This window comes from Sparus aurata, chromosome 2, assembly GCF_900880675.1.
Source record: "Sparus aurata chromosome 2, fSpaAur1.1, whole genome shotgun sequence".
Taxonomy (NCBI): Eukaryota; Metazoa; Chordata; class Actinopteri; order Spariformes; family Sparidae; genus Sparus; species Sparus aurata.
Genome location: NC_044188.1, coordinates 3,509,092 through 3,581,180, shown reverse-complemented (window position 1 = coordinate 3,581,180; position 72,089 = coordinate 3,509,092). Strand labels below are relative to the sequence as shown.

The 72,089-nt window shown below is 42.2% G+C and overlaps 2 protein-coding genes across 3 annotated transcripts in view; both read left to right on the top strand.

Moving 5' to 3' along the window:
• The window catches only part of ccdc9 (coiled-coil domain containing 9), a 19,889-nt gene extending 5,853 nt beyond the window's left edge, over positions 1–14,036 (top strand). The window contains exons 8-17 of the mRNA XM_030398442.1: positions 35–199; positions 312–493; positions 1,576–1,637; positions 3,639–3,683; positions 6,672–6,819; positions 6,971–7,103; positions 7,398–8,001; positions 8,172–8,339; positions 8,734–8,877; positions 13,924–14,036. Coding sequence (XP_030254302.1) covers positions 35–199; positions 312–493; positions 1,576–1,637; positions 3,639–3,683; positions 6,672–6,819; positions 6,971–7,103; positions 7,398–8,001; positions 8,172–8,339; positions 8,734–8,877; positions 13,924–13,928 — 1,656 coding nt within the window. The 3' untranslated portion in view covers positions 13,929–14,036. The remainder of the gene's footprint in view (positions 1–34; positions 200–311; positions 494–1,575; positions 1,638–3,638; positions 3,684–6,671; positions 6,820–6,970; positions 7,104–7,397; positions 8,002–8,171; positions 8,340–8,733; positions 8,878–13,923) is intronic.
• Positions 14,037–37,661: 23,625 nt separating this feature from the next.
• pak4 (p21 protein (Cdc42/Rac)-activated kinase 4) lies at positions 37,662–70,866 on the top strand. Of its 2 annotated transcripts, none has more exons than XM_030406417.1 (11): positions 37,662–37,838; positions 55,463–55,699; positions 55,982–56,184; positions 56,273–56,477; positions 56,688–56,921; positions 57,349–57,807; positions 58,153–58,286; positions 58,666–58,792; positions 63,275–63,400; positions 63,502–63,636; positions 65,138–70,866. In XM_030406417.1, the coding sequence occupies exons 2-11, from the start codon at positions 55,499–55,501 to the stop codon at positions 65,291–65,293; spliced, it is 1,980 nt and encodes a 659-aa protein (XP_030262277.1). In that variant the 5' UTR covers positions 37,662–37,838; positions 55,463–55,498; the 3' UTR covers positions 65,294–70,866. The 2 variants fall into 2 exon arrangements, with proteins under 2 accessions (XP_030262277.1, XP_030262283.1); XM_030406423.1 differs by lacking the exon at positions 37,662–37,838 and adding an exon at positions 44,929–45,335.
• Positions 70,867–72,089: the final 1,223 nt, after the last annotated feature.

The window sequence follows — 72,089 nt, the reverse complement described above, 5'->3', positions numbered from 1 at the left end:
TACTTGTTGTTACGTGACGAACTGTTCTCTCTAGACGGATGGAGACAAACCGATCCGTAACTTCCTGGATGACCCGAGACGTTCAGGGCCGGCACCGGACATAGACCGCAAAGAGGGCAGCAGGAGACATGTCCGAAACTGGGGAGGGCTGGACTTCGACAACGTGAAGACGGGGCCAGAACTGGAGAGAGAGTGGACTGTGAGTAATGTCTTTTAAAAAGGCTCGTCAGTGTTATTAACAACCAAACCGTTCTAAGGTAATTTTCATCCTTCCTACCATGGAATTAATATTTGACACTGTGTCCCTGCAGAGTCGAAGGCCTGGTCCTAAAGGCTCTGTGGACATGACCATGTCCATGACCGGCCGGGAGAGAGCAGAGTACCTGCGCTGGAAGAAGGAGCGCGAGCAGATTGATGAGGAGAGACTAGCACGCCATCGTAATGCTACGGGCCAGTGGAGACGAGAGTGGGACGCACAGAAGACGGAGAACATGTGAGAGAACATTTATTTTTCAGGAGACGCTGAACCCTGTTGACTAGATTTCTGTGACGCTGCCGCAGGAACGGTGCCAAGCTTCAACTGTGTCACAACCCAGAGTGGCTGCTGTTTGTGCACATATTCATGTTCAGCATCTGAAATTCTCTTCACATTTGAGACACATTAACCAGCAAATGTTTGGACTAAAATCATTCAATTATCAAAAACACTCCTGATTAATTTTCTGTCAGTCGACTCAGTGTGGCAGCTCCGCTTTGATCACATAGAAAGTAAAAATCCATGTACGTATCTCAAAGGGAGATCTAGCACACCGAGGATGTAGGAAGCATCAAGACAACTAATTCAGAAAAACATAACGCACTCAAAGTCACACAGACACCACAATTAACTGTCATAATTCTGCTCTAATTATACCAATACTCATTATCAGAACTCCTTTTATCCAAGTATTATTATTATTTATTTGTTGATGTTGGAATTGGATGACATGATGCTGTAGTAATCCACACAGCACTTCATAAAACTGCATCAAACGTCAACGTATTCCAGTGATTTAATTGAACTGCAGGTTAGAAGTTTTTGTGTATACACAGGTGAAGGAGAGCAAACTTTCAGCTGAACTTTAGTAAACTGAACTACATCATCAACCATTTAAAAATTGCCACTATATCCGTCAGACTGTGGAAGCTGTAGACCGTGAATTACGTCCCAAATCTACCTGAATCTATTTAGAGAGCTACGTGGGCAATTTTTCCTTCTAAACACCAAATGTGTTCCTTCCCTGTGGTTTGTTCACCTCTCTGTTCATGCAGCGAGTCTGTTTTTATACTCTCAAATCGAGCCGGGATTCAAAATGGCCACAGTGAGACTTCAGTCGTCCATCCTCCAAAATGGCAAATAGCATTTCAAGTACATCAAGTCTCCTCCGAGGTCCCCGTCAAAGACGTGAAGACAGGAAGAGTTTGTCGTCATCTTTATTCAAACTGACAAGCGCTCAGAGTTTTCGTGACAAGAAGGACACGCTGATGCTTGGTGTGTGTCGGCGTGTTTGTCTGACCCTGCGGCTTATTTCTCAGGTTCAAGGAGGACCCATATGTGGCTGCAGAGGGCAACACACCCGAGCAAGGCAGCAGGAGAGGCAAGTACACACACACACACACACACACACACACACACACACACACACACACACACACACACACACACACACACACACACACACACACACACACACACACACACACACCAGTTCTGTGCAGTTGCCGTGGTTACACAGCAGCTGGCAGGACTAGGACAGCAGCAGATCGTTGATCCTCCTCCATCCCATGTCACTCCCAACATGTCGTCACACACACACACACACATCATAGGACACAACACCATCTCTCTCTCTCCTGCAGCTAATTAAGTTGATTAAGCTCGTTATGTAAATGCTCACTGCATTTCCCCAGAGTCTAAATCAACCTCTTAAGCAGCGGTCGTTCTGATCTGAGAGGAGCTTTCAGAAGGACCCCAGCGTTTGTTTCTGGGCGCTAACTGATTCTCCTCCAGTCGAGATGGAAACAAGTAGATAAACAACGCTGAGCACCAAAAACAGCCACCTGGAGCCAAGACTCAACCAAACAATGAGTCATTCGTAACATTTTAGCAAAACATGTTATTCTACTTTTTGTTGTTTTTTTTCTCTGTGTGTTTTACTGAGATATTTGTGCATGTTAACAGACGTATATACTTTTAAATTGCTCTTCTGGATATAAATTAAGTTATTAATTTGAATAGCTCAAACTAAATAGATTCTGAAACCACCCTCCAGAATGGAAAAGTTGAATACGCTCCGCCGCAGCGTTTCCGTGTACACTGGCAAAATGCAAAACTCTGCTCAGATCTGCTCACGTCGCGTACACGTTTATGTCACATACATGCGCCAGTACAGGGAAATAAACAAACATGTTGGAGTATTTCCATGCATCGGACCTTCAAGCTGCCCTGGCAGCTCTAATAAACGTACAGGAGTCGTTCCACGAAATGTACAGGATTTGCACAGGTAGTATTACTGAACAGGGAAGGATCTGTAATTACCTCTGTCAAATTTTGGATGCACCAATTCGTCGGAGGCGACCCTAGCTGCCTGGCATGCATACCCAATCGAATTCCACACACTTTTGCGTCACTGTATGCACGCAGATTCCCTCCCGCTCGTCTTAACGCAGAATAAAAAGTGAAGACACGACGCCACTTTTGCGTCTTCTGTTCAGACCATCATCGTCTAAACGTAGCCTCAGTTTAACAGTTGAGTATAATTTTAGTCTTTCTGTGTAAATCAACATTTAACCCTGACAGCCAGAGACTGACTGAGTTTAAAGTGTTGTGACTCTGAAGTCGTCTCCTTACAGTGTCAGCAGAGAAGCTTTTGGCTTGATTTTGTGTATATATGTTATTTAGTTTCAGGCAGTCATCCGGATAATAAAATGATTTACTGTGGGACGCTGGTGATCCCAGGACATGGCTGTTGACTAAAGCCTCAACATCAGTCACACAGAGCAGCAAACCAAGTGTAACTCCTTTAAGTGGCTTTGCATCTTTAATGCTGCTCTTTCTTCTGATTGGTCGCTTGGTGTATTTTAGTTCAAAGTTAAGAAGCCCAACGACACGTCAGTCTTCTGCACACGTTAGGATCGACAGGTGCGTAGGTGAAGACTGACAAAATCGGGACAAAAACTCCCGCACACTGTCCACTTCACTTGCAATTACGTTTAATGTCAACAATGATGCATCAGACCTTTTAGACCTTTAGACCTTCATCATGTTTCCTGCAAGTGAAGTGGACAGTGTGTGGGAGTTTTGTCCCTGAGACTGGAATGATTCAAATCCAGAAGATTATAATAAAGGCACTGCTGGGACTAAGTGCTAAAGTGCTAAAATGAGGTTATTTCAAAATAGGAAGACTTTTAGCAGCCTTTACCCACAACACAGTTACCTCACTGGTGACAATACGTTTCATTTTAGCAGCTAGATTATTAAAGGTTGCATCGTTTGTTTTTTGATGCCTTTTTGATTTATTTGATTTGTGTTACGGACGAGTTCTGTGTGTGTTTGTGGTAGACGTGCTGTAATGTGTTTGTGTGTGTCCTCTCTGCAGCCCGGGGCCGTGACTCTCGTGCAGAGCCTCGGGGCAGAGCCTCAGGTTAGACCACAGCATGGGACTGAGACTAAACTGTGTGTTTTTTGTTCCAGTTGTGTGTGTCTGAAACACAACAGCCCAAAACCAAACTCAGCCCTGACTCACAAAACTGGACTCCACCTGTTACCTCGACTTATTCCACTGTTAAAAGTAGAAGTAAATTGTAGGTAGCACTTCAGTTTAAGCAGATTGGCTCACTAATAACTTGCCTCAAGTGATGTCACTCAGTGGCCAAGTTGCATTGTGGGTAATGCAGACAGGTCTTGAAGGGAAGAAGAATTTGTGGAATAAAACGGCTGATATTTCTGGTTTAATTGCATCTTTTTAAAATGTAAATGAGTCCAACAGTGTTTTGGAGTGTAGTACTAGACCAGTGGACTGCATTACCCACAATGCAGTGAGTCGTAACATCACAAGAGGCAATTTATCAGATTCCATGCAGCCACACAAGACTTGCCCGTTAACCTACACAGTTCTTGTCTTCATAAAATGTAATTTGTATCAATAAAATCAGCCGTACTGATGCACATGCAGTAGAAGTGGAGGTCAAACGGAGTCCAGTCGTTCTCAGGGATTTCTTTGGAATTGGGTGAGCATCTGTAAGGATTTGCTAATCTTTCCCCGAGGCTGGCAGCACATTAAAAGCTTCTGCCTGCACACACCAATCTGTCCAACAGTGTTTGTAAATAGTTCACAGTGATTGTGTCGCCTTCTCTAAGTACCGTGTGGGAGATCTTTGCCGTCTTTTATGGCCGGAGGTCTTCTGAAAGTCGAATCGCCAGTCGCAGTCATCAGTATCGTTCTGTGAGAAGGTTCAAACACAAGCTGAGAATTATTTCCAACGGCTGTTTTTATCTTTTCTTTGTGCCTGACTGTAACCGCAGAGTATATTTCAGATTATGGCATTACACCTGCCCCACATTAAAGCCTGCACTCAGAGAGTGTGTGTGTGTGTGTGTGTGTGTGTGTGTGTGTGTGTGTGTGTGTGTGTGTGTGTGTGTGTGTGTGTGTGTGTGTGTGTGTGTGTGTGTGTGTGTGTGTGTGTGTGTGTGTGTGTGTGTGTGTCTGGAATGACTCGAGTGTCCTCCTCACAGCCCCGAGCTGCTCTGTTCAATCTCTTCGTTATCGTCCTCTCCTCACTGATCCCTTCATTTCTTTTGTACTTGTATCTTTCTCTTTCTGACCTTTTTTATCACATCCTCCCCTCCTCTCTCCTCCTTCATGCTCTTATCCCCCCTCTCTGCTTTTAGTCTCTGACCTTCCCTCTCTCCCTCCCCTCCCTTCAGTACTTTCCTCAGCTGATTGTTCTCATTCCTCCAGCCCTCAATACTTTACTCTTATATATAATATAAATACTCTGTCCCTCTTTCTGCCCCTCCTTTATCCCTCCATCATCTGCTCATCTGTTCTACGTCTCTCACCCCACCTTCCACTCTGAATCATTTCCTTAAGTACCGTAGCTACTGATAATTTTCATCATGGATTAATCTCTGTTATTTTTGCCATTCATCTTTTCGTCTGTAAAAATGTGAAAAATGCTCATCGCAATTTCACAGAGGACGAAATTCACGTCTTCAAAGTGCTGCTTTGGTCAAAGAAACATTCCAGAACCCAAAGACTCTTCATTTACTGCCATAAATGACGAAGAAAAGCAGCAAATCCTCACATTTAGGAAGCCGGAACCAGCCAGCGTTCGACATGTTTGCGTGAAACAAAATTATTAATCGACTGCTTTGTGTCACATCTCTTCCACGCTATCATCATTTCTTTCCTCCAATATTGTCCTCATTATTTCTGTCTCCTTTCATCCCCTCTCATCTTTTGATAAATTAGGACAGGGAGTGAGTGGCCCACAGCTTGTAACTGAAATAGAAAATCATAAATTATATTCATTACTTAAAGGTTTGTGGGAATATGCGACCCATTATGAGCTTTCACGGATTCTTTTGTGGAAATCTTCCTGCCTACAGGTTTTAAAATGTTTTTGATAATTAATTCCTAATCATGATGTTTATGTGATTTAAAAAAACTAAAGTATTCACCTTGTCTGAGAAGGAAAAAGGTCGTCAGTGAACATCTTCGGCTCTAGCTGGTACGGTGTTTTCCCTCGTCGGTGGCTTTGTAAAATCGGCTCGTCAGTGAGAGAAATCGCTCCGATTGGCTGTTCAGGATGATTTCCCTCCACCTCTTCGTACCATCTGCAACTTTTTATCAGACCTTTTCTCGATAAGTAGCAGCTATATTAGTGAGAGCGATATCAAATAAAGCTGCTTAATCATAGCAACGGTTTCTGTATCGGCAGATCCTTTCACACAGGCGCAGAACGGACAAACTTGTTGGCCCTCGGCTGAAGTCTTTGTGGTGTGTTCAAGAGCAGCGTTTCAGCTGAGAATTGGGAAACATGAGGCGACACAACAGCTGGCCTTTGACACGGCTAGTTCTTGGATGTCAGGTTGATGTGTCAGGGTCTGTAAACCACTTGAACTCTGTTGAAGCAAGTTGTTGAAATTACAGCCTTGTACAGTTCGCTGCTATTTAACAGCACAGTTTCAGCATTGCTACAAAGGTAGGGATCTTTCTCACTGTTGTGCACAGTATTTACTGCCAGTACACAGCTCAGCGTATCCTCTTTAAGATGTGTGAGACGTCCTTTCCTTCCCTCCCACTCGCAGTCATCCATCACTAAGCTAATAGACGTTTGACCTTGTCCCAGAGTACAGATGGACTCTGCAGCTGTTTGACTCTGCAGGACTGCCACTGTCACTCGAGTCTCGACTCTGATGTTACAGTGTTTTTACTAAATACTCATTTAACTGTCTGTCCAGAGGACTCCACTCTTACATTATCACAGAATGGGGTTTGTACGACATTGAACATCCATCATCTCTTTTGTCATCTGTCAGTCCCTCCCCTGTCTGACTCACCTCACCTCTTTTAGATGTAATATTTCAAGATGACGTGATTTACTTTCACCATTAATTTTTCCTCCAGACGACAGCAAGCGGCCTCCTAGAGCTCCGACATTTGGCGACTTCCTGTCCCAGGGCAGGACCCAGGGGCCCCGTGGGGATCGAGGGGACCGGGGGGACCGAGGGGACCGGGGCAGAGGAAGGGGCCGAGGACAGAAACCAAGCTACAGGTGAATCTGAGCGTCACAGCTTCTCCTTTGTCCGTGTATTTGTGAGGAGACTAAAACATGTTTCTTAAGAGTTATTTGTGACTCTGGTGTTTTGCTGCTGCTGATTGTCGATGTGCTCTTAACTTCTGACACATCTGGATTATTTTCACAGCATGCATGACAACCGCTGGGAAGGAGAGAAGGAAGAGGAGGACAAGGAAAAAGAGGACAAGACGAAGAGAGAGGAGAAGCCTAAAAAGAAGGAGAAACGGGAGGAGAAGCCCAAACCTGCTGCACCACAGAAGGTAGAGGGGCGTCATCTGGGTTAACAACACTGACAACAATAAATCATTTTAGGATAGAAAGATCATGTTTTATAATAACAATAGGTCTCTAGTTGTGTCAGTGTTCATCTTTCGAAACCTACTGCACTCTACCTGCTCAGTCACTTCAAGTACATCTTTCTGGAAACCTGGTGAAAACAATATCTAACCAAAGTACAGAATGTGTGTCTGGGTCACTTCAGTCACTGCAGGTTTTTAAGAGAGAACTCCTTTCAGTTACTTCACCAGTAATCCTCTTTTCCCATCTTTTCTCAGGCGGAGGAGAAAAATGGAGACGGCGAGGAGGATGAGGACGAATGGGAGGATGCCAGTGATTTTGAAGACGAAGCCGCGGAGGAAGGGAGCGACTCAGAACACGACTCCCGGGGCGACGAGAAGAAAGACAAGGGGAGCGAGAAACCATCCAAGAGCAAAGACAACTCCTCTGTGTCTCCCGCACATCGTTCCCGATCAGCAGGAAGCCCCAAAGAGCAGCGGACTCCCAGGCCAAAGGTCCACATCCCGCCGCCGGCAGCCGTTCAGGAGTCCCCCGAGGGAGGGAAGCCCCTCAGCCCGTTCTCCCCGCTGGACAGCCACCAGCCGGTTACAGACTGGGGAGAGGAGATGGAGATGCAGTCTCCACGGAGCAGCATGGGGGAGAGCCCGCTGAAACCTCCCAGCTTGGAGGCCAGCCCGCCCCAGAAGAAGGAGCAGGAGCAAGACCAGGAGCAAGACCAGGAGCAGGAGCAGGAGCAAGACCAGGAGCAGGAGCAGGAACAGGAGCAGGAGCAGGAACAAGAACAGGAGGAGGAGACGGAGAAGGAGAGCCAAGCTGCCATCTCAAGTGAACCAGCTGAACCAGAGAAACAGGAGGATACAGGTACAGAAATGTAGCTCTCTTCTTCGTCTGTCTCTTTGATTTTGTTTCTCATTTTCTCTACTCAACTTTCCTTGTGTCTTGTCTCATCTCTACCTTTTCTTCTTTTCTCTTTTCCTCCCCCAATCTTCACCTCCCCTCTCTTTCCCCCTCTCTTTGCCTTCTGTACTCAGCCATAGAAGTTTCCTCTCCTTCAGAGCAGACTGAACCCCAGCAGACTGTCATCGTGTCAGAACCAGAGCCGGACCCCCCCTCTGCACCACCATCTGACCCCGCCCCCTCTGAGGTCAGTGAGGCTGCCGTTACGACGGACCAGGAAACACCTGCGGCTCCATCACAAGGTAAAGAAAATCTCCAAAAGATGTTCCTCTTAGGAGACCAAATAATGTACAAATCACAATATTAATGTAAATGTGATGACGCTGTCCCCAAGTAGCTCAGCGTGACCTTCTATTGGTAAATCTCACAAGCTGCTGTTACCATGCTGGTACTCTTTCCTGTCCTCTTTATATGAGCGAATCATAATGGCATTAAAAAAACATGTTTCTGTGACGCACTTAAAGTAGAGAGACTGTGTGCATGATCAGTCCGGACAGTCCCGACAGTAGCAACACCTCCGGCCCAAAACTCCCTTTGAACATTTATTTTTTTAAACAAACATGTTTTAGGATGGTGATACATACTGAAGAGATCAGCTGGTCAGATCAGACCCTCTTCTTTTTTTTCTCCGAGTAGACAAACCGGACTCTCCTCCCCCTCCGGCCACTCTGGAGGCCGACCAGAGCTCCTCTGAACCAGCAGGAGGAGGAGAAGATGAAGACACGGCGCCCGCTGAGCCCGACACTGCTCCAACAGCCGAGACAGAGCAGACGTCTTCAGGTGCGGTCCATATCACTGACTTTGAGACTGTGGCTTACTGTAAGAAATCCCCTGCGCTCGCCTAACGCCCACTCACGCTTCACTCTTCTTTTAATTTCTGTGCTTGTGTCTGTTTGATTTCCTCACCTTTTGTTTTCCTTGTTGTGGTTTTCCCGCTCGCTCTCCCCCCTCCCGTGTCTAAATAAATGATGGGAGGAGATGTTTGATGGCAAATTCAAAGAGATATTTATACTCTCACACACAAGCACAGCGTTTCGCCTGGTTTTTTTTTGGATCTGTCACGAGCCTGTCCCAGCAACACTTCCTCCTCCAACCAATCAGGACCCCACTTCCTGTTTGAAACTCCTCCTGGCTGTCTTCCTGCTCCTTCTGTAATGGACTGAATGTACTGACTTTACCTCCTGTAATGTCTCCTGTATTTACTCCCTGTGTGGTGTACACTGCCCCTGTCCTCCCTCCTCCTTTGTGCATCTCCTGTGTCATGTGAAATATTTTCCTTTTTTTGTTTTTTACCCTTTTCTGGCCGTGATGAAAATGCTCACGTCATTGCATGGCATGCTACCTGCTTCACCAAACTGTGGCGTATCACCCTCTTTTTCTCGCTCCGTCAGTTTTCCTGGTGTTAATGCCAGTTCTTAAATCCAATATTTTTTTATCTGCTGCTGCAGAGCGAGAAAAAGTAGGAATGGAAAGTAAACGGCGATCCTTTGCAGCGTGTCATCTGTTTCCTCTACCTTCACGGCATCTTGGGAACCTTGTTTTTATCAGTTAGACGTGCTCTCCTGCATCACTGCCTATCAAAAGTGTTCCGCTCGTAAATCACTGTATGTAACAACGATCCCGGGAGATAAACCTGTTATGTTTAGCGCTCAAAGAATGTGTTCGCTGGCATAATAATCTCTGAATGTCCTGAACGAATCTGGATTTAAGACGGTGCACAGATTGAGAGGGCGATGCGTCAGCCAACATGGATGACAACATGCATCTGAGCAGAGCCAAGTAAGAGCTCGGGGATCGACTCGTAAAATCAGGGCCTGTAATCACGAAGCACCTCAGAGTGGAAATCAGACCGAGCGGTGAACGATTGTGGTCCAACTTTTAGCACAAAAGTAACAATGAAAACTTTACTTTTGGTGCCTGGACGCGGGGATCTCACTGTTTCTGAACTCTTTCTGAACATGACTGTGTTTTATCTCCTCTGATGAAATAATGGATGTGAAGTTGTGTTTATTGCCAAGCCACAAAAAAGCTTTTTATTTTGTCATTTATTGCACTTCCTGAACATTATATACCACATGACATTTCCACTCGGTGAACACTTGGAACCAAAGCACTTCACGGTACCATGATTCATTAGGGTGTACGATTTCAGAGTGGGAGCCACCATCGGGAATCAGGACCACTCATCCTGGTTAGAAACTGTGTTTTCTCCTCGTTGAGCTCCACGTGATGTGTGTATATATATTTGTGTTTCTGCAATAGTGGTTCAAAATGAGACTAAACCACAGTCCAGTCATTAGTCGCTCCCTCACAAACACTTAGCTGTGGTTGTGGTCTTACCACTTTGGAGAATGGATACGTTTTGGAGGGCACTTTAAAAATGGCCTCAGTGATCTTCCACGGTTTTCTTAAACATTGAAGTATAGAATTAAAATGATGGGGACGCCTTTCAGCCACATGTCTTCCGTAATTAAAAAATGCTGAACAACTGCAACAACACAGGATGTAATTAAAAGTAGGGATGTGCAAGATTAGTTGACAAGTCTATTAAATGTTTGTGCCCTCACTGCTGTGCACCAGAAGTACCTGTCAGATTCATTTATCTTATTTTATTAAGATAATCATTACTAATGTTAACAACGCTGTTCCTTTTAGCCTCTTTCTTTAACCTTTTATAGATTAATGTGTGCTCAGTTTTCACTGTTCAGTGTTTTATTACTTTTAAACTTGTCAACTAGTCTAAAATTTAAACTAAAGAGAAATTCATCATCAGGAACTTCCTTCATTAAACAAACGGATGCTTGAAGGCAAGATTGGAAATCCAGATACATCAGTTATTAAAACAGAAAAACAAAGTAGAACAGAAACAATTGATTAGTTGAGTGACGGGATATTATGATTTTAACAGGGTTCGTACGGGTGCTTGAAATCCTTGAAAGTGCTTGAATTTGAATGTTGTGTTTTCAAGGTCTGAAAAGTGCTTGGATTTTAGTTTAAGTGCTTGAAAGTGCTTGACATTATAACTCTGTGTCTTTCACAAAATTGGGATCAGACTGGATAATTAATTTCTGAAGTTTTTGCTATTATGAAACATAATTTTCGATGTTTACAGCATAATACAATGTACATAATTGTGATAAAACGTGAAGAATAAAATCATGAGTGTATATATATTCCTGTAGATAAGTACTTTACCCCAGCAATAAGGTGCTGGAAAATCTTGAAAATTACCCTTAAAAGTGCTTGAAAAGTGCTTGAATTTGACCTTGAAAAATGTGTACGAACCCTGTTTTAAGATAATCTGATTGGTTTATTGATATGGTCCCTTGTCGAGTAGAAAAGTAGGGCTACATTTTACAGTTATTCTCATTAATGACTAATCTGCTCATTTAAGGAACTGGAACCAGCAAGTGTCGACATTTTTGCTTGTAAATTGACTGAATTTGATTAATTTATATTTTCTTTGAGACTGACTAAGTGATATATTAATTAATCTTTGCTGCTCCATACAAATAGTAAACTGAATACACTTGATGTTTGGACAAAATAACATTTGAAAACAAAGCTGCGGTCTCTGGGAAACAATCGGCCAGTTTAACTCTTCTCAGGTTTTACAAACCAAACAATTAATTAATTAATCAGGAAAATGTGGTCACACTATTAATGTTATCAAAATCACAGCATGGCCTCTTTTTAGTTAAAAGTAAAATATGTGACATCATTTGATGAAGAACTGTAGAGCTGCAGAGATGTTGTCAACTACAGATGAATAAAACACAAATTAATAATTAATTGAATAGTTTTTAAGTGGAAATGAAAATTGTGACACAAAACTGATCATTCCCACTAAACGTGAATCATATGACATCATAATATTTACCAGAATAATTACAGTATGACTGTTTTATTAAACCACATCATGCAGCCCCTCAAGCAAAACGTGGTTAATGAAAATTATTGTCTGCTGCAGGACTTTAAACTACGTTCCACTTTAGTTCTCTCATTGTTGTTTAATGAAGACCTGTGGCAGAAACAAGTTCAGTTCTTCATTTTGTAATTAATTTGTAAAGTTCACCAGAACATTTTCACTGGAAGAAAAGATTTCCGCCATCGTCTTCTGTTCTGTGGTGTAAATGACACTGATTTGCTTTTACACTTCGCCTGGTGACTCATTTGTGATAAACAGCAGATGAGCTCATGTGGGCATTGTGTGTGTGTGTGTGTGTGTGTGTGTGTGTGTGTGCGTGTGTGTGTGTGTGTGTGTGTGTGTACTAGCACGCACGCACACACACATCTGTTGATGTAAGTGTGCGGCAGTGTTGGTGTGTGTGTGTGTCGGTGTCAGGGTGGAGATCAGGAAACCAGGGAAATTAGAGGCACAATTAGGTTTTTAAAAGGCTTTTGAGAGGAAATGAGCTGCAGCCTGCAGGACAGATGATAGTGCAGACAGAACGGAGACCTTTTGAAGTCTGATCGAATTAAATCTTGTGAGACTCCACAGTCGAGTATCTGACCGTGGATGGAGATGAATGACGTGGATCACTCGAGTACCAGCGAACACCCCGTTTAGATAACACTAACACAGTTCTGGGGATCCTGCTGTCAGTTTGTTATAAAGAGAAACAAACAACCCTCCTCTAACTTCATCCACATGCGTACAGGGTCCGGGCAGCAGAGGTGAGAGTAGAGATGGGTCATCGGTAGGGCTGCAACTAACAGTTTTATTGTTGATAGTTCTGTTGATTCGTTGTTTTAGTCTCTAAAATGTGGATCAGTGTTTCCCAAAGTCCAAGATGACGTCCTCAAATGTCTTGTTTTGTCTTTGTTCAGTTTTCTGTCATAGTGGAAGAAAGAAACCAGAAAATATTTACATTTAACAAGCTGGAATCAGAGAAGCTTGAATTACTCAAACCAGTTAAACCAGTTAAATGATTATTATGATATTTGGCAGTAGATCTAATGTGTTGTAATGGTGGCAGCTCTGATAAACGGCCAATAAAGGCTTTAAAACGAGACATTAACATCACCTTTTAACATTTCTGACAACATGACAGGCTGATGCATCGTAAATCTTTGACCAAGTAGTTTTCTTATTTTGCCAACTGAACAATTGTATGTCTGCATCTGGCCTTCACTATAATAATCTGTTAATCCCACCACACGACAGATTTGATGTTGACACTGTAGTTTTATACAAATGTCATATTGATCAGTGGGAAATAAACGTATTCACTTTCTTGCAAATACTTAAATGAGATGACTGTAAACGATAAAAATGAAGCTACAGCTAGCAGGCAGTTAAATTAGCTTAGCATAAAAACTGTAAACACAAATTAACATGTTGCATAACTGAATCAGCTGTTCAGACACCAAATGTATTATTAACAATTTGAAAAAGTTTTGGCCCCAAAAGAAGGATAACTAAAAGATGAAGACGTCCACATGGTGAGAACACTTGAACCCTTTTTGAATTTGATCTTCACCAACTAAAACGTGTTCTATCGTGAGGTTGTAAAGTAAAAGTGCTGGTTGGAGTGTAAAGACGTGTGCGTGCACATGTGGAACAGCTGGTTATTAGGGGCTCTGCATGTGATGATTTTGTCCCATTCAGCAGCCGACGAGCTGAATGTGCAGAGTAACGGAAATAATGCTGCTATCGTCGCAGTCAGGATCCTCCCCCGGGGCGGCTCGCTCGATGAATGTACACACTTATGGTACCATGATGTGCTTTGGATAAAAGCATTGAGCAAAATGACACACACACACACTCTCACACATGTTCTTGGCCGCTGCACCACCACTTCCTCCCTTTGTTTGTATCAACAGGCTGAAGCTGCTGGAAACAAACAGACCCACCTCTCAGGAGGATGGACACATGAGAGGGATGAAGAGCATCACACTACTCATCACTGCAGTGACGTCACACATCGAAACAAAAAGAAAAAAAGACTTAAATCATCACAAGGAGGAGGAGGAGGAGGAGGACTGAGCACCGCCACCATGGACCAGCCTCTCCTCGGCTCTCTGAGCTGTTTTAAAGTCTCTCGGATCACCTCTGAGCCAGGTTCTGTCTCACTCTGTTTAGTGTAAAGGTATGAAAATAATTCAGTCACTGGTTTTTAATATGGGGAAGCTTTAATCTGTCGTTCTTCACAAGGGGGGGTTCTGATTAAGGAAAATGAACTGAGCCTGATCCAATTTGTCCAAAAGGCCACATCTGTAGAAATGTCATTTAACTGAATATCTCTGGCTCCACACCTGGCGGGCCTCACTTATCTGTCACCACAGGTAGTGGTCCTGTTTTTGTCGTTTATCGTCACAAGCAATCTTACGTTAGCGGTGGCGTTTCTGCTCTTCTGTAAAGAAAAGTATTTCATTACGTTGAACACTACAGGACAGGAAACAAGACGTCAGACAAGACTGTTATTCTAAACTATAATTGGAAAAAACATCATTAGACTTCATTTTTCCTGCAGAACAAAATTAGATTAATGTAAAACCGTCTCACTACGGACTCATCGCGGCTCCAGTCCTGAAACTTTAAACATCTGATGTGAGCGACTGTGGCGGCTGATCATCGGCTCCGTTAGTCTCCACCCTCCAGCCTGTCCTGCTCTTTGCTTTTATTTTGTTGCTTTTAATTACTTTGTTAGATTTTACAGGGAAATACTATTGTTCATATCAGAGCCCACTGAGTGAGAATACGTCTAAAGATGAACAGTGAGAGTTCTTCAGCTTGTTTACAAGAGTCTCACTGCAGGTAGAGCGGGATGTTTTTAATGTCATTGATTTTATGTTTTACGTCAGAGGCAGCTGGGCAGGCCTGGTGTGTGTGTGTGTGTGTGTCTGTGTGTGTGTGTTGTAGAATGACTGACTTCAGTGATCATGTGGGTCAGACGTGAATCGGAGTGAGCGTCTGGCTGTGAGCAACATGCCGTCGTTTTGCTGACGCTCTCACCCGGATTAACTTTAGGATCAGGTGTCTCGCTTTAAGGCACTTTGACAGAACACAATGTGACTTCTTCACGTCTCCTCGGCTCAAAAACCTATCAAAATGCTAATTATGTACTTAGATCAGTCGGTCCGTTTTTTTTGCTTTTTTTATCGAATTATGTAATTCTGCTTCATAATCAGAAAAGGTTTGGTATTCTCAGTGATTCAGACGGAGCTGTCGTGATCCTGACGGGCTGTGAATCATCACTTCTTAAGAGAAAACTGTCATATCCGTCTGATACGAGCGCTCCTCTCCCCTTAGATGGAAATTTTGCTTTTAAAATTATGTGTCAAAAAGGCTTAAAGAACAGATCAAGCAAAGATTACATTTCAGTCAGTATCTCCTCACCCCCTTGCTGATTGAAAAGTTTCGTAGTCCACTAAATATTTCTGGAGCTTCACAGCAAAACAGCGCTGCAGCATTTTCGCAAGAGACTCAACATAAACATAAAAATGTTTCCTTGCAGCTCGTTCAGCATAAACAAAGTCTACAGAGATCCCAAATAGATAGATATAAATATTATTTACTCCTTTTTAAGTATGAAACAATACGACTTTCCGTTGATATGGGGGTGAGTCGTTAATGACTGTGGCCGTGTTAACATGACTACAGGTTTGCTAAAAAATGTAAAAGAAATTTCCTTTGAGTTTTAAAAAAGTTTTGCATTTATACGAAAACATTGTGATCCACAAAAACTATGAAAATGCTGTATTGTGAGTTCCAGACTCAGTTAAACAACAATGAAGTAAATTAAGACAAAAAGATTTCACTCTGTCTCAAAAGTTTGACCTTTTTTAGGCAAAGACCATTATCGTGTGAGCAGCACCCACCTGAATTTAAACTCTTTGGGTGAAATGTTCCTTTTTAAATGAAGAAAACTCCGACGTACTTGCAGCAAAATCAGTTGTTTTACATGACATATTTTAAATTTAGTTCACAGCCAGGATTTGAAGATATAATTGGCTTATATTATGAGATACTGAAACATGAGTCGCTCCTGCAGTAATGAACTTTTTATTGTGTTTGAACGGACAGTTTGTTTCGGAGTGAAACCGTCACTCGTACCTCAGCAGACCAAAGGGCTTCAGTTTGGTTTGTTTTTGAGTTTTGTTCTCTGCAAACGGCTCTTTGAATCATGTTAGTTGTAGCCTCGCCGGCTCGCCTGTGGTCATTTAGTGACAAGCTGATAAATGAGATGCTTTAATGTTTTTGTGTTCTGTATCAGAGGAATAAAAATGATGCATTTGGGTTGAAAGGAACCGCAATATGTACAGTTTTTAAATGGAGAAGAACATTCCAGAGTCGGGTGTTTTGTGCAGAATGTAGCCTGTGGGCTATGGAAACAATATTTTGTTTTTATGTTTTCCTCTTTTTGCATTTGGATGTTTTTGTTTTTCTGAGCTTCGATGACTGATTGTATTTAAGGCAGTTAGATATTTCAGTGTTTCTACAATGTCTTCCTGTTTGATACATGAACTCGCTCTGAGAACTAACAAGGTTTGCCTTTCTGGATTGGTGTGTGCAGCTGTTTTCATAAAGTTATCAGGACTAGCATGAATCCAAAATTGTAGCTTTTTAATGTCGTCAAAGCCATGAATGAAATCAATATTCCTGTCAGAGAGAAGAAGCCCTGATGTTTGTACAGCTTTCCAAAACGTGTTCCCACATGAAATGTAAAGCACACATCGGTTTTTGTTTCTCTCATTTAGCCAATAAATGTATTCCTCTGAGGTCTGTTTTGTTTCTCCTCTATACTGAAATCTTGTTACAAGTGTTGGTTAACAGGTAATAAAGCTCTTGTACATTTTTATAAGATTCTAAGTAGCAGTAATACGATTATATAAATGTTAATAACAGCATAAATCAAACTGTGAAGTGTGAATTATGCTTGGAGTGAGAAGGACGAGGCTGCATGACATCATCCATAGGAGAAAAAATACAGTGAATATTATAATCTAGGACAGGAAAAAGAAAAAGCTAGCGCCTTTCTGAAAAAAGTAACAATATTTTCAGCCCGGAGCGGTTGCGCAAAAAAGGCAAAGCACTCTGGGGGAAAAAAACTGCTATGCTGCGAACCAGCATAACCACTTACTGCTACTTATCAGGATGCATCTACCTGCTGTTAGCAATTAGCTCAGTTAGCCATGGAGCTAAGTGGCACTGTTAGCTGACGGGAGTCTGACTTGGCAATGGAACCAACAACCAACCTCCCAGTGAACATGGCTGGACATCTGACTGGGTCTGAACGAAGACTGTGACACCATCAGTGGTCAGTTTGAAGGCGGAGGATACAGTACAGAGGCGATTTACAGCGGCTATGACCAGGACGATGACTCTGAGGACGAGAGCGACATGAATCAAGTGGGGTGTCATCAGCTGCTGGAAACAGCATGTAGAGCATAAATATGTTCACATCTCACTCTGTGAAGACCCGAGGTGACTGTGGAAATAAGTTTTATTTAGTTTTGTTGAGTTTAAATGAAGTTAGTTTTACGTTTAAATGAGCCAAATACGCCTGTTTGTTTGGTCAGAGAGACTCTTGAGAGCAGACGTGTGTGTGGTTGTATTTTATAACCACAGCTGCCAAAACATCTCCTTTAATGACATCTTTATTGTTCATTTATTTAGTAATCCAAGTAGTGAACACGCTGCTTTTATATCTACAGGAGGTATCGGACTGGACTGTCACCTCTTGATGTACAAAGACATATAGCGAGAGAACGGGCCGGGGCTAGCTGGTTAGCACGTTAGCTTCAGTAGAGAATAGATATATTGACATATCGGCCAAATCTTACATATTGATCCTTTAAATGTCTCATAATCTGATGATATGAATGTTTATTATGCTTCTGTTAGCGCTCACATTATTAAACATCATTACAAGGATCTTTATATAAATTTTCTTCTGGAGGTTTAAGACTAATAATAATATTAATGTACAGAGGCAGGTTGAAGGTTTTCTGCATCCATGTTGGATTTAACCCATCTGTCCTGTAATATGTTGGCGGTGACACACACATGCAGTCTGAGCCCGTTCTGCCTGGTGAACACTGAGGTGTCTGTGGTTCTGTTGGACTCTCATCTTGTGACCTTCAGCTGCAGGACAGGAAGAAGAATGTCCTGCAGCTCCTCTGTTCAGCCTGTTATAATGAAGCTCAGAATTCCCTCCTCAATGCACAGCCTCGTTTCATGGCTGCAGCCTGTGAGTCATCTGGAGGAAACGCTTATTATTTTTTTTCCTAATGGTTGTTATGTGTCTTTAATGGGCGACCAGCTGCGGTGCGGATTTTCACCGGCTGGAGGAGAAAAACCCGCGGCGGTGATAATTTGTGGGTGAAGCCGCATCTCGTCTTCTGCTGCGGGACGTTTCTCTCAAACTATGACCCAATCGTTGGGTGTTGCGTACTTTCAGCCCCTCCTCGTCCGGAGATGCGTCAAGGCGGACGGAGACACGAGGAGCGGCGCCGGAAACGCGGAGGAATTTATTTCAAAATAAGAGGAAACTTTTTGTTTCTCTCATCCTCAAAATAATGTTCCAGCTGGTGTTTTCATCCAATGATCCATGGAAGGAGAAAGTTTATATTTATATGGGGACTTTTTTTTTATTTACATAAGATTTGATAGGTGGATGCAGACTCGTTATTATTTAGGATATCTATTAGTTTATTTCGCAGTTTACACTTCAGACTGCTGTCACAGTATTCAGCATCAGTGTTATTTGCTGATGAATCCATTAACTTTAATTTTCTGCCCAGCACAGCATTAAAAATTATGACAATCGTCACAGTCCAGTGTTGTGAAAACACCCAAAGTCACACCTGAATAAAAGTAAAGACATTGTGATAAAATATCACTTTGGTAAACGTGAAAGTCTGCCATGCAAATAGAACATGAGTTTATAGTCAAGTATCAAATATAAATATCATTTAACATGTATGAATTTACTGAATACTGTGTGTCGATCAATTATCTGCCTGGATGATCATTCGGTCCAATATTCATTATTTTTCTCGATTGCTTTTGCAGATAAATAAATTAAATATGCTTTGATGCAGTTTGCAAAATAATCAGTCACTAAAGTTTACAAATGACTGTAGTGAGTAAAAAGTACGATATTTGCCTGCAAAATGTTGTAGAAGTACCTCAAAATGAAACTTGAGTGCAGTATTAGAGTAAATGTACTCAGTGACATTCCATCAGTGACTGTAACTTTCCAAAGACAGACACTGTTACTTATCCAGGTTCATTCGCAGTTTAATGAGTCTTAAAGTTTAATACATTTGGCATTTTAAAGGCCATTAACCAATAAACACACTTCCTGGATATCATCATCTATCACTTTATTCATGCTCAAGTTAATGGAGCTAAAGACAAACTGTTAATTGGCTCGTTAATCTTGAGAAACGGACAGGTTATTCATATTTAAATGTTTCCATCTTTACTTTTAACAACACTGTTTGTGTTCAGATACTCTGCAGTTGTTTTCCGGGTGATATTTGCAACTTTTGAATGCACACAAACATGAAAACCTACAATATTCTGTGGAATTATCTGTTTAAAACTGTAAAACATGCCGTCCATGTCTACATAAGTCAAACATGTCTTTATGTAAAATTGATTAATAAATGGTTTGATTTGACATTTTTTAACATTTCCAGGTTAAATGACAATATAAGAGATGTTCAGTGTGGCCTGTATATGCTTATATTCAGATATATACATACATATGTATATGTGCTTTGTGTCAGGCAATATAATATATATATATAAATTTATAAAGACACCATGGTGGCAGCGAAGGTTCAGTACTAATTGATACTGCACGTTCACTGAAGCAGTATTGGTCCTGTGCTGGAATCAGAATCAGAATCAGAAATCCTTTAATGTCCCGCAAACAGGGAAATTTGTTTGTCCCAGCAGCCAAAGGACAGAATATTACAAAAGACAAAACCAATAGGAAAAATAAACAGTAATTAAAAAGGTCAGAAATAAAATAGACGTACATATAAATATGACATAGTACAAATATATAAAATAAAATGTAATAAATAAAAGAATATATAATTTACTACACAAGAAGTGGAGGTACAACAATTTAAAAAAGACTACCGATATAACTTTTCCTTAATGTAATTTGTTTTTAGCTTTCCTCTTTTATCTGTACTTACTTTGTGCTGCAGTTGTGAAGTCAGTTTTATTTTGAAAAGTCCCACCGGAAGCGCGGTGTTTAACCGTGGCCCGCCTGACAGCGGTCCCGTCCAGCTGATGCCAGGCTCAGCCTCCCTGAGTTCAGTTTGCCCGGTGCGCACCACGGACTCACAGGGGTCACGGAGCTCCAGCGTCCTGCGGACTCGGCACCGGAGGAGGCGGCGGGACCCGAGCAGCTGCCCTGCGGCTCAGACTGCACCCTTCACCCGCACCTGAGCAGAGAGGAGCCGCGGAGGGCAGGAGGGGGGACAGCTGGTTCTGCTGTCCGGACTCAGATGAACACGCAACACTCAGCGGAGGAGAAATCTCTGGATACGGTTTTGGCGCTGATCCCGAGATGAAAGCGGCCGGGAGGCAAGTGACTGTGACCGGGGAGAAGCTGAACGGGGACATGAAGCGGAGGCCGAGCTACCCCGGAGAGCTGCGGGCCAAACACGCCAACATGTCAACTAAGATTTGGGTGAAAGTCGCGATGGCGATCGTGTATTTCCTCTGCGTGTCCGTGGCCGCGTTCATCCTGGTCATCTACTATGTGTTTTTCTGGACACCCGACCAGCCGCACAACAACATGACCAGCACCGTGGCGCCCAACCGCACCGAGTGCGCATCGATGGGATGACTATATAGCACGCACGCACTCACTCACTCACGCACGCACGCACACATCTACACACATTATGTAGGTGACTGCACACACCTGACATGCGGCTGCAGCAGGGACGGATGGATGCGAGAGACATGACCGCATCCAGAGTTTGGGATGCTGACTGAGGACGGAGAGGGCACGTGCTGCCGGGATGCATCAGTGTTCCGCATGCAGGATGATGCAGGTGGAGGGGGGGGGGGCTTTACCCAAACATCTGTCCTGAGGGGGGTCATAGGTTCTAGCATTTTATCTCACAGACCCGCAGGACCTGGATGATTGATTGTCTCTGTTGTTGATTTAATGTTATGTGGAGGATAAGATGGTGGTTCTTGTGGAAGTCACACACACACATCAGTAACTCATGGATGGATGATGAGGCATGCAGGAGGCCTTCAGGGGGACTGCAGGTGAACCAGAACTCTCTAACTGCTGCTGGACTTCAGCTCAGAGCCTCCTGCCACACAGATCCACACTGACAGTCATCTGCACACACACACACACACACACACACACACACACACACACACGATACTGAACACTGCAGGACGATATACAGAATAACACTTCACACAGAGGCTTTCTGAAATCTGCTCCATGTTCCTGCAGCAGTCGATTATTTTCTCCATTGATCATTTTGCCGTGTTGGTCTATGAAATGTCAGAAAATGGTTAAAAACGTGTGGATCAGTGTTTCCCCAGAACCAAAACTGACGTCTTCAAATGTCTTGTTTAGTCCACAGCTCAAAGAGGAAGGAGAGAAACCAGGAGGTGTTCACGTTAAAGCAGCCGGAACCAGAGAATCCTGATTTCTTTCTTTAAAAGATGTACACTGATTGTTTGATTACCAAAGTAGCTGCCAATTAATTAAACAAAGTGATTAATCGTCGCAGCTCTGAGATCATCAGGGTCATCTGAAGACGTAACTTTGGGTTCCGGAGACACATTTTTCATAATTGTCTGACATGTTTTTAGTGAAGCGAGTTTAATAAATAAATTGCTTTTAATTAATCGATAAAGGCAATAATGGTCAGCTGCAGCTCTGAGCCTCCGTACGTGGTGGAGCTGTAACATCAACTTAACAAATATTATTGGATTTGTTTGTCAGATTCTCATTATTAACGTATTTAACGCGGCCCTTCAATTACATCCGCACGTTTGACAGTTTAAAAAAAAAAAGAACCAAACTCCAGATTTATAGTCTTTTTTTATTCCACACACTTCTCAGCTGTCAAACCTGTGGAGCCCACTTTACCCACAATGCAGTGCAATTGCTGACAGCTAGACAAGAGATTCTTGTGAGGTATGATTGTAGTGGCCGGACCCTTAAATAGAGATTACTTATAGAAATGAGTAAAAGTACTGTTCTGGTCCTGTTCTGGTCCTGCGCCCAGTTGTCCTGCTCAGTAATCCATCCATGCGTTAACATGTTTTTTTTAAAGGAGACGTATTCTGCTTATTTTCAGTTTCATCCGTTTATTTTGTTTTAATGCTAAAAACAACACATCAGTTTGCTCAGACTGTGCAGCAGCTCTGTCAGAAACACTCTGACTGTTTTAGCTCCTGTCTCTTTAAGACCCTCCCCCTCCTGAATACCCAGTCTGCTCTGATTGGTCGGCTGACACAGGCCTGAGCCAGCGACGCTCACCGTGACTGTCGTTGGCTCTGTCGTGTTTTCGGCTTCCAATGAGCTTCACTTTAAGCATGAATGTAGGTGTAAATTATGCAAATGTGTGACATGGTGACGCGGTGTGATGTCACAGAGTCACAAAATTAAAGGCGGGACTACCGATGAGGTGTTCAGGAGCAGTGTTGTCTGTGGGAGAGAGGAGCTTCCGTTGGCTTGAACTTTGGGCTTTTCAACTTTAATGACGTTTTAAATGCACAAGAAACCTGTTTAACACGCTGAAGGAAAGGAAAATACTGAAAAAGCACAGTAGGTCTCCTTTAAAACATCATTTCTGCCTCGTCTAGAACCTTTTTAAACCCACAAAAGACCCCTTAGTACTCTTCAGACCCCCCTCATGGACACTGAGACCCCCTGATTCCTGCCTGAAAATCTTAACCTCTCTGAGGGACGACCCAAAGGATCCCTGAACCCTCTTAAGTACATTAGAAAACCATTAAGAACACCACCATGCAACCACTCGAGAACTCTTGAGCCCCTGAATGCACCGTATAAAGAACCTCTTAGAACCCCAAAGATTCTGCGCCTCCCTCTAAAGACCCCCTTCAAGAACTGCTGATCTCACCCGAAGAAGCTCGGAGAACCTCCCGGACGTCACTGAGATCCACCGCTCTGCACTAACGGAGACTTCTTTTTTCAGATATGCCTAAAGAAGGATTGATGGACTCTCTTTTTCTTTCTTTCTCTCCACAGCAGGATGCTGTTTGTATTCAGGTATCTAGAGGAACTTAAAGCGATACTGTACTGTAGCAGAAGTAGCCTAAATTGTGATCTCCGGTAGATCGTAGCTGTATGAAACGCGAGGCGATCACTCTATACTCTCAGTAGTTGCAGCAATTTTACCTTTTTAGAGCAACTTTTTGTCTTGCGTCACCTCACAGAATGAGCTTAGATATTCAACGTACCTCTTCTTGACGACACGGTTTGTTCACCTCACTTCCTGTTCATAATTTAGGCTACGGTCCTTAAATCTACTAGACTGTTTTATTTACGATGTAGCCTTGAGAAGTTATTGTTATGATATGATAAACTATGCATTTATTCCAGTGTGGGTGTCGTCATTCCGGCTTGCTGTCGCGCACATGAAGAACCACAGACGGCCGCGTGGTTTCATTCTGCGCTCATATAACAGAAGGACGCTTCACTGGAAAGGCCAAGCTGACGTCGGCTGAGAGCTATTTTCAATTTTACAGCCGAAACATTTCAGCTTTTACATCATAACCCTCTGTGACATTTCCAGCATCCTCTTCCTGTTCAGATCTGTGCAGCTGGGTTCAGAGATTGCAGCAGGAAGTGTTACTCGTGTGTGATAAGATATAATGCTCGTGTAAAAGTACACTCAGCCTCTTCAGCAGGACGGCCGCTCGGCCTTCTCCTCACTGACCTTTCTCGTGTTTATCTAATTATCATGCTTTAGTAACTCGGAGAGTGTTTGTCGAGTCTCCTCTGATGGTGAGGAAACATCCTCAGGCCGAGGCTGCAATTAAATCCAGACGCAGTCTTTTGGGCTCCAGAGCTTTGGTGATAATTAACAGCGAATATTTTTAAAAATGATTCGGTGATTTAATGATGCTTCATTTTTGCTTCTCCTTCAGCTCTTTTTGCACCTCTGGTCTCTTTGTTGCGCAGTTTGCCTTCGCTGATTTGTTTATTCAACAACAAAACAAATATCCAACTCCCAGAATGATCCACCCAACAAATGAATAGTTTAATATTTGCCTCCTCAGTTCCACATTCAATAATTCAGTATCATCATCTGTTGACTGTGAAGGGAACAAGAGTGGAGCTGTAGCGATATCAGATTTTAACAACAAGATTTTTTGTGGCCAAACAAACGCGTGATAATGATTTTATCTGGATATCTGCACACATTTGAAAAAGAGAACACTACCAATCAAATCTATCTCAAACTCTGTTTACTATTTAACTTATTTTTTTTTATCATATTTTTTCAGAATAAATCACACTTAATAGACGAGTGTAGGGAGGTGGAGAGAGGTTTCACTCATAAACACCAGATACACAAGGACGAAAATATCAGTATGACATGTTTTAGTATCTCTGCTATTGTGAATATTAGGATATTGTTTCCTCCCTTAATAAAATATTTTGATGCACAGTTTTATAGAGAGGTGATGTCACGTCCCTTCCGGTGGATCAACGTGGGACCTTATTCCAGGAAAATATGTTTGCTAGAGAATCGCACGAGACAAATATTTTATTTATCTCGTTTGAATTGTGCCATGAATCACACATATAATGTTTATCAATTTAAAAGATACATTTTCAATCTAAGAAAGTTGCAGTTTGTCATTAAACGAATGAAATATAAGACCGTGAAAACAGATAATTAGAAGAACTACACACCCGACAGTCCTGTCAGTGACCGTGTCTCGTTCAAAGGGGCACTGAATAAACAAGCTGTTCTCAGAGGAACATAAGGTCCAGAATATTGTTTGAAACTAGAAAGGTGGCAGGGTCCGCCACATATAAACAAAATAAAACAGTAATCACTAATCCTTAATCCGGTGATGGCCATGTTGGAGTTGGAGACGTATATTGAGCGAGACGTGTTGTCTTAAAATATGTTAAATCTAAAAGAATTTCCAATCTGAAACTTTATTTCAATGTTTATGAATGTATTTATGAATTGTTGGTGATTGGGTTGGATATCTACAGTTCCCGTTCTGTGCAGAAATATTTTTTCAAGTTTATCCAAAGTTCATAAGAGACCTTTGATGAATCCAGCGGGGATCTACTGAAGTCTTCTCAGTTCAGTTTTGTTGTTTTTTCCTTGCTGAGCTGCACTGGAGGAAGACGAACTCAAGGAGGTTTAAGAAAGAAATTAGTAGCTAAGTTCATGTCTGCAGAACCACTGATGAGTCAGAACGTTTCTTCAATTTTCTATTTCTCTCTTGTGACAACGCTGTTTATGCTTTGTTTAGTCTCAGGCACAAAAAACACTTTGTTAGGATTATAAAAAACATCATGCTTTGCAGTCTCAGTGATCAGGGATGTCGACGGTCCAACTTCCTGTGAAAATGAGCCAGTTTTGATCTCCACAAAAAACCCTGGAAATGTTCCCAGGTGTCCTTTAAATGATCCAGGGGTGTGATTCCACCTGTGGTCGGCTGATTGGCAGTAATAACACCGGCACCATCCAAAGTATCAACCTTGGACATATCTGTGGTATGTAAAAACATTAACTGGCAAGTATTTTCCGTTTTCTTTCCTCCTCTGTGACAATAAAAGAGGGAATATCTTCGGGTTGTGGATAAAAACAAGATGCTTGAGGACGTCTTCTGAGACTCCATCAACATTTAATCAGAAAATAATCAAAAAATACAACAGGTAAAAGCTGTAATGGACAAAATGTTGCTGCATAGTTATATTGATAATCAGGACTCAAATGCACACACACACACACACCTCCTCTGTGTGCTCAGGGGATTTGACTCTGTATTATTTGTAATAACACAGCACAGACAGTGTGTGTGTTTGTGTCTGAGAGAGAGTCACTGTGCCTCCTTCAATCAATTATTAAGATAGCAGCTGAAGTTGTGAGCAGTCGTTCTTCCTCGCAGGCTGCAGCGACCTGGAGACGAGCACGTATGACTCAGCAGAGCTCGCCGTCCGGTCCGGACTGCAGCGACAACAAACAGCAACACTCTGCTGCAGTTTGTTGACACGTCTGTCAGTCGTTCACAGCTTCCTCCTCTCCTCTTCCTCTCTCAGCTCTCTCAGGCCAGAGGGAAATCTGAAGTGGAAACTCTCATCATTATTCATTTATTAAATCTAGGAGCAGTGCTCTTCATGATGTTCAGTGAACTCATCTGAGAGCGTCGGGAGGTGAATCAACACAAACTATCATGTGACAGGACTGTCCTTCAGGTGCAGGTAACAACCCATTACCAGGATCTGACAGGTGAAGACAGAGGCTGTGGATTCGTTTGGATCATTAGGGGGCCCTATGGAGTCATGGCCATACCCACACCCAATTATATAATATCTAATATTTTGAATATTTTTATAATTCCGGTGTCTCTCCCTCTTACATTCCTCTGACTTGAGGCGGCTGCACTCTTGAGTCTGCAGCGGACTCTTCCATGGTGGTGAGATTAAAGTTTGTTTTGGGCACGACAGAAATAATGAGGTCGCTGTGAGAAAATGTGACATCATGAAGGACTGTCCCCTCAAAACACACATCCAATAAGAGATATTCAGATCCTTTATTTAAGTAATGTATCTCAGCTCTGTGTATTTAAAATATGAAAAGTAAAAGTACTCATTGATCACTTACGTTAAGACAATTATGTAAGACATAAATCTGAACTTTGGATAAATCCAGGTTCAAAATCTTCATTTCGTTTGTTGACATGTTACAGTCAAAGGTTCTGTGCAGGTTCACTCAAAAATTGACGTTTCTCAGGTGTCATCCCAGGTAACAGTCACTCAGGTGCAGTAAAGAGAAAGTAAAGTAAAGAAATGGATTCTTATTATATGTACAAGTGCCCCGCCCCTTTCTGTGACATCACCCCCATGAAGTAATCGTTCACATTTAATTTAATCAATTTTATGTTAAAAGTACAGAACAGAATTCAATAACACTTGAGCTGAGGTGTCCAGATTACCTGAATTCACCCGATTACAATATCAAAGTAAAGTAACTTGATTACTTTCTGTTAGTATTGTATTAATAACAAATAAAGACCAGATAAATTAAATATCAACAAAAAAGTGACCTTTTTTAATCCTATCAAAAATTGTTTATCTGTGTTGGTTCTATTTATATCTGTTTTATTTTTATTTTTGCCTCTTTTGATTAAACTGACTGAGAGATTACAGGAAACAGGCTGCAGCAAAGAAACCCGGGCTGGGACTCGAACCCATAGCGAAGATAAAACCACTACACATGAGCCGCCTGCTCTGACAACTGAGCTAAACAGTATTAAACAGATTTGTATACCTCAGTTTAGATCCACATAAACCATGCAAAATAAGTCCCGCCCACAGATTTTCTGACGAATCCAGGTGGTGCGCGCCAAAAGGGGCGGTCTCGCTCGTTTCTCGCGTGAAGTTACTGCATTTCCCTCCAAAACTTAAATACCTATAATAATGGCTGAGGGAGCTTCACTCTGGTCGGAGCCGCTCTTCTCTGAGGACACGAACACGGTCAGTAAACTGTTCTGTAAGAATCTGCTTTATGTGTTCAGTTACCTGCTCAGTACAGGTGTATTCATGTCTGTGTGGGAGGTGTACAGATCAGTTTTTACCTACAGATCTCAGGTAATAAATCCAGGTGTTGTTCTTGATATCAGCAGCTCCACATAGTAACTCCCTTGTTGTCTAAGCCCAGGAAGTTCTACACATGTGCGGGTTAAAAGGGAGCCAGCCTCCCTCTCATGTCTGAGATTTGTTTTTACCTCAAATGTTTCTGAAATAACTCTGAACAGGAAGCTCAAGACTGACTTAACTTTTAAGTGTTGAGGTAAATTCGGCTCATCATAATCTACATAAAAACTACATCCAATTAAATCCGCGATGGACGTTTTGCTCTGTGCACCAAACTCCATTGTGATTTTTGTCGTTTTATCTCTGCCGTGTTTATTACATGAATAATGCACAGTTAATTATATGTAGGTCACTCTCTCAAAACATGTCATTAGTTTCGGTAAAGTCGGCAAGACGTTTTTTTTAATAAATATATTAATTTGAACGGCATGAAAGCTGGTTGGCTAACATTAGCTGGTCAGTTTAAGTGAGTGGTTATGTTATGCTATGTTAGCTAGCTGCAAATGCATTGCACGGTTTGGGAAACACGTTAGCAGCGGCTCAGCTGCCTTTATTAACGGGTAAGCACACAGTAACCGGAGACTAACTCTATAACGAGCTTATAAAGACGTCTGAGTTATTTATTCATCGTCTTTTTACAGACCGGTTTGCATGTTAGCAAACGTGTGTCTGTGGGAGAGTGTTAGCATGACGCCATTATCGTGCTGTGTAATTTTAACTTGTTACTAGCATCTTACAGCCGAATATCAGAATACAGCACAGTTAGCTAACAGTATGTTAGTATGTCAGCATCTAGAAGGTCATTTTAAGCAGGTAAAGAAGTTTAACACTTAATATGCAGCCTCATTGTAGCCTGTACAGAATGTATTCAGTGTGTTTGTCTCAGTTCTGGTTTAATGTGTTAATTAAATCACTGCATTGACTCCCTGTGTTTCAAAAGATAGACTTTAAAATCATACTACTCGTCTATAAAGCACAATATGTTCTCAGGACTTAATACATTTGGTTTACTTTTGGTTTACCTTTAAAAAAAACATATTAATTAAATCAGATTATATTAGATTTTACAGTGCAGAGTGATGTGGGACTCCTGAAGTGATGTCACAGACTGCTATATCATGCTTTATTTTAAAATTATAATCCTGTAAGAAATCCCCTTTTTTCCAGATGTGTCTGTACTCTGATTACATCTTTTTTCCTCTTACAATCAGAATATCATATATATATATATATATATATATATACATATATATATATATATATATATATATATATATATATATATATATATTAAAAAAATAAAATAAATAAAATGGACTGTGTTTACTGAGAGGAAATATAAACCGTATGTCTGTTGCGAACGCCTGCATTTATTTGATCTCATTTATAATATAAATGATATAATTATATTTTATTTATTTATTTATTTATTTATTATATTATATAAAAACAACATAGACTGCTTTGGTTTCTGTTCGTCTGTGAAGAAGCATTAAATGAGTCACACTTACTTTGCAAGCCTGGTGTTGTCAGATGTTTTCTATCAGATCAGTAGGAAATGTTGTGCTGCTCTCAAACAGACTCTCGACTGTATAGACTTCAAACACAAGAGCGCCACAGTCCATCAGAAGCTGCCGTGTTAAATACCAAACTTAATGTCTGGAGGAGAACAAACAGAACCAGTTTTCTTAAGTCAGTCCACATCAGTTCATTCAGAATCTCCTGTCACTCACAATATAACATTTTGGCAACAAGAGTTTTGGTGTTTTAATACAAGCAGGAGGTTTTTTCTTTATTAAGCAAACTCACAAACATTCTTTCATTCATCAAGGCAGAAACTCAAATATTAATGTTCCCCATCTTTGTTTTTAGTTAGTAAGTATTTCGTAGGTAATGAGTACGACTGAGGGTCAGTATAACGTCCATGACTGTCGGCCATTTGTCCCTCTCTCTTTCAGACAGACCACAAGTGTCACGTAAAATAGTAATCAAGCATTTTATTAATTGAACAATAAATATAGGCATTAATGAAATAATGTTTTATTCTAAAATAGACTAAATTACAACGTTTTTAATATTATAATAAATGTATCATTATTTGATGTTTTAATGCGTAATAAAATGAGGAACTATAATTGAAAATGTTAATCCATCGATAAACAGTTCAAATTGCTGGCTTGTTTAAAAGGTTTGAATAACTTTCTCAAAATAAATCCATGATATTGAGCAAGGGAGTAACCTTCAGTGTTTCTTTGAAAGTGAATTGCTTGTTGCATAGTGGCAAAAGTGGAAAAACAAAAAACATTTTTGCACAAGTCGCACAAAGTTGTCTTTATCTCATTCCACAAATGAAATTCACGAGTGAAACTGAACTTCAGTCTGAGTTGAACATTAACAGCTCTGACAGCAAATGATTAGAAAGATGCACAGAAATACATGTACTCATTTATCATTATTTATTTATCATTATTTATTACTATTATGTCATTATGTTGGCAGGAAAAACACAGAGTTTTACGAATAACTTCCAAACTACCATCTCGACAAGTGGTAGTTTGGAAGACCACCTCAAAATGTGACCTCTCCTCAACTGTTGAGGCAGTGTCAGATTTTGAGGTGGTCTTGAGAGTCTTCGGCACATGCATTAAAGCCTCTGTCACTCTTAGACTGTTGTAGTCACTGTGAGTATTCAGCCACCAGCTCGTCAGGGCTTTAAAATTAGGCACGTGGATCTCTATGTCAGCGTAAGGAATAGCATGTGAGACATCAATATCACTATTCCCATTAGTTTCTCTCCCAGGCTCCTTGTGTTTCTGGAATACCCTCGGAGATGGTTCCATTTGTGAGGTGACTGTAGAGGACAACTCTCAATTCCTGAAGCAGAGAGTCAACACTATCTATGAGCGACTGCTTTCATCACTGAGGTCCAGGTCTAATGTTGCCCCTAGCTTGGCTGCAATGCGGCAAATGGCTGCTTGGGCAAAAAAAGTTTTTATCTTGCTTTGCCCTTCCTTTTGGGTTTTGGAGTTGCAACTTCCATCTTTTCCAGTTTCACAATTTCTTCTGCAATTAACTCAGCGATGTCATCTGCAACAACTATAATCTCCTGAGAGGTTACGGATTGCACTGTCTTATACGCAGAGTGTGTCACGTCATCCAAAACAGGTTCTGCGATGTTATGCAGTTATTCCACAATTATGCTCTGGACAGCTTTAGATGTTGTTTCACAACTTCCACTGATGGGCTGCCTGGTTCCACTGTTGTAACAGGTGAATCACGGCGATCATCAGTTTTCATCAGTCCAAATAATCTACGTTTGGCAGAAAACTTAATCTTGTCCATCAGTGTCTCTCACATTATGCTGGCATGTGCAACCATAGCATGAAGTCTGCTGTGTGGCGTGATGTGCCGATCTGTTATGGGCTCCTCAGTTTTCAAACTAGTTGAGAGTCTAAAGTTGACGCTCTCCTGAACAAGTCTGACAGGTTTTTCGAGCAGACAGCCTCACCTGGGTCCGAAATGCCCATAGTGTCAGCACAGTTCTGAGTAACAAGTCCAAAGTCCATGTACAACTCCTGCACTTGAAGCTGCATGGCCCTTAAAGTCCAACATTTCCTTTCCAAAACATTTTCCACCTTCCTGGCGTCATCCTTTGAAGAAAAGCCTTCAACCAGTTTTCTAACAGCATCGTTGGCGAATGGCTTCTGTGTCTGAGTTGCGTCCTGTGTTTTTGTTGCAGCCGCGGTGACTGTTGCTGTATTCTGATTGATCATCTTGTAGTCTTCTGTGAAGTCCCTGGCAAAGTTTCCATGTACTGATATGAGTTTTAACACTAGCAGCATTTAATTCCTCAACTGAATGGATGTGTGTTTATGTTGGCTCCGGGCACTTATACACTGACTGCACAACGGAACAGTCATACATCAAAACCATAGAAACTTTGGTCGGATATCAAACACTTTCTGTTTACTTTCTGTTGTAGCGACAGGAAAGTATTAAAGAAAATGAGTTTCCCCCTAAACTAGCAGTTACTAATTATGTAATGATGTTGCAATGAGTGCTTATAGGTGGAACTTCAACATGTTGGCGTGCGTGTTGTGGCTGGTGTGTTCCCATCAGACTAGAGTTAATTATTCTCATAATATTAGAACTAGAGTTTGTGGTGTAAGAGGGGATTTGATGGATGCTGCTGCGTCCCCTACAGGCAGTTTGGTCCAGAGCCAAAAACTCAGTCACCTTCAGGCACAAAGCTGCAGAATGACAGATTTTCTATGTAAACACACATTTTATCAGCAAAAGGTTACAGGATCTACCTGAAAGTTGTAGGATAAAGCTGGATTTATTTATTGAAACTAACAGATTAATCATAGTCACTGTTATTGTAGCTCTAAATATACAACATCTTTGTGGTTACAGGGGTGTATATGTACGCCGTGAAAACAGTTTTTCCTTCCTTGGGAAGACTTGGGTTGTTTATTATTAGCGTTATGAAGCTGTGTCTTTTCATTCTGTCTGGTCTGACAACATTGCAGACTGTAATAACATTTCCATGTGGTTAGAATCACAAAAAATAATATTTTTGTTTACTGATCACTGTGCAAATGCTCTGTACATCCAGTCTAAACTGTCACGTGACGGTGGAAACCAGTAAATAGTTTTTAATGCTTTTATAATCATAAGAAACCCATCAAGCTTTTATAAACAATGTTTATTATGCTATCTACTAACAGTGATGGGACTTAAAAAGGCTTTATTATCTATAAACTGAGCTTATAACAAGGACTTTAATATTCAGTGTTAATAACAGCATAATGAACTTGTTCATTAGTTCATACAATATTTATAAGCACTTATAACAAACGTTTAACTGCCTAAGAATGTTAATAAAAAAACATATTAGTTTATAATGACGCACACAATTTAGTAAGCTACTGTGTCATTGTTAAACCTTTACTCAGCTTTTTTATGTTGCTTTATTAAGATTAATGAACACTTAATTATGCATGTTATTAACAGTAAACCATGCTTATTGCAGCTACCAGATCTAAAGCAGGATCAATGCCTGATTATTTATTAGATGAACATATCCTTTATGCACTAATTAAAAGTTAACCATGCTTTTGTGGTGAGAACTGTTAATGAGTAATAAATCCTTTATAATGTCTTATAATCAAACAATAAACATGTTGATCATTCTGTTATTAAAGCTTATATAGTCTGATAAATGTTAATGAGCATCTTAGAAGGTCTTACAGGACATCTTATTTAAAGAATAAGTATTGTTTGGGGACTTTAAAAGGAGAATAATACAGATTGGGCGAGTTTCTTGTGAGCTTACAGCCTCCAAATACATGTGACTGCTTCACCTTTGACCTTTAATATGACCTTTATTCTTCCAGGTAGATCACATCCAAACATTTTCACATTTTACTGTAACAGCAATGGAAATAGAGAAACTATGTTCAACCACACAAAATAACTTTGTGCATCATGAACAAACAAGAAACCAAACAGGAAGTCAGTAAGCGAAAGGACGAACATGAATTACAGGTCAAAAGGGCATCAAAGAGTAAATATATAAATATATACAGGAAACACATTGGACGCAGCAAAGTAAACACGACAGGAGAGGAAAGCTGGAAAAGAGCAAGCGTGCTCAGCAGAACATCTCGCTGGATAAACAAAGACTGGAAATAAACCTGGAGAATGTACACAAGGAATCAGCCATTTCAGCACATTCACGGAATATTGATCTGAGTTTGCAGCGTGGCGAGAAAAGACCGCTGATACAAAGAGAATCTACAGATTTGCTTCAACGGCAGGATGAAACGAGACCGCTCTCTCTCTCACACACACACACACAAACATTTTCATCATGAAGTCATCATTCAAAGGGCTCAATATCAATATGTTATATATCATTTTGAAGAAAAGCTCGATTTCAATCTTGACTTTGGGAAAGTAAAGACGTTTTCTAATCCTATTAAAGTTGAGCTGATTTAACAATATATGGCAAAGGGTAGCAGACACGGTACATAGTGTATCTTCTCAAACTTTTTTCTCTATTATCATAAACTTCGACCTCTATTCATTTTGATTAACCTATTGTTATATATCAGTAAAGACACTGATCCGCTCTAAGTATTTTGGAGCTGTTAGCTCAGCGGGTAGAGCAGGTCGGCTAGTGATCGGAAGGTCGCTGGTTCAAATCCCAGCTCCGGGCTGAGCTGAGCTGCATGTCGAAGTGTCCTTGAGCAAGATACTGAACCCCAAATTGCTCCTGATGTGCGGTTGGCACCTTGCATGGTGGCCTCTACCATCAGTGTGCACGCTGCCCTCGCCCAGAGACAGCTGGGATTAACTCCAACAAAAAACCCAGCGACCCCATGAAAGGGATAAAGCGGTTATCGACGATGGATGGATGGAAATGTAAATATATAAATGCAAATGTTATGTGTATGCTGGTTGTTAAACATATCAGAGTGTTTTTGATTAATGTGTCAGGACTCACCACACACACACAAAGTTAAATCATTTAAACACATTAACTAATTCGACCAACGGATGTTCATCAGAGCACATTAAACTGAAATACTGATCTTCTGGATGTTTGTCTGCATGTTAGGAAACTATTAGGACACAGTACCACAGAGCAGTGTGAGTGTTTGCTCACTAGAGGCCAGTGTTGCACAGACTGAACTGTGCAGCGAGCCGCAGATTTAAATGGTGCCTTTATAGTGATGAGGATATTTTATTAAACACATTAGGTCACATGACCCAGCAGCATCAGAAAGGTAGGGACTCATAATGTGTTGCATCAGATTCGCCTTCTCAAATATCTCACAATTAACTAAAACACTGGTTACAAACTTGTCGTGTTTTATGTCAAATTGTGTTCATCCAAGAATTAAAAGTCATTATCTACTTGCTGCCATGTTGATGGAAAGTCAGGGGAAGTTTCGTCGTCTACAAAACAGCGATGCAGCGTTTTCTTTAACAACTGAAGTGGCTTGATTTAAAACAACTGGAAAACAATATAAACTATTTCACAATGACCATCACTGTATTGATTCAGTTAACCAGGAAACAGTCAATAATATGACAGCTGTCCTGCTGACCTACAAAGGCAAAAAAAAACATGGAAGGGGCGCATCGCTGAGTTGTTTTTAACCATTAACATGAGATCTCACATGTGGTGTTAACAATAACAATACTCACCTAATAAATTATGACTTTTTTCAAAGATTCTTAGATTCTGTTCCTTTGAATTTGTTCTTTCTACTTTATAAAACAATCACTTAGATTTCCTCATTACACTGATGTTCAGTCTGTGTCAGCATCCTCGCCATCTTCGTCAACTTTATCCTCAAGCAGCAGCTCCTCCATGTCAGAGTCTGTTTCCTCCCTGAAGTCGAGTCTCAGCTCAGGAGAGGTGTAACGATGAAACGCTCTGAACATCTTACAGGAGCCAAGTTCAACAGGGCTTCGTCCGGTCTCTAAGAACGGTCCCCCAGCTGCTCTGTCCTCATGTGACAACATACCAAGCTCTCCATCCTCCAGGAAACATTTGTTCCTGAGCGCCAAGGGGCTGGACATGAAGCACGGCTGCAGAGATTCAACAACAGACTGGCAAATGTGCAGCTTCTCGCTGACCACAAGGTAAGGACGTTCTGATCTGGACTGGAGCAGCAGGTTTCTGAAGGACGACCATCTCCAGAAACTCTTGAGAGGTTTGTTTGTTTGGGATTGGTTTGGAGGAGATTTAGAGGTGTTTTTCCTCTGCAGCCAAACAGAGAGCCCACTCCTCCAGAATGTTCTGACACTGCAGCCTAGTTGAGAGTCCGGTAGCTGCTTGGCATCAGTGCTTCCTGTAGAACGCTTTTCCTTCAGGATGGTAAGCATGCTGTTGCAGTTCCTTTCCTCCTCCCAAGCCCGAACCTGGCAGAGCAGCAGTGGGTTGGGATGACTTGAAACTGATACTGAACTGCTCCTCTGTTGTCTCCAGCTTCAGAGGGATCGTCCTGGTTGCATCTTTGTCTGATCAACCCATCTTACGGACTGAGAAGCCACTGCCTCTGCTCATCCTCACTGGGCAGCAACATCTGCTTGATCTCTCTGCTCTTCCTCAGCTCCTGCACAAGGAACCGCTCCACAGCGCCGCAGCCGAGGAAGGATTTCACGACGATGCACCAGCTCCACATCTACTCTATGCATGACCTGCAGTAGAACTCCAAAATATCTGCTGTTAGAGTTAGTCAGTAGGGCGGTCCATTCATCACCAACCAGTCCGGACCACTCTTCTGCTGTGACAGTGCGGTTTATCACATGTTCAGTTAGTGAAGGTAGAACAAAACCTGACACTTTGTGGAGGAACTCATACAGTCAAGTTTTGGTCCACTGCTGATCCCAGTGTGGTTCTTCTGCCTGAGGAAGAGAAATCAGTGCAGCTGGATGCCAACAGTCAGTCGCTCATGGTGCTTTACTATTCTGTAGGTTGCTGGTATGTAGCGCAGCACTTGACACTATACAGCAGATTGGCTGTGTGAGTGTGTGTGTGGGGTGCAGGGTCAATCTATCATGGGACCTAAAAACTAATTGATTAGATGGAAAATGTCCCCAGGGAGATTCTGACCTCTGATCCTCTTTAACTTTGTTACCCTGAACCCTGAGTATTAAAGCCCGAAGGTCGCACTCTGAATGAAATATTTTGTATAAAATATTCAACCTTAAATAATATTTTAAATGAACAGTTTTTAATTCCATCAGTCGTCAGTACACCAGCCTATGATGTAATTAAACAAGATGTGGAGTTGTGCAGCAGCTGGATGTGAACTTGTTTGCTTCTTGTTTTCATGGTTTCACCTACAGACGGGGCCATAGTTAGTCATACTCTATCCCAGGACAAGATGATCTCCAAAGGACCCCACAGCAGTATGAAGGGGCCTCCATGACCCCGGACCTGGGACTATTGACCTGATGTTCCCTCCGTGTCAGTGGACCTGCCTACAGCTCTCTGAAGTGTTCAATATAATATACACAGTTATTAAATATGAATAAAAAATATATAATTTAAGAAATTATTCAACTCAACTCATAAAATGTTATTTCATCCTTTATTTTGTTATTTTTGTTTTATCTTTTTTCCAGTCTGCTCTTGTCTTTCATATTTACAGTAATGTTCCTTGAAATCCACTGTCCCAGAAAAATAAACTAAGTAAAATAAAATACAAGGTGGCATTGTTTCCCCAATAACACTTTAATTTCATTACACTTTTCACCTTAATGTCACACCTTTCACCTTTAGGCCAATTGCACATCCCCTGCCTCTTAAGATAGCATGATCAACAATTGCTATGACAATTTACCTGCAACAACAATATTAAAGTAATTCAAAATCAACTATGTAATTATTCCTGTAAATAGACACACAAGTCAAACGGCAATTAACTTATATATTTTAAGCAATCTATTAATTTGATCAGGCTCATCAGGCTAATTCATAGTACCTTTTCATTCATTCAGTAGTACAATGTAAGAGTAATCACACTGTTCTGTAACTAGTGTTTTATATTATAAAGCATATAGTTTTGAACATGATTGAACATAGATATAAACTACATGTAGAGCGTATTTAGTGGTTGTGCTTTGCAAGCTAATGCTAACTCCTTATATAAATGCTAACTGCTCTCTGTCGACGGTCTGTCCGGGGACCCGTCGCTGACTCGGTTGCCATGGTGCTGTGCTGCAGTTTCCCGGATGTAGTATTTCCCCCCGTTCAACATGGCGTCGGGAAAGTGAGACTTCGGCTAATGTTACACAGTTTGCCCAAAGTTAGTTCGCGTCTGCTCTTTCAAAAATAGGAAAGTTTATTTCCATACCACAGTGGCAGCAGAGAAGCGTTTCCCTGGGAGTTTCTGGGTGAGTAAGCACATTCGGTCACAATTATTGTAGTTAAAGCTTGATGTGCGCTAGCTTGTGGCGCGTCTCGGCTGCCCGTTTAGTTGCTAACAGTGGCTAACGTAAGCTAGCTGCTTTCAAGTCTGGCCAGTCTGGGTTTAAGGGGACCAGAGTCGCATCATTCGGTCTGGTCTCTGTTTGCTATGTGAAGAATGCCTTACAGTGAGTCGTAAAGCTTGCAGTCTTCAAGGTATGACCTAGTTACAAGTTGATGAGTCACTTGCGAAAGTCGATCAACAATTAAAAGCCGCGGCTGTGGATGTCTAACAAAGCTAAGTTTACGTTAGGGCTGTGTTTCTTGGCTAAGACCCTAAGATCAGTGCATGGCTTAATGGTAAATCCACGAGACGAGCTAGTTCTGGTAACATTGTCTTTTCTTACTGTCTACAAGCTGTGAGACACGGAGACCAACCTGTCTTTCCTCCCATCTCCCATTTCTCGTTAGTGATATTACAATACTGCAGTACGGGAAAGCGTAGCCAGTTCCTGTTAGTCACGACCAAGTTAGACTTTCATCTTCGTCGTGGAAACCGGATTGAGGTTGTCTCAGCCTGTCTGGTGAGACTGAAGCATAAAAGGATATTGTCTGTCTTGAAGTTTGATTAAGTTGCTCTGTCCCCTCCATGACCCAACTTTTGCACAATCATTTCTCCTTATCCTCTGGTCTTTAATGCCCCCAGCTCTTTCTTTCCTGTCAGCTGGCAGATATGTGAATGTGTGTGCATGAGAGAGTCAAAAAGTGATGTTGCGTGCAGTTAGTTAGTCAGCAAGGTTGTGTGATTAGTGCTGGGCACACCACACATTCCTGGGATGCCAGAGCTGTATGGAGGGGTCACTCTTCTCTCGCCCATACACACCAAACCCCAGCAGTGAGCGCTCTTATCAGAATCAACCTCCAGCTCCACATCATGCCCTGTGAGTTATCAGGCAGAAAAACTAAATGACTCAAACAGGAAGAACAGCCTAGCAGATTTTCTTTATTACTAATGTTGGTTATATGAAACAGATGTTTCATAAACCAAATCTTTACCTGTTACATAAGCATTCAGTCTCTGGCTGCTTACTGTGAAACAGATGGAAAAAAATACTAACTCTGCTAATAATGCACTTAAGGCACATGGAGTCTGGATGAATGAGTATTAGGCAGCATGCTGCTGTTTATTTGTTTGTATTGCCACACATTGCACATGAATAAGGACAATATTCTTCTTTTCTTCTCCCCCTTTCTGCGTTCTAGTAACAGTAACAGTAACAGTGAAGAGATCTGTGGTACTCTGCAGGCTGCAGAATGGACCTGAAAGTTTAACTGGCTGAAATGACACCTGTTGCTAGCAGTTGTAGCCAATCGCCACAAAACAGGGCTGTTACTTTTTATTAAAAACATTAAGTTACATTTGATAAATTGCTGTATGCCACCCTATTTTCTTTATAATTTGTCTGCAGGATTTACTGTGTTCACATTCAGGGTGCAGGCACATGGTACTGCTGAACAACAGCAACATCTGAAATCCACTCAGGTTAAAGAGACCCATCGCAGGAGGTTTTGTTCTTTAAAGTCCGCTTGTTTTGGAACCCTGTGTCTGGATCACAGTAGGAGAGAGGAGTCCTGTAGGGAGAGACAATCAGGAACTGCTGATGACAGTTGACAGACGTGTCCAGCAGGGGGTGGAGCTAATGATGTGATGGATGTTGTTTTAGTCTGATGCAAGCTGACCTGAAGGGTCCCTCAGAAAGTGAGAGAGACAAACACAGCTGCTGTTTGGGCATCTTCCATGAACGCAAAACAGCTCCCACATTGACATACAAGGTGACAGCTAGAAGCTGAAGCTGTGAATGATCGTGTTGGCCATAATCATTGTAAGCTAGCTGCATCATCCTGCACATTCGGTTGCCTTTTAACGTCTGTAGCCCATTGTGGTAATTTATTATCAAGCATATAAGTCTCATTTTCTGTGTTGGTTTGGTTGTTATTGAGCAACTCTGCTAAAAGAGAGAAGTGGTCTGAGTGATGGGAGAGTAGAGTAAATGTTTCTTGCATAGCAATATCCTGAGGTTTAGATTTTGTAAAAAAAAAAAAAAATTTGTATCAAACACATCAAAACACTAATAGGACACACAATAAAGTATCTTCTAATAGAGGTAAAGCTGTAATGATAAGTCAGTGACTTGAATGGATAATGGAAAAAATGTTTGCAAAAAAATGTTTCTGCTTTTATTTGCCACTTCTGGCTGTAAATGAAGATTCTTTGGCTTTTTGACTGGTTGGAAAAAAGAAGCAATTTGAAGACTCTGTAGTATTATTTTATTAATTGCAATAATAATCTATAATCTGTAATTCAAATAATCTTTTGTTGTACCCTAAATAGAATACATCCAATCGTTGGTAGTAGTTCAGTTTTCAGACTGCCTGATATTCTGACTACATGTATAAAATGTGATGACATGAGGAGCATTTAAGAAACTAGAAAATCTGTTTGTTGTAGTTGGTTAATTTAATGCAAGCAGTTAATTTGGTATATTTCCTAGTCACAGCTTCAAAATGCTGCTTGTCTGCCGGTCAGACTAGCCATTTATAATAATTTCTTACTCTACACTGACTTTTTATCAATCGAACGATGATCATCATTAGTTATAACAGGTTTGCTGTGATTTGTACCCTCCTATTTAGTTTATTCCGTTTTGTTCTATCCTCTTTGTGTCCTTTCTGGTCGAGTTTATGCTGTAGTGGGTGAGCAAGCATGCAAACATTAAAAGTCTCGTCTTTTTCCTGCTATCAGGTGTCTCAGAAAAAGAAGGCATTGGGTTTAAAAAGATGGGGGATGGACTGTGAGTGAGAGAGAGAGCGATGAGTCAAGTGATATGAGAGCAAAGAGAAAAGAGGTTTTTTGCAGCCAGGTAGGTCTGGGTGTGTGTGGACAGTCCAGAGACAGAGTGTGTGAAGGGGGGAGGCGAGGTGAGGTGAGGTGCAGAGCCCACAAACCAAACAACCAGATCTGCAGAGAAAACACAGCAGTGGATTACTGCGAGTAAAAACCCCCGACTCCACCTCATATGAGAGGACTGATGGAGGGAGAAAAAACTGGAAGAGAGAACAAGAAGAACTTGGAGTGGATGAACCTTTATTCTCTGTTTTTGTTTGATATTTTGGGGCTATTATCCCATTAAGCCTTTGATTTCTTTCTACTTCTCATCTCTTGACAGAATAGTTTATCAAACAATACATAAGATTTTGTCTGCAGAAGCGAGTGGAATTAATGAAAAACAGCTACAGATGCTTATTGACTGAAATTATCCACAGACTGTAGCATTCAACCCCTCAAAAAAAAAAGCTTAAAAGTGTCTGGAGACAGAAGATCAAGCTAAGCTGTCTGGATTAAATAAACCCTGGGTGGGGAAGTGAAGGAGAAGGAAAAAAGAAAAACATGCTGAGGGTCATATCAGAGCCTACATTATGATTCTCCCCTGTAACAGGCAGAAAGGGCCAGGCTTATTGCCTTAGAGGAAAGAAAATCCTCTCTGGAATGACTGCAGCAGCCAACATCAACACAGCCCTCTAGGTGCCCGAGAACAGAGACGAGAACACCGTATGAATAAAAGAAATATTCAATTTCATAACAATAGCCTATTTTTGAGACTGAGTTCCAACCATTTAGTCTGGGTCTCAGACCAGCTTTGTGTGTAGTGTACAGAGCAGTGGTTCTCAAACTGCGGACTGCTGGGAGGGCGTGGATGCCCAGGGGAAAGACAAAGAGTGAGACTAAGTTGAATTAATTTATGTAGGGAAAATAAATGAATCAGAGTTTGCTGATGCTATTGTGCTGACCTTAAATTAGAAATGTAGTATCGGTCTGACTCTGGTAGTTGTTATTCTGGTCATTCTTTGGCCTTGAAAACTTTTCAACTTTTTCTCCGGAACATTTTGGTTCAGAGTCTTAGAATGTTCCTCTTCTTCTCATTTTTGTTTCTGTCATCATACTTTGATGTTCATAGTTTAGTATATCCTTTGCTTTTAGATAAATCAATAAATCAAACCTGCTTTTTTCTTCCTTTTGCTTTTTTTGCTGACATTTTACTGACCAAAAGATGAATTGTTGAATGACTGAATTGACTCCAATTAATCTCTCTGCTGTTCTTTCTCGTGTGTCTCTCTGTTTTTCACACAGCAACAGAGTGATTAGTTTTGTTCTTGTGTTTGCACGTACAGTTTGTCTATTCACAGCTGAAAAATCAAGCTTGGGCCTGCACGTTTGCAGAGATATGGAGGTTTCACAAACACACTCACACACGCGCACACAATACAAAGATGGTTCTGGATGGTAGCGCCGTGTCACCTCAGTCGCTCTCTGGTGTTGCAGTGCTAGTGATTGGCAGTTTGTCATAGAGGGAGGTAAAACAAGAGGAAGAAAGCTGCAGTTTTATTGGTGATTTTTGCTTGTCCTTGATACTGGAGAAGACCAGGTGACACAGGTAGGACTGCTGTCTCTGCTCTCTAACTAAGTACAGATGCAGTTATAATCACCTGATCCTAACCCTTTGTGAAGTTATATATAACTTGTAGTCCAAATTATTATTTCTTAGTGACCCAGTGAATCAAACTGGAATTTTTTTTGGGGTGAAAAGTCCAAACTTTGATGACAATCCTTCAGTTGCTAATGAGCAACACAGTAGTAAATGTTGTTTGATCACTTTCACCAGTGTTCACCAGCAATCCATCCGATCACAATTTCTTATCTCCACTATGTTTCTAGTCTGAGTAACAGTCACTAATCTGCTGCATTTGGCCGAACTGTCGTGCAGACAGTAAATCTCGGAGCAGATGATGGAGAGATGATGACTGGCCTCACTGATTATAGGGCACACTGACGTGATGTTTGACCCGTTCACAACAACATCATCTCACCGTCTGCGTTTAGGACAACATGCCATCACCATGTAATGACGGTGCCGCAGCTGAATCATGTTTTACAGTACGCTTTGATGTTTGAAGTAACACTAACATTGTGCAGGAGCACCAACAAGTTATCATGGAAGTAGTTGAGTTCAAAGTAATGTATAACTCAAGCCGACAGAACACAAGATCTCTCATCAGATCTATGTTGTGTTTTGGTGTTTGCTGACCTTTGACGTCATCCTTGAACTTGTAGGTAGCTTGTTAACTCCTCGCAGTAAACATGATGTGATATGTATGTGTGTGTGTGTGTGTGTGTGTCAGGGCTGGAGAATCTGAGGTCTGAAGGTCCCGCGCTCAGTCGTACGAGCTGCTACTATGTGTGCTCAAATATGTGTGTGCTCTACATCGTGCTCTCTCTGCCGTCTTTATCATTGACCTTTCCACATTCCACAACCTGCTCCTGGAAGTGAGCCCTCATTGGCTGCAACACTGCATGCTTTGTTTGAACTCGGCCTCGGCATTGGCAGGTTTGTGTGTATCTGGCTGGGATACGTTGAGCGGACCTGTTCCTGTTGTATTTTTACTCTCAAAGGAATGTCAACGGGCCTTTTCCTTATTGTTGACTCTAACACCTTGAAGGCTTTTACATAGTATATAGATAAGGAAACAAAGACAAACGCAGACAGCTGTCATAAACTAATCAGATATTGTGTGTGAAATAACTGTTTTCTGTAGTATAATGAACTAGATTTGATTTAGGAAGCACTGACAGTATAAAGCGTGCAGGTGTATGGCTAAAACAACATTGCTGATACAATTCATCGCCCATTGTTGTCCAAAGTTATGTTGCGTTTTGTCAATTAGCCTTGACTCAGTCGTCTGCAACGTCTCTTCTGACGGACGTGTTTATATTAGCATGCAGACATAGTATTTCACAGTAGCTTGTCTTGATCAGACTGCTATGAATAGCAATAATTTAAGGCATGCTGTCAGAGACGGTTGAAGTGAGTCACACACGAGTCATGTGCCAACAGTCGTGCTGCAACTAACGATTACTTTCAATCATGTGACAATTACTTTCACAATTAATCACTCAGTCATTTATTGTCCAAACATTGTAAAAACAGAAAAATGCTCGCCACAAGACTCCTCGTTAACTGACATAAATGACAAAGAACAAAGGAAATCTTCATCTTTATGTAGCTGGCGGCTGTGGCACAGGGGAAGAGCCAGCAGAGGGTCGCTGGTTCTATTCCCCTGCTCTGCATGTCGAAGTGTCCTTGTGCAAGATACTGAACCCCAAACTGCTCCTGATCTGCTGGTCGGCACCTTGCATGGCAGCGACCGCCATCAGTGTTTTAATTATGTATCTGTTACTGTAAGTCTGATAAATACCATAAGTGTTAAATTTAAACAATCGATTATAAAAGTAGTTATAGTTCTCTCGATTGACAGATCGATAAAAAAGATGCAACAAATTAGAATGTCTCATCATCCATCCCTGTCAGTTCCTTCACTTAATATTTCATGGAGTAAGTAATCACACTAGCATGCAAATAATGACTTAATATTTTATATTTGGGGATTTATGCGCAGTTTATTGTTGAAACAGATAAAATATATTGCTGTAATAATTCATTTAGGGATCAGTAGATTAACTATAAATCAATCTAAACAGTTGAAATCAAGTAGAGATAAAATAATATCAATAGTCGATCAAATAAAGAAATGTATCAGCAACTATTTTGCTTTTACTAGAAAATGACCAACATTAATTAGTATGTGCTACATATTGTATACTCAAGCCAGATATTTTTTATTGTGAGATCAAAAGTAAACAGAACACAATGCAGAAAACGATTATTTCTTGTAATTGATTGACATTTCTCACAACTTTCTGACATGTCATATTAATATTGATCGGTTATTCGAAATGAAAAAAAAAAGATATCGGTGAATTAATTGAAAATGAAAGTACTTACAGCCCTGAAATCATCCCAGATAAAAGAGGAAGTGGCAGCAGTCAGAGATACATCACCTGACAGGTGACAACATGCACACCTGTGACGTCACGTGTACTGTTTGACAGGGAGGAAGATCTGCGAGAAAAAGACTCGAGTGTCTTTTGTGTCGGAGATTTTATTTGACAGGACATAATGATGCGAACAGATCCGTGATAATCTCCCTCTCTCTCTCTCTTCCTCTCTCTCTCTCCCTCCCTCCCTCTTGGTGACGTCATGATACTGGGCCGCGTTTTGCTGAAACCATAGGAATGCGACACACTTTGTATTTACAGCCCAAAGCTGCAACACTTTGATTTCTTTCCGTGTGTGTTGTGCTGTGAACGCTGTCCTCCGCTGTCCGTCACCGTGTCCCGTGTTCTCATGAGGACGTAACGACGCTTCCGACGGTTTGAACTCAGCTGGATTTGTTCGCGGAAACAACTTTGTGTCTGCAGGAGTCTGTTGTTTTTTTCTTCTTCCTCGTCCTCAGCTGCGTTTCCGACATGAGATCAGGTGGATAGTGTGTGTGTTTGCTGCTGGCTCGAAGGGCACCTGGGACGTGAAGTGAGTACTCCCGACTGCAAAACACACGGTTTTAAATCGCCCTGTTGTGTGTTTTTTTTTTATTTTAAACTCGTGAGGAAAGTTAACACAACTTGTGATGTGGCTGCTGCGTTGCTGGGACCGAGCGAGAGTTAATCTGGGCCACCACAATAAAAGTCTGTTGTTTAAAATCTCACAACAGGGATTAACTGCGAGTCAGAAAAATGCATAATAACTTTATTGTTGGGCTTGTGTGAATGCAGGCGGCCACAGAGTGAAGGCTGATTCTGTGTTTAACAGACAGCCCTGCTGGGAACCGACTGACTGTGTGACTCTTTTATCTCTGCTCCCTCCTCCCTGACTGTTTCCATTCAAACCTGTTACTGACTGCTCATATTTGTGACTGTCAGGACAGCTGTTACCCTCAGATACCCCGGTCATCTGTCTCTCTGTGCACAAGTGTGGGTGACACATGGAGACGAGGGGGAGATAGTGATTTATTATTATCCTGTGACTGTGGAGGAAGTTGGCCGCTTGTGCTCTGATGTGCACAAAGTTAGTTTCATGCATTTTAATGTCGTTTAACAACAAATAGTTTAAAGTTCCTAGTCTGACTGTGCGCTGGCGGTGCGTGATGTTCTGTTTGATCACTTTTGAACAAGAGAAGATTTTGGTTAAGATGTTTGTTATTTTAGGACGTACGATTGGATTCTTATGCATCTTCTACCAAAAATGTCTCAAAGCAGAAATCCAAACTTGTCTTGCCAAACTTTCACGTTGGCTCTTTCAGTTTCAATCTCTATTTTAGTTATATTTATGTCATTAATGTAACGTTTTAAAACTTGAATTGATCTGATGAGCAATGGATGGGAATCAGTGAATAAAATTTAAATACCACAAGTTGCAGCCATGCAGCGGTACACCGTGGTTTTAAAGTGACAGCTATCGTACCATGTACATTTGCTTATCTACAGTATTAACTTCCTATAATAAAGCATTTGTTCAACAAAAGGGCTTGTGTCGGAAACATCACACATGGAAGAAATAAACCTTCACTGGAGCTGAGTTTGCAGACTCTACTTTTGGGTTTTTTACCTGATTGACATGCTTGGAAGTGCTTTGACATTGGATGGTTGTAGAACTTGAAAATCTCACACCATTGCAAGTTGACTGTAGAAGAACTGCCTTCAAGTTTATGCCAGAGTTGCTCACCTGTGTCAGTTACCTCCAGTGTTGTGATGTCAAGCTGCTCCTCGGTGAGTCTTTTATTTCCAGCTGAGACTTTAGTGATTTAATCACAACCTCACTCTCTTTTTCTGTCATAAATGAAGTTTTGGATATGCAGTGTGACGCTGATGTCTTAAGTCAAAGAGTGATAGATGTTCTTACATAGTGGGACTGAAACACATCCTGTGTACACAAACCGTAAGAGGCAGGACATCCAGGTGATCATAAGTGTAATCCATCTTAACAGTATGACATTTTGTTTTGACCAGATTGAATCTGCTGTTATCTGCTGTAACGTTTGAGATCTCATGATATAAACATCAGCTCGTTGTGCCATGGGAAGGAAGTGTAACGACCAGTTCTGGATCTACCTAATTTACTGTAATGGTAGACAGATGGAAGCAGGCCCACTTGGTCTTATATTGAGCTCAGTGCTGTCAAACAGCAGTGTATCAAAAACAAAAGTATCCTCCATCAGAATGTCCCTCATGAGTTACGACTTTATCAGATTGTTTGTTTGTTTGTGAAGCAGCTTTTAGTTTCGATGCTCCGTACCTGTGGAACAAGCTTCCTGAATACCTGTGGTGTACGGGCTTCAAACACAACTGTTTAATGTGGTTTGACAGTTACTAAGATACATTATCTCTTTATAATCTGTAATTATGTATTTGCATGCCTTTTGTTATTGTTGCTTTAAAGGCAAATTGTAAATGCTTTCCTTTAGGAATATGCTTGAATTGGAATATAATCCTCAAACAATGCTTGATTTTTAAACACAATCTAGTCGTCAACCAAAAATAGTTACAGTGAAACAATCCTAGTTTGCTGGATGTCTACTAGCATTGATAGAGCAATAATTAAATCAGCATGATCAAACCATACAATCAAAGTTATTATGAACAGCTGGGAATTTTTTTAGATGCGATAAGAAAGGCTGAACATTTTTGGTCAAGGTGTCTTAAAGGTGCCTTTTTAAAAAGCTGTATGAACCCTGAACTTGTACAGCGATTAAGTGAATGCACTGTGTTACTTTCCACCTGTGTTGTGAACAGGCTGCTGGTCGTTAGCGCAGTCAGTAGCTCCAAGGTCACTCGGTGTTCAGCTGAATGTTTGCACAGCACAGTACAAATCTGGGAAACGCTGGGAGAGAGGTGCTGTCCTGAATGTCTGTGTGAGTGTGTGTTCGTGACAGCGTGTTGTGTGTGTGTGTGTGCGGGGTTGTCTGTGTTTGCAGTCGTGAAAGAACAGGCTATTAATTATCACCCCTGATTCAGCAGCAGCAGGCTAATGTAAGAGCAACCCTAACAACAACAGTGACCTGAATACAGGTCGGACTGCATCTCACTTTTTAAATCAGAGCCTCTGTGGTCTCTGTCAGTGAAGAGCTACTGCATAAGTATCAATTTGTAAGCCTTGGTGAACGCCACTTAAAGGACCAGGTGGTAAAATTACTGTATATTAAATTTAGTGTGAGGAATTACTGCCACGCTGGTAATGAGATTTTATTTTTTAATCACTGGCCATATGTTAACATGACAGTTTCTGTGCATTAGCTACTTATTCCAGTGGTACAAAAACATCCTTTATGCATTAGACATTCAGTTTGGGCGTTGTCTGTGGAATTGCCATATGATGATGTCCACCATGAAACATCGTGATGGACGATGACATTGTTGTTTATGTCCAACTGTCCCACCAAGACAACTGTCACCAGTGAAGGGAGCATTCAGATCGACTCTCACATCACTGACCGGCAGGTGACTGACACACGCCCCGCATACTGCAGCACACCTGTCAGATACTTGGGCTGCGTTCCACACAACTTGGATCTCTAACATTTCTGATCTTGTTTGACAAAAAGTAAAATGGAATACTACTTGGAAGTCGGAATTCCTAGTTGTTAACTTGGGGAAAATCTATTTACGCCAACTTCATGAGGGAGCAGTTAACTGTCATCACACAACAATGACCGCACCCATGGGAATCTTTTTAGGGATCTATTGTGTTGTTTCCCTTCTGTTTTTTAAAAATATATATCCAAGAATTAAGGCTGCTGACTTGTGTTAACTTGTGGTGATTTGAAGTGTTCAGAATATTGAAGTTAAATGTCTATATTCAGTCTGTGTTGTGTTTTGAAACATCCAAACCTATAATAAAGGTGTGTCAAAGAGATGGTTTGCTCAGCAAGAGCTTGACTAGATGACCATTCCCGAAAATATTCTATTTATGTATTTATTTTACGTTTACTTGACCTTCTCAACCCCTGAGTGTTGGTAGTGTCTTCTTAGGGAGATCGTATCGTATGCCTCAGTGGAGCCGCTGACAGAAAATCATTATAGTGTAGAGAGGAAATATGTAACACATGCTCTCTTTGTAGTGTGTAGTTTTCAGAGTAATGGTGTCTTTTAGGGCTGAGCAATATGCAAACTGGTAATATTTGCATTTGATTTTAACTGTAAAACATCAAAATGATGTGTTTTCTGTACCGAACAAGAACGATTTGACGGCTGGGTCGTTTCTGTAGCACCACAAAGCTTCATTCATAATATTATGCAATGAGAATATTTTACAGTTTATCAGTAAATTGCAGCTCCTGTGATTTGGATACTGCACCTGACCACTTGGATCTGGATCCAGTTCAGAAGTGTTTCATACTCGACTGTATCATCGCGGCTAAATGATGTTGTTGTGACTGGCGGCGTCTTTCACAGAGCGGACCACCCATGTACAATACTTGAATCAGGCCGGGGACAGCCGCTTCATCCAGAGCTCATCAGCCTGGCTCCGGCCCACTAACCGGACAGGCTTTCTCACTGTTCAGCCAGGCATGCATGGGCGGCAATGGAGCAATGTGAAGGGAGAGAGTCGGGGAGAGAGGGTGAGTTGAGGAAAGAGAGAAAGGAAAAGTTTGGGGGATGGTGGGAGACTGATTAGGGGGGAAGGAGAGCAGAGGGAGTTGGAGAGTAATGGTGGGGCGGTGGAGGGGGGACAGTGATGAGATAGTGATGGACTTTTAGTGGGAGGGAGGGGAAAGAACAGAAGAGCTGAAACTACAGTGATTGTTGTGTTCAGGGAGGGACCTGCTTGTTTTACTCCAAGAGAGGAGGGGCGCTGATATAGCTTCTGGTGTTTCTGTGTGTGTTGTGTGTGTGTGTGTGTGTGTGTGTGTGTGTGTGTGTGTGTGTGTGTGTGTGTGTGTGTGTGTGTGTGTGTGTGTGTGTGTGTGTGTGTGTGTGTGTGTGTGTGTGTGTGTTAGAAAGAGAGCACTGACGCAGTTATAGTAGGTGGTGGTGGGTGCAGCCGTGTAGTTCTTCTCCTCAAACTAAAAGCCTACGATAAAGTTTCTCTGTCCAAAGCCAAGTCCCATCTGCAAGACAAACTTTATACCTTGACGCGAGGTGGGCGCACCTTCATCTTTTGAGTGTTGAGGTTCGACAGTTATATTCAGTAATAACTTTTACTTGACACTGTGACTTCTTTTGGAAGCATGTAAGGTTTATTATGAATTCAGTGTCAAGTGTCTGCAGTAGGTGTATCACTGTAAGTATCACTGGAACTTTTTGGAGCACCGGCACAGAATTTAGGAGATACTCCCGTATCAGCTGTATTACTCATAAGACAATTTACATAAATAACAATCTGCTGTTCCTTTTTTTTTAGATGGCGCTTTAAGAGAGGGTCATTTTTCATTACCTTTTTAAAGGGAGGCTGCAGAACCTCCTAAAAATAGTGTTTATACAAACGATCAATTGATTACAAAAAGTTGCAGCTGCTTTTGTTTTATAGTTAACCATTCTAGTTCTTAAAATCGAACTGGTTGCATTGTCACACACTTCCCACTCTTTGATTTGTGGGTGGCTTTTCTCTGACAGTTTTATTTGCATGTTGAAGATCCTAACAGGTCTTGAAAGTCGTAAAGTGAACATGCAGACGAATTCAACCCTGAGGAAAAAACTCTAAAACCTGTCATTGATGAGCACAGTTCTACCTGCCAATTCATTTAACTAAGTGGTTCATATTTCATAAAAGCTTTACATAAGACAGATCGTCTAATGTGGTGAAGAGGAGCAGACACCTGTTGGCCTCATCCCCCTGTCCTGTTTTATAGCAGTGGGATGTGGAGGGTGTGTGCTCGGTGGAGGCCGGCGGGCTGTCGGGGTCGAGGAGGAGTGAACGTACACCTGCTGCAGCTGTTAATCACTCTCCTTTCACTGTATGCTCGCTGCAGCTCACCTGTTTAAACACCTCAACCCTCTAAACACCTGTCTGCCTCTCTGTCTGTCAGTATTGTCTAGTAATAATCTTCAATCTGCACTTATTCAGATTCTTATTTTTAGTGATGTGTTAGGCGGGGTTGTTTGTATGACCCACTTGTAACGTTGCTGGTTTATTTTTCTTCACATCTCTTTATTATTTCCTAAAACTGCATGTGAATTTATCATCCACTCAGTTGTTTACCCAGGCTCACATTGTCAGCCAAAACCCTGCATTTGCACCCACACAGTTTTATTTATTCGTGCTACAGTCAACGGTATTATGCCACCTTGTGAATGAAGTTCTCTCAGATCAAACAGGATTTTTGAGTTCAGAGTAATCTCTCTGCTGTTTGCCTCTCTGCCTCTGTTGCATTTAAACCTTATCGTGTCTTGGCTCTTAACAGCAGCAGTAAAATCTTGTTTTTCACTCGGAGCCCTTGAGCTAAGAGTCCCAGATATCTCCAGATGAAGGAAAAGGCTCAGGATTTGAAAGCCACAATCCTCCATGATTCACAGCCAGACCGCTGTCTGGGAAAGTAAGACACTCGGTGTCATTCTTAATCCCCACATGATGATTTTTGTCCTGATTTACAGCCTGTAAACTCTTTATGCTTTCAATACGTTTATTACGACCCAGGTCATAAAATAACGGCTCTAACTGTTCCCATCAGTAGATCAACTCAGAGGGTGCATGTACATATTGGTTTATATTACTGTGTAGGTGATACTATAATGTCTCCAGCCACCTCCTCCAGTCTTCATTAATCTCCCCTTCCTTAAGGCAGTGGTTACTGTCTGTGGCCCAGATGCATTGATTGACCGTATTGCTGTTTCAGCCAAACACTAATGATGAGCCTCCACAGTGATTTATCTGCCTCTTCTCTGTTGTCACCACACTCATTAGGACTGGAAAGAGGCATTTATCACCAGTGTTGCAACCTCACTGTTATGAGTTTTGCTAATGGTTATGAAATCCAGAGCTGGTAGCTGGGTGGAGTCGAGTCCTGTCGTTTTTTGTTTTGTTTCTCTCTGGAGAAGTAACTGAACGTGTGTCTTACTGTGAGACCAACTTCACTGCTCTGTGTTAGCATCGATTAGTGCTAATGTCACTTTCAAGTATATCCAAGCCCAAAAATTAGCATAAACTGAAACAAACAGATGGCTCAAACACTGCAGAGCCCAAATATCTGAAATATTGAATGCACCAAGGTACCAAAGTTAATTTGGTGCATTAAATAATTTGGATATTGGAGCCCTGCAGTGTGTGTGAGTCGTCCATTTGTTTCATGGTGATTATATTTTTGTCCTTTGCTCTCATTAGAATGCTACGACATCAGATATAAATTTATAAATAAAGCTATTAGGTTGCACAACAAACACACTGTGCCTCAGGATAAGAGCTGTGCTGTTTTCTTCCATCCTAACCAGTTTCATTTGCTTGAAAAAGCATTTGGGTACTTGTGCGTGACTGCAGGGCTGGTAAAACAAAGTTATGTTGGATTTATCATTTTTGTGTCAAACGTATACTGAAGAAAAACTATTAGATTGATGATTATGTGACATTTGAGGGGATCTATTCCAGGATTTGTAGGTCAGAACATCACTGCAGCTCTACAGTATCACATTATTATCCTGTGTTGTCAAAAATTGAAGCCTCCTGAGTTTTGGTCACTGCAATCATCAATGTTTTTACTGTCCTGCTGACTTTGCACCATGTAGTAAAGTACATATAAATATCCATTTTGGCATTTTATCCTGCTGTCTTTGCACTGTTGGTAGGAGAGTTGTGTTGTGTTGAAGTTCTGTGTTGGTGCAGAGGCTGTGTGTGAACTTGGCTCTTCTCGGTGTGTTCCTGGGCGGGTCCTGCTTCACTTCAAACACTCCTGCTGTGAAAGACTTTATTAATACTGCAGATCGTGAGCTCGGCAGCATGACTCATGCCCTCTAACTTATGACCCGCCCAGATCGCCCTCTCTCTCAGCACACCCACCCACCGTCCCCCTCTGGTCTTCACATTCCCTGCATCTTCTTATTGCTTTGTTCTTAACTTCCCTTGTTTTTGTTTTTGTTCTTTTCTGCAGTAGCTGGGCTGAGCTGGGTGCAGTGTTTTGTACAAAAACAAGAAGAGAAGGCTATGGCAGACTTTTAACAGGCCAAATGGCCCTCCACTCCTGTTGCCCCCTGTGGTCAGCTGCCCAGCAGGGCCGGGACTGCTTATAGCGCACTGATCAGTAGCAGGCCAGCTTCTGTTTGACAACTGGGAGTGTCTCCTTTGATACCCACCGACAAAGCAGCAATGTCGAGAACGAGGTTGTTCAGACCGAGTTAAAGTAGTGAGCAGTGTTTCAGAGGATAGCTTGGAAATCTGTGTTTTTCCAGGTTTTTGCATCGATTAGTCGTTGACAGGAAATTGACTGCCAATTATTTTGATAATCCATTAAAGGGATATTCCGGTGTAAATTTAATCCATGGTCTAAATCACCGTGAAACTGTGTTAGACTCCCTCTCAAGAGATCAAGTTAGCAGACCGCTAATTTACGGAGTTTTATCAACCTCAGAAACGACCGCACGACAACAATACACTGCAGTAAATGGATCCAAATATAAACCGCCACCAAAAAGCCACAAATAATGCTCAGAACAGCACTAAACTTCAGCAACAGTACAAATAGGGTCTCAGCACATAGTCCGGGGCATCTAACCTCCGCTAGCTTAGCTGGATTTCTACTGAAAAGCTGACTAAATTTACCACTCTTCTGCAGCAGCTTCCTGTTGACGGGAAGTCCCGACGAGTCGATTACCGAGTGCAGTAGAGTTCCGCGGCTCATGGATGAAAATGAATGATTATGACTCCATGGAAAAGCAATCAAAGTTCATATGTGTCTTACCTGCCAGTTTATAACAGTTATTATCGAGAGCGGACAGGGAAAAGAACGGAATTGAGCATTTCTAACCGCACTCGGTAATCGTCGCGTCGGGACTTCCCCGACCCGGAAGCTGATGGAGGAGAGTTGAACTCTGTTTTTAGCTTCACAATAGAAATCCAGCTAAGCTAGCGGAGGTTAGATGTCCCGGACTATGTGCTGATACCCTATTTGTACTGTTGCTGAAGTTTGGTGCTGTTCTGAGCATTATTTGTGGCTTTTTGGTGGCGGTTTATATTTGGATCCATTTACTGCAGTGTATTGTTGTCGTGCGGTCGTTTCTGAGGTTGATAAAACTCCGTAAATTAGCCGTCTGCTAACTTGATCTCTCGAGAGGGAGTCTAACACAGTTTCACGTTGATTTAGACCATGGATTAAACTTACACCGGAATATCCCTTTAATGGCTTCTGTCATTTTTCAAGAAAACATGTCAAACACAAACAGTTCAAGCTTGATGGCTTCAAAAGATCCATAGCAGCAATCTGATCTCTCATTTGATCATTCTGTCACATGTCCAGTATTTTGTCTCCCTAGTTAACATTCAGGGAATAGAGTAGCAGAAATGTTTTTCATACTGCTGCTTTGGTTTGGACCTCCATGGATCCCTGTCCTGTAGCAGTTATCAGATATCAAGTTCTCCTAAAAGAAAAATGTCACCAGGCAGCCTGAGAAAAGTTCTCAGAGGCATCCTCTCTGTATCCCACTCTGATATGTATTATTTAAATACAGCAGTCCAGAATATACATCAGTTTTATGACAGAACGTGAGCTGTCAGCAGCAGACTGGACTGTAGTCAGTGTTTTGTATACGACACAGAGTGATACCGGAGCTGTGACAGTTACAGAGTGATTGAGACGGCGAGAGAAAACAGATTTAAGATGCTACTCTCACGTCGTCCCCTCGGCTGATCGTGTCGTGTCCATTAGTCAGAGTTGGAGCAGCAGCACTTGTCCTGTCATTAGTAATGGGAGACCAGCAGCGAGCCTATTGTTAAAGCCCTCTGATGACCTTCAGCTAAAGGTCACTGCTGCTTTAATTCCAGTACGTCGCCAAATGCTCAGCGGGCTGAAATAAACCAGCTGGGTGTGATTTATTTGCTGAATTAAACACACACACAACCAGAAAGTATTTTTATCATGCTCATGTGAGTTTGGGAAATAAGGACCTGATAGTCAAGTTTGGTTGCTGCTTTACAAGCTCAGTTGGGTGTAAATGGTTTTATTCTTTCTTTCTTTCTGTTTGTATTTTATAGGAAACCACACCCAGCCTCCCTGCCAGGCTTATTATTATTGATATTTTTAAATTCTATTTGGACCGAGTGTATTTTTACATACAAGTTTGTCATTTAGGGTTGCAGTGTTGTACAGTTATCACAGTAATCATACCGTGTATATTTGCTAATCCATAGTATTGAATACTGCTGTATTAGTGATTATTTAGTGTTTATATACATTTTCATGTCTGTCATGACATATTTTGTACAATTATGATAAAAAACCCTTTGTTTTCAATTCTTTAAGGGTCACTAATTGTTCTTAATAAATGTGTAATGCTGTGATATTTCCTGAAATGAAGACAGTAATTTGTCATTTTCGGAAGTTGCTGTCTCTGCCTGTCTGCATGCTTGTGTGCAAACACGTGCGCTGTGTTTTACATACGCCACTTGCAAGTTTCACATTTGCATTTTTTTCCGCAGTCTTTCCTGCTAACTCTCATCTCTCTCCTGCTTCCTCCCTGCAGGTCTGATGCTAGGCTGTAGCTGCCTCAGCCGCCATCATGTTCACCAAAAAGAAGAAGTCTCGCATCCAGATCTCCGCTCCGTCTAACTTTGAGCATCGTGTACATACCGACTTTGATGAGCAGGAGCAGAAGTTCGTCGGGTTGCCGCGGCAATGGCAGTCGCTCATCGAAGACACGGCGAAAAGGCCCAAACCCTTCATCGATGTGACTGTCATCACTACTGTAGAGCCGCGCAAGGTGGGATAAGCTCAAATGACAGACAAGCTGTTGGTTGAGGAAAATGATCTAAAACTTGAGTTGTCCTTAGATACTGATGTCGAAAGAAACTTGGTGCTGTGATTCTGTCTCTAGGTACAATTAAACTGACTTTGAATAGATATTTTGACTTAAGACCAAACCAATTAAATAGCAAAGTACCCATATATTCACAAACACACGGTGATAATTCTCACCAGCTTTGAATGTTTGGGCCTCTTTGTCAGCTGTACATTATTTTTCTTTTCTTTTCAATGTTTCCAGACAATCGTACGTGGCAGCAAGCTTGGAGCGGACGGCTCTCTGACATGGCTGCTGGATGAGTTTGACACTATGTCTGTGACTCGCTCCAACTCCCTGCGACGAGGCAGCCCTCCCACCCAGCCTCGCAAGGACTCTACCTCTTCGCTTGGAGGAGGGCAGGAGAACGGAGATCCTCACCACAGACACTACTCGCATTCAGACCGGTAAGGATTGAAACTGCAGCACCAGGTAGAATTATAGCACAGATTTTGTTTGCATCCCTGCTGATGTTAGCATCTCTCTCCGTTTCAGAGACCGGCCCAGGCCAGACCACCAGAGTGGAGGTGACCCCCGCCAGAGCCAGCGTACGGTCCGCCCTCAGTGGGACGAGGGAGGCCAGGCTCGGCCTCAGCAGCAGCCCAGAGGCCAGGAGCCCAGTCGGGCCCACAGAGACAGGCCTGGCTCCGGCCCTCCTCCTCCCCCACATAGAGACAGAGAGCATCGTGACCGGGACCAGGTGAGGACCATGGTCTTAAAAACATATAGTGCATTTTGATACATCAAATATCTTCAAGAGGATATTTTTATTTGACACTGCGGCAGGAAATACACTGTGTAGTGTTTGTTCTCTTGCCAACTTGATTTTATCCAGATTTCCTCTATCCGTTTTCCTTGCATGCTTCTCAATAATCCCTCCAACTCTGACCTAAATCCTGCTTTTCTTCAGGAGCAGGGAGTTCACAGGGATCAACCCAGTGACCACAGGCCAAAGTCCAGCTACATGGTGCGGGACGGCAGCCCTCAGTCTCCCAGGGACAAGAGGCCACTCTCTGGGCCCAACATCCGCACCCCAAACCTGCCAGTTTCAGAGGGGGTGATGAAGACGGCCCAGCAGACCACACGGCCATTTAACACCTACCCAAGGACGGACAGCGAGGGCGGACGCAGTCCCACAGGACAGGTAGGAACCACAGGCAGCTGTTTGCAGCCAGGACAAGCACAAGGAGAGACAGCAACCCTGAGGGAAGTTATTGACTGAGAGAAAAGGGCAGGCAGGTGCATATTGAGCCACTGGCTGATGGATGATAGCTCCCAGCACCTCGCTGATTCTTTCTCCAAGTCAGATTTAGCAGCTTCTGTCCTGGTTGACTCTCCTGAAAGCAGTTAGTGATGCTGTGATAACCGCAAGCTCAAGTTCAGACTAAACAACTTTGATCCAAACTGCTTATAGAATTCTGTAATAACTTAAATACTCTTAATACTCTCGATGTAAGTTTTTGCGTTCATGTGATGAGGTACTAGTTTTACCATCTTATTTAATTTGTAGGATGAGTCATACTTGGTGTATGTTGAGTTTAAGAAGACGTTCTCCTCTCTTTTTCTTCAAGCCGGTTCGACACCATGAATCCTCCCCTCAGAACGGCCCCTCCGGCGGCTCTGCCCGAGGTTCCTCCGGCTCCAAGCCCCCTATAAGCCACCCGCACCCTCATCACACTTCCCACCCGAGCCTGACCCCTGAGGCCCCCCAGCACCCACACACGCCTCACCCCAGCGTTCCAGCCCCCCGGCCCCCTGTGCCCTCTGGGCCCCCAGCATCAGGTGCTCCACCTCAGGGCCGCTCGCCGCAGAGGGAACCCCAGAGGGTTTCCCATGAGCAGTTCAGAGCGGCGCTACAGATGGTGGTGGATCCTGGCGACCCCCGGACCTACCTGGACCACTACATTAAGATTGGGGAAGGGTCCACGGGCATTGTGTGCATCGCTACAGTAAAGACCACGGGGAAACTGGTCGCTGTGAAGAAAATGGACCTGAGGAAACAACAGCGCAGAGAACTCCTCTTCAACGAGGTAAGAGTTCACGATGAAGTGAACGATGTGATTCAACATCCGAACGCATTGAGAGTGACTGATCGTATAGAACAAGTCAGAACTGCTGTTGTTAGAAATGAGAGATTCAGCTGTCATGTAGATGCAGAGCACACAGCTCTGTTTCACACATTAGTTGCTTATAACCTCTTAAACTCTTTATGAGTTATCATGCAGCTCTTCATTCTCTGACAGTGTTGTGATTGATGCTGTAGCATCGACCTCACAGATACACAACAGCCTCTCTACCTGCGAGGCCATCTCGACTTTCTTTTCAGTCCAATGAGTAAAGTAACTATAGCCTGTTTGTTTCCGTTGTAACTGTAGGTGGTGATCATGCGAGACTATCACCATGAGAACGTGGTGGAGATGTACAACAGCTACCTGGTGGGAGACGAGCTGTGGGTCGTCATGGAGTTCCTGGAGGGAGGAGCTCTCACTGACATCGTGACGCACACCAGGTGAGGAATTAATATTTTCATGTGATTCCAGCCTTTTTTTTTTTCTTATCTGACCTTTTATGACTGAATCCTGCTTTAAACGTCCCTCATTGAACCTTACCATGACTCTTTTCTTCCACAAGAGGGCAGTGTTTCCCATGTCCTCTGCACACATTTACCACCATGTGTGCCATTTCACTTTTCTTCACAACGTCGCATCATTAATTGATTGTTATGACAGTTTTATGTGGGTGTGGGTGCTACACATCATCAGTAGGGTTTAAGAAATTATCTCACCTGACTGTAGAGTTTACCAGAAACACACATCATTAATATAACTGCAACTCCAGAGGTGGTGAAGCCTGAACTGACATGTCACGTGTCCCCCGTCTCTCTGCAGGATGAACGAGGAGCAGATTGCCACCGTGTGTCTGTCTGTCCTGAAGGCGCTGTCTGTCCTCCACACACAGGGTGTGATCCACAGAGACATCAAGAGCGACTCCATCCTCCTCACTCATGATGGACGGGTATGTCCCACATACGTCACACTGCTTTTTCTCCACCATAGTCAATCATAGCCATCACAAAAAAATATGTACAGTTGAAACTCTCTCGCCAAAAAGCAACCGAGGCTTTGTTTGTGATTGAATATGAGTCAAACCTTCGTTTAAAAGCATAATTACAAGGAAAGATTTTAAGGTTTTTACTGTAGTTTTGTTCTCGGGCAAGCTAATTTTCAATGGGAGTGCTACGGGCACTTTTACACTAGCATCAAAATCTCTATTTTTAAAACAGTAAGAAGGCTCGACACAACATGAAACTTTGCTCGTAGTATCACCAGGGTCTCTACACATGAACACGAGCATTGAGAACATTGTTTGTGTACACAGAGTTTACTAAAAAGAAGGTTTTTGGACAAATCCCGTTAGCAGTAGCACCTCCGGCGCGCTGCCGTCATGGCAGACAAAAAGTGTCGAACCCCGAGTGCGACCTAACAGGCAGGAGAGTAATGGTGGACCGCTCTTCAAGCCTTCCTGTCAGGTCGCACTCGGTAAATCCTAAAAGTGACTCTTTCATCGTAATTATGCTTTTACACAAAGGTTTGACCTCAGTTGGTTTTTGGCGAGAGACAAATAACATTTTAATCCTGTTTGAATTGTGCCATGAATTACACATAAGATTTTTGTCATTTTAAATGGAAAGAAATGTACCTGAACAGTGTTTTTCATCATTAACTCTCCTTTCACATCACTGAAGCCGTCATTACAGCCACACTTGTGATTTTCACCTTTTATGATGCCTGCTGTGCCGAGGTGACAGCAATGTTGGTGTTGGTGACATTTATTGTTTGAGACGATTCAATTCACTGAGCAGTTTTACACAAAACTAAATGGAACTTTACTATTTTACAACAAATGTCAGTTTAAAAGGTTATCAAGCAAGTCAAGAAAGTCCCAAACACCACATGTGTAATTCCTGGCACAACTCTAAAACTAAATGAGATTCAAAAAAGTATTTATTTATTTATTTCCATGACTACGATATCATTTTTTGCACATGAGTGGGATTTCACCTTAACGTAACACCAGAAAAGACAGCTGCATCATTCTTTCAGACAGGGAGTGCACTACATCAGGGAGTGGCACTAAAAAACAAGCTATTTTTCTTTCCTCTTTAAAATGTCAGAGTGCAGAAAATGTCTTTGTGCACCGTCCGCTCACACGTAAGAAGAGACGAGAGTTTGGTTTGTGGCATCACAGAAACAAAGTGATTAATATAGCTGTTCTTCTGAATTAGCAGCAGCACACATCTGCTTTCATATGTCAAACCACAACACTGTGACTGCTGCAGCACTTTATCAGCATTGCATTTAAAGGGCCATTTTCACAACAGACAGCTCAACCAGTCACGTCAGAGCTAACACACATGTTGCAGATGATATAAATTAATGATATGTTCCAGTGGGTCTGTGATGGCCCATTAGCAGTCATTCATATTACGTCTGCTATGCTAAGACCTCTGGTGTGCACGTGACGGACAGAGAGGTTTGTCTCACAAGGATGCACAAACTCAGCACGGCGCTGCAGCCACTAAGAGAACTTGACCTAGTTATACAAGAATAAGGGAACATGATCGTCTGAAAGGGGAACGAAAAGTTAACCTCTACTGTAGCGCTGAGGCTGCTGCCAGATCACTTCCTGCTTGTTGGCAAGTTTCTGCATTCTTCAGAAAATGAAACCAAGAAGGTTTTAAAGCAAGATCATGGAGAAATGAATAGTCAACACACCGTGCATACATGGTCTGTGTCCCTGATGGTTGAGTTTGTACCGTCTACTTCTCTGTGTAGTCATGCGGTTCTGCTGAGCTGATGTTTCAGCTGCACAGAAACCATGCATTTCACAAGTCTGAGAGGTTAAGCAAGCTTTCTGCTGAATGTCATCGGTGCTCTGGTGTATCTCGTGAGTTTGTCCACGTTGTGCAGATCATTAAGATGCATATTTTGTAAACAATTGGGTACAATCAAAGAATCAAATTGAGGCGATTTCAGCCCTCATCCTGCTGCTGATTCACTCAGATTCTGTCAATCAGTAAGTGCAGACCGAGATCACAGATGCGATGTTAAAGCACTAACATTTGATACTTGTTTGGTAGCAACCGTTGTTACACAATTTGTGTTGTGCCGGAAGCCGCCTGTCCATTTTCTGAGCTAACATTAGATGCTGGTGCCTCTCACTGAGGCACTGAGACGAGGCGCCTGAGAACGTGCATCAAGTCACATCACTGTCGTAGAAAATCTGTCACACAAAATCCACAGTCCAGCAGCTTTAAACAACATAACAAATCACGCACAGGCTTGTATAGGCGACAGTGAGAGACGTATGGCCAATACAAAAGAGATTAACACAGAAATTGTTACACAAATAACATTAGACTCTAGTTTCTCTGTTAATTTACTCGCATTTCTTCTTAGACTATCGAGTTAAATTGTGGGCCTGTTTTTTGTTTGTTTGTTTTTTGCTGAGTCTCTCGTTCCGACGTCAACATAGACTCTATGTGCAAGTCATATATGTTGCTGACAATTGAACCACAGCGTACATGATGACAGCTGAGCAGTGTTTGTGGTCTGATCGCTTTATGAGCTGTGGTTTCACCCATCGCCTCGCCTCGGCCTCCAGCAGCAGCACGCATGACCAGGCAGGTCTCGACAGCGACGCCGCGGTGCTGCTCTGCATTGTTGTGCTCTGCAGGGGCTGCATCATGTAGGTCATTACTCCTGCTAATGAGTTTCTCAGAGGACGCGTGTGTGACCTGTGTCAGTAATAAAAAATGGGATAAAAGTGTCACCTGTGTGCAGTTGTATGTGTGCACAAAAGGGTTATAATTTCTTAACACGTCTTTTTGTGTTCATATTAGAGATGCATTTGTATATAAACACGACATTTCTAATTTAAAGTTGTGAAATTTCCGGACTAATTTTATCAGAAGTGTTGGTGTCATTTCGGGAAGACCTCCGATCTCTGGTCACACACGCTCACAGAAAGCTTCCTGCTGTGGTGTGTAAGCGCTGGGTTGGGTTGCGTTGGTGCGTGTGACTCTGGCTTGGCAGGGGAAGCAAACTTAACCAAGCCTGAAGTGTTTACCGTCAGTGGGGTGGGTGTGTTTGTCTGAATGCACCTGCGTGCAGAGTGATAAATGTGAGAGAGTCTCACTTCTAACAATGTAGGTCAGCGCAGTTTATCTCTGTTCTGGTTGACTCCCGTATTATTGTCATTGTTACTTTTATCATAAGACGGTACGTGAAAAGCTCAATCACGTTAGAGTGTCTGTGTATGTGAGTGTTCATACATGTGTGCATCACTTCTCATAGCTTTGGTTGTTTCGTTTCTCTTTTCCGACCCGTCTGAGGCTAACAGTCGGCCTCGTGGGCAACATTAAAGCTGCTTCTCTGTCGAGATACCCAGCCATGCACACACGTTCTCAGAAAGAGGGGTGGCTGTTAGCCAGGACCCCGACACACATTTCACAGACTCGGCCATTGAAGCATAAGATGCAAACTGTGCCTAAGATAACAAACATTTCCATGCCACTGAACTGCATATTTTTGATTTAACTTTGCTCCATCTGCCTGTAATCAAAAGTGAAATGTTCTGTGATCACAGCTTTCAATATAGCATGCACTGCGAGTAAACCACTGTGCTTCAGTGCATCAGGATCAGGTCACGATTGCCTTGTGAAGCTGTGAAGTGTTTGTATAGAGTGGATGGAAAGAGTTGCTGCATTTCTTGAGCCTCATATTCACACATGCATTGTTCTCTGGTTCAACGTGGATGTCATCGGTGCGGGTGAAGCAGTGTTCTATATTCAGGTTTATTTTCTCATATGTAGTTTGAGATTTTGCTGCAATCATCTTTGAGTTAATGGGTCTGTGTGTGTGTGTGTGTGTGTGTGTGTGTGTGTGTGTTTTTGTGTTTCATGCAGTCTCACTTGAGTTATTTTGTACCTGCTATAGCTGCCGCCCTCCTGTATGTTTGGTCTTGACGTCCCATATTGTCATGTTGGTATATCGTCTGTCAGAAGATGTAGATGCACTGTATTCTCGCGTTTTTTTCATTTACATCATCACATTCTCTGAAACTGTCTTCCTTACCAACACGACACACTGCAGCACGTATGTTTTGTTTTGTTTTTATTCAGTTTGGGGGTTTAACCAACCCGACCTTCCACTTTTTCTGGTTTCTGCTGTATTTTCGATGTGGTTTGTTAGTCATCTCCACCAGTCTATTGTCCTCCAGGTAATGGATTACAGTCTCGTACCACACGGAACAGCTTGTCTCAGCATGTCAAGTTTAACCACCTCCTGCTTCGCTGTTATGAAAGCTGTAACCAGTACAGTCATTTCATTACAGCACGACACACGCGATGTAAAAGAGTTCATGATCACTTTGTTGTGCACTTTCTGTAATCTTGACATTGATGTTTCCTCTTTTCATCTCTTTGTCTGTCTCCAGGTGAAGCTGTCAGACTTCGGTTTCTGTGCTCAGGTGTCTAAGGAAGTGCAAAGAAGGAAGTCTCTGGTTGGAACACCGTACTGGATGGCACCAGAGCTCATATCCAGACTGCCTTATGGACCAGAGGTAATGCTCACACTCTTCCTTCAGGATTTAACTGTTGTTTGATATTTGAACATCTATGCTAGCTCTTCTACCTGTTGACTGTCTCTTCTCACGTCGTCCAGGTGGATATCTGGTCTTTGGGCATCATGGTCATAGAGATGGTGGACGGAGAGCCGCCGTACTTCAACGAGCCGCCGCTCAAAGCCATGAAAATGATCCGAGACAACCTGCCTCCCAAACTGAAGAACCTGCACAAGGTACAAAGACGGAGCAGCTTGTCTGAAGCACCATTAGCAGTTGTGGTTGTGGTCACCCTGCAATTAAACATTTAAATCACTTCAACCGCAACACTCATCAACATGTTGACACTCCAGCCAGTGGTGACTGCATTATTACATGCTTATAGATCGCACCACACCTCATCGTCCAGCTCAGCCTTCGATACGATCACAACTACAGACCTGTGAAGTCTCACATGGTTGAGATGCTATCGCAGTGACAGAGTCTGTCCACAGACATCCACACATGGCAAAACACTTAAAACCACTTATGTGTCCTTCCACAACAATAAGTGTCACGAGAACCGCATTCTGCCGCAATGATGCATACTCACAATGTGAAAACATGACGAGCCGACGCTGTCACGGCTGGTTATCATTAATCGTTTGGTGTAATAACATCAACCCTTTGTGTCAGCCAGCGGTCGGTGTTGTTTGTAACCACAGTGGCTGTGAGGAAAGGTTTGATTATAACCTGTGTCATTTTTACTGCAGCAGGTATTTAGATGCCTCGAGGTTTAAATACATTACAGCAGTGTCGAGCGATGTATGACTTTTAATTGACTTCCTCTTCATCGGCTCCTCTGAGGAACGATGACAGGTTATCTCTGCCCTGCTGCAGACGCCTGTTCTACTGTCACCAAGTAGACTTATGATGGCCTGATATTCATAAAGGCAGTATGATGAGAGATGTGTGGCATAGATAGGAGTAGCAGCACTGACTCACTGTGACTTGTGTAAGTATTCTCGTCGGACCATTAAGCAGTCAGAAGGTAGTTTGAGTAGATTGTCTGTCTGAGTTTAAATGTCCTGAAATTCAGTTTGATGTAGAGTTGCAAAACAAACAACAGAGAAATGAAAAGAAACAGGTTCTCACAAAGTCTTTAAAGTTTGGAAAGTGTTGATATTTAACAGTTCACAAAGTTTACATGTGAAACAAAATGTTTTTATATTTAGAATGAAATGATTCCACACGAGCACAGTTAAAAGAAACAGCTGGTAAAAACAGGAAGTGACAACAAACATTAATTGATGTGGAGATAAAGAAATTATGTAACCTTTTTTAAATAGTTTAGATGGAATAAAATAGGCAATTTTTGGTTTAGGTACCTTGAAAGTGCTTGAATTGAGCCCTGAAGAAAACTAATTACAGTTGCACCTCCATTTATTTCTGAGGTGGAATATAAACATTACAAATTACAAGTCTGAAGTCAAACCTAAAGTGATACTGAAATAAACAGATACAGTCGGTGTTTCTGTTTCTGCCTTTGAGTTATTTTCAGTCTGATTCACTGAACAGGTCCTGATATTGAGTTGATGTGAACGATAGAGGAGAGACTTGAATACTGATCTCTTTATTTCACAGTTAACTCTTTCCATGCGTGCCAAAGAGAATAAAACATATAATCCCTTTACAAACCTACAGAGTCTTAACCATTAACACCTGGCTGACTCTGACTCTGGATGATTTCTCCCCCAGGTCTCCCCTCTGCTCAAGGGCTTCCTGGACAGGATGTTGGTGCGAGACCCGACTCAGAGGGCCACGGCCAGCGAGATCCTCAAGCACCCCTTCCTGACGAAGGCGGGTCCGCCGTCCTGCATCGTCCCTCTGATGAGGCAGAACAGGATGAGATGAGACATGTGACACTGAGACCTCCGGACAGTCGGAGGGCAGCGTGTGCAGGTTCAGATGGAACAGAATACTCCTGCACACAGAGGACGGGCCCTCAGAGGTCAGAGGTCACAGACGAGAGGTCGGGGGAAACTCTGAGAGCTGTGAGCTGCAGAGTGTCAGCGGGTGTGCAGGAGTATTCTATTTTTCTTATGTGAATCACTGAACTGTGGGGAGAGCTTCCCCTCAGCAAGAGGCAATAAGGCGGCATGTGTGTGTATGTGTGTGTGTGTACATGTTTGTCTGCCAACATATGTTGCTGACACTGTTAATGACGGTGTGTGATGGCTCATACGTGTGTGTGTGTGTGAGTGTGTGTGTGAGAGCAGAGAAGCCACATCCTGCCCGTCGAGTGAGTTTTGCCGGTGTGTTTTGATTTGAGGGGCTGACCTGGAAGACGCTGAAGGACTGTGGCTGTTTTTTTAATTTTTCCATTTGGATCTTACCTGGATTTAAAGAGTGACGGTGGGGTTTTGCACACCAGTCGGATGCTTTGAAGGAGCCGTGAGCCCGTTGGCTGATTTTAGAGACGTTTTAATCTCACTACTCGACACTCTGGAAGCCGAATCTTCTCACTACATGGACGTCTGATCCCAGACGTGGACGTTTTTTTCCTCACCATGCCCAGAACTTAACTACTGAGGGAGGAAATCTTTTGACTCACAAATGTGTCAAACAGACTTTTATTTTGTAGCCATATAAATACTAGCTTCCTGTTGTAAACAAGCAAACATACACTAAGTCAAGAGGTAAACACTGGAGTTGTGTTTTTTTTTTTTTTTTTTTTAACAGATGAATTTTTCTCTTATTTCATTCCTTTTTTTTCCTGTGTAAGTACAATGAACATAGAGAGATATATCAGTTTTGATGTTTTACTATCTCCTATTTTGTGATTGTTTTTATGATTATTATTATTATGATTTGTTTCCTGGTTTATTTTAGAGAGATGTGATGATTTTCAAAGCACTGTCAATGAGAGATAGAAGCTGCACTCCCGGTTAAATCCTGCACGCAGATCATAGACACTAGACCTTTTTATTATGTTGTTTGTTTGTTTGTTTTTTTAAAGACAGGACCTTTTAATCACTAAACCTCAGCGGTCGAGATGTCAGTTGGGAGGAGCAGGAAAGGTTTCACAGAAAAGAGAACAAGAGCACAACCCAGAAAACAGATAAACATCATAGAATCAAACATCTGTTTCTTGTTTTTAGAAGAGTCTGCTTTTCCACACCCTCTTTTTTTTTCACTATATCTGCTGATGGAGCTGAATCATTTTTCTAACTAATGATTCTTCTGAGGTAGAAAACGAACATTAGCTGCTTTCCGGGAAATCACAGGTTGTTGTTGCTCGGTGGAACACGTCCGCTTCCTTCTGCCGACATCACTCAGCTTCAACAAACACTCAGCGACCGCTGCTGACGTGGAGGAGCGCTCGTCGCGTTCTTCCACTGACCCAGCTCTCTGATTGAATCGATTAATGTTTGATTGCCTGGTAAATGCATCCGGCAGAGCGCTCCTGAATCCACTTCATAGTGTGAGGGCGATAAACGATAAAGGAGAAACTCTCTGCAAGAAGTCGATCAGCAAGAAAAGTGGCTTTGTTTAGATTTATACCTCCGATGAAAAGTGTTGGTCATGCTCCTAATGTGTGTGTGTGTGTGTGTAAAGATATGGGCTCTGTTATTATTTTAGTGTTTGCGTTTTAGTCGGCGTGAATGTGTGTTCTGTGAAAATGGACCATTAGGCAGAGGACAAAAAGATAACAGAAGTACTTAGAAGGTGGAAAACACTTAAATGAAAATCCATTCTGCTAATGATGCCCAAACACACAAGCTTAAGAAAATATCAGACCTGTGTCAGATTGTTCGTGAGTTCTCTAAAGTGGCTGTAAGCTGCCGTTAATCGCTTTATTGCAACTTGTTTGGAGCACAAGGTGAACAGCTGATCGCTCGCTGTAAATAACTATACATTCACTTTCAAGAAAATCACCCACAGAGCGCCTCGGCCGTCTAAATGAACCCACAGGGAATTAATTACAGCTCAGTTGGGCCCAGGTCTTGTTATTATCCGCCCACTGGTGCCCTGATGTTCCTCAAGGCTGGAACAGGAGGCGTCTTTATCAGGACACATCTGTAGTTTCACGCTGAACCCGGTGGCATTGAACGCTCATTTATACAGCAGATGAAATTAAAGATGAAGCCGTTACACATTCATCCCTGTGGAGGTGACGCCACGCACAGATGCACATAAACAAAGCCTGCAGACACATTCCTCTCTCTGTTTCCAGTCCTTCTATGTCGTCCAGTTCAGCTGCTGCAGAGATCCTCCTCCCGGCAGGCCAGACCGCAAGTCAAGTAGCATTTTTTACAATGAGTCTGGTCGATGGCGTCTCCGGTCAGGGACACAAACTGTAACTCTACAGACGGAGGAGAAGTTTGGATGGTGTAACACTACGTACATATACTCTATACTGTAGCTGCAGGTGCGCTGTGTTAGAGCTGCAACGAGAAGTCAAATAAACCGTCAGTCTATCAAAGAAAATTGGTGCCAACTATTTAGAAATAATAGAAAAATTTGATTAATTGTTTTCGGCAATTTTTCCAGTAAAAATGTCAAACGTTTTCTGGTTCCAGCTTCTTAAATGTGAGGATTTGCTGCTCAACTTTTTCTTTCAGGACAGTAAGATTCTGGGAAATTGTGACGAGCATTTTTCACATTTCTTTGTCGAAAAAAACAATTCAGTTAATCGTCAGACTGAGTATCTGACAAAACCGTCATCGAAGTCGTGGTATAAGCATCGATACTGGTAGCCGATTATTACCAAGACATTTGTAAGGTACCCGGCCCTAATTGGTCTTGGAAATAATCAATTATTGATTATTATTGAGTTGCATTGCTACATTGTGCTCCGGCTCTCCGGCTGGTACAGTCAACATTCACTTTCTGGCTTCTTCATGAGAAATCGAACACTGTGAGGTTCGTACGACGAGTCGCAGCACAGAGCAGGATGAAGACATGAAGACGAGCTGAGCGTTTGTTTTCTACCCATGTTGATAATTCCTGAAAAGAAAAGCACAGCTAGCTACGGGTGAGGGCGGTGTTTAGTGCTCGTCAGCTGACTGTTTTGATAATCAATCAATCAGTTGGAGGGAACATTGTCTGATTCCAGCTTCTTAAATGTGAACATGTTGTCGTTTTTATCCTCTGTGACACTAATCTCAGACGTTCATCTGTGACCATTCTCTAACATTTTTATAAACCGAGCAACTAATCGATTCATCAAAAAAAAACAATCTACAGATTAGTCGAGCGTGAAAGTAATCGTACGTTGCATCCCTGCTGCGGTTTGAAGAGAGTGTTCGGGGGCTGTTTGTCGCCATGGTTACCGAGATGATGCTGAGTCTGTTTTGCTGCATATTTAAAACCGCAGTGATAAAACACTTCCTCCTCGGCGACGCCCTCTGTAGCTTCACGCTGTAGTCGTGTTTTTTTTTTTACAAAGTTGAGCTGTGCTGATTTATAAAAACACTAGTAAGAATGCCGGCGTGCAGAAAATGTAGTTTCCACCTCCTACAGACGCGTACGATCAGCTGAACGCTCCCCCGCCTGGACGTCGTAGGTTAATGGTAAACTCAGTCTCTGCCGCTTTCCTTCCTTGACAAACACTCTGGTAGGCGTTTGTACTTTGTCTCTTGGCAGCTCAGCAGATAGTAACATTCTCAGCGGTGTCAGTTTGTGGATCTTGTTTGGCGTCCAGAAGTGGGACAAGCCGATAAATGACTCACCGGTTATGAAACGAGTTGTGACGCGTCGTGTTTTTTTAGCCATTCGCTTCCAATCAGAGAAGGAAAATATCGACTGAAAGACAATCAGCTAGTTCGAGTAATTTTAGTTTGTGATATTTGGAGATGAGACACTTTGAATTTCCCCTCTTTTTTTTTTTCTTTTTTTTTTTTGACATCACAGTCAGAATCTCACATTTGGATATTGATCACACTCGTTCCAGACTGCACATATTGATTCATCACGTACTGCTGGGTTTCTGGAGGTACTTTTTGAGAGGCCCGACAGCAGGCGGCTGGTGTTAATGACCAGCAGACATCGGGATCTGTACATTTGACTGTCTTTGTGCTTCTGATGGGAAGAAAGTAACGTCTGCAGAGTCTTCATCAGAGTTAAAGACAGTTTTTCTGAAGTCTGTCTTGAGATTTAGAGAATCAAATAAGTACTTTTTTTGTTAAATCCAGAAAGGTTAAGAGTTTCCCAACAGGTCCTGCACAGTTTTTGTTTTTACTTGTGCTCGACTGTCTGCGTGTTGACTCATCCACGCGCTGGTTTCATTTTCATTACAGTATCTGAGATAAGAGGTTGATTTCTGGTCAAACCCACGTTGGGTTCTTGGAAATCTTCAGCTTTTATCTCCAAATATTTTGACTTCCTAACTGACTCTAATCCTCCACAAACGACGTCTCCTGCCTCGTGTTCTACCTGCCGTCAGGCCCGAGAGTAACAGCACGCTCTCTGTGGTTTTATTGTGACGGCTCAGCCCACATTTTCATTTCATTATCAATGTGAAAACCCCAAATCTGATCAGACTGCAGGTGGACTGACATCTCTGCAGGTCGACTGTAATGGACCGGATTCAACTGCTGTGTGTGTGTGTGTGTGTGCGTGTGTGTGTGTGTGTCCTGTGAGGGTGTGTGTGTGTGAGTGACTTCATGCCTTAACATTTACAATCACTACTTGACGGACAGTTCTGACTCGACGCTACGACTGTTGGAGAAGGTGAAAGGAGTCCGCGACGCTTCTCATCTCACATTTTTAAAAAGATTATGTCGTACGTAGTTTTTTGTGCCGCGCGGGCTGTTTGCATCTTCTGGCTGATGAGTTTAAAAGCTCAGTAACATTCCTGACAGTTTAAATATCTGAGACCTCTTCAGACTGACGGGGGATTTTCAGGGTGTTTTTTTTATTTTAGAAAATACGGTGAGAGCGCCTCGACGTCCCCTTTCTGAAGGGGGATTTTTCAAGAAGCAGGACCGCTGGGATTCATTTCTGTCGGCGCCACAGAGCTTCCAGAATATTTCTTTATTAGTAGCCAATGAGCAGCTCCGGTGCTGCTCTCCTGGGTTTAGTGCCTTGCTTAGCGGCATCTTTGTCAGACGTTTTTAAAGATTGTCCTGTTTTGTGAGTCGTCTTGCTTCCTCGAAAAAAAACAAATAAAACCCTGCAGGATTTCAGTGAACGTGTGGTGACGCTGGACCACTACTGACCAACCAGCAGCCTGCTCCATGAAACCTGTGACGGGAGCCAACAGAAGAGTTCCTGACGGGTCGTTAGTGACGCTCATTGACGTGCCTCCTTGTGTAGAAGCTCATTTTGTGTCAAACGTCAGATTCCAGCGAGCGTTCCTGCACCGTCTTGTTTTTGTAAACTTCACTGTATTGTATTGTAAAAAACATAGACTTCACTTTGCAAATTTTACTTTTTTTTTTTTGTTTTTGTTTTTTTTGCAAATACAGATTTTGTAAAAGTCATTCGTGGCGTCTGTGTTCTGTTCCTCTGTTTCAGGTGTTCTCACGCAAACATTAAGAAGCAAAACACTGAAAAAATGACTCACAGGTCTCAGGAAAGAGTTTGATCTCTGTACGGTGGCCTTTCTGGGACATCTCAGCGTCTTGACTTTCATCAGTCTGAGCTGCTGCTTCATCTGGAGTGTTTCCTGCACTGTGAGAAGTCATAGTCTGCTGGTGAAGTTGTAAAAATTAGCAGCTAATATTGGGATTTATTACTTTGATAGTATTCGGGCCAACAATAAGAAAAATAATCTGAGATTCAAAGAATAAAGTTGTAATATCGCAAGAAAAAGACAAATATTTAAAAAAGGGGACGTTTGAAGATGATTAATCGATTATATGATGTCAACATGAACACATTTACATTCAGTATGTTAAATTAACTCATATTACAAAACTTGTGACCGCAGCGTCGAAGGAAAACACAATATCAGACTCGGCTGTAGTGTTTCTCGGTTTGATCGCTGAATGTGCAGAAAGCAAAGAAAGTTGTTGATGTTTCAGACCACAAATCAGATTTAAAACAATTTGTAATTTCAGTCTTTAAACTGTCATACTACACTACCGTCCCTGCCTCAAACTGATCTCTACACGAGAGCAGTTTGATTCTCGTATCATTCCTGCAGCCTCCTAAAACCACCTCTCCCCTCAGCGTACAGTAGATTATCACAGATTATTGTATTCTGTGGCTGCACAGACGTCTGAACAAACCTGAAACTGAAAACCGCTTTATCTCTCTGCGCTGATGAACATTGTTACATCCTGTCTCGAATGTGAATGTGCTCTTAATCATCACAGTGCTCTATGACAGGGTTTTAAAGAGCATGTTGTCGAACCTGCAGCTCAGAGTCGGCTGCACGAAAAACAGGCCGAGAATTACAAACCAACAGCCGCTGCTCGACTGTTGATGCTGCATCTCGATTTAGTCGTCATTACAGGACGAGGAAATGAAGCGCCGGGCATCCAATAAACTGGGCTCCGCTCTGTCTGATGTCGTCATGATGAGGTCTAAATTGAAAGTCGCCCTTCGGTCACCACCTAACTGCCTAATTACAGGCCTTGATAATGTTCCCACGCGCTTCCTGATGAGTTGATACTGTAAACCAGCCATCAGTGGAAACCGTGAAGAAAAACCCTCCTTCCAACGTATGACGGCACGAGTCATCACGGGTGTATTTTTAGCG

Coding starts and splice junctions, on each gene's coding strand:
- pak4 (XM_030406417.1), top strand. CDS start 55,499: ATGTTCACCAAAAAGAAGAAGTCTCGCATCCAGATCTCCGCTCCGTCT. Junction 55,700..55,981: donor CTACTGTAGAGCCGCGCAAG/GTGGGATAAGCT, acceptor CAATGTTTCCAG/ACAATCGTACGTGGCAGCAA. Junction 58,287..58,665: donor GACATCGTGACGCACACCAG/GTGAGGAATTAA, acceptor GTCTCTCTGCAG/GATGAACGAGGAGCAGATTG.